The 72,089-nt window shown below is 38.4% G+C and overlaps 1 long non-coding RNA gene across 3 annotated transcripts; it reads right to left on the bottom strand.

Annotated features, from left to right (window-relative positions):
- Nucleotides 1-20,871: 20,871 nt before the first annotated feature.
- On the bottom strand, nt 20,872-60,521 carry LOC123283074 (uncharacterized). 3 transcript variants are annotated; one of them, XR_011506313.1, is made up of 6 exons: nt 55,453-60,521; nt 47,526-47,734; nt 33,387-33,531; nt 29,007-29,310; nt 23,169-23,350; nt 20,872-22,213 (listed from the first exon to the last, which is right to left on the bottom strand). It is a non-coding gene; the product is annotated as an uncharacterized lncRNA (long non-coding RNA). The 3 variants fall into 3 exon arrangements; XR_011506316.1 differs by having other exon boundaries at nt 29,007-29,221; XR_011506319.1 differs by lacking the exon at nt 55,453-60,521 and adding an exon at nt 53,540-53,668.
- Between the last annotated feature and the right edge of the window lie 11,568 nt (nt 60,522-72,089).

The following is a 72,089-nucleotide window of genomic DNA, read 5'->3' as shown; positions in this document are numbered from 1 at the left end:
AAGAATGTGCAAAGAAAATATGCATACAGAACACAAATGTCATCATAGAGTATTAAGGAAGCTCCAATCTAAATGTGGGTCCATAGTTATAGAAATTACTTCTATCGGTAAGATCTTAAACTCACCATCTTTTTGGTGCAGAGAAAATGCCTCACCCTCAGTTTGACAAAGGGAACTGAAGAAATGGTTTTGACAAGGCACCAAAATATAATAAAAGGATACCCTGTGATGAAGATTGCCATATTGGGTATTATGTTATTTTAACACGAGGAAAAAAAAAGATTAAGGAGTGACATTTGGGGAAATGAAGCCATAAGAAGTTCATATTTTAAAGAGCTATGCAAACAGATGAAGTGTAAAGTGACAGTGTTATTATTTTCTGTTATTAAAATTATTGCAACAGCTGCTCTACGTTTTGACCCACTGTTTTTATTCATACTGAAGCCTTACTCATTTAAGCACTAGAAATGGCAAGATGAGAGGACAGAAGAGACAACTGTGCCTGAACCTAAATGTCATTGGCACTGAACCAATGGAGACTACTAATGGAGCAGACAATTCATTCTCATTTTGAGTTGGCTAAATTACCTGTGGTCCACACATGGAGAAAAATGAAAGATATAACAAGTGGCATCACTTGCAATTTGGGATCTGGCAAACAAAGTTCTGAGTGTCAAAGTAGCTGCCTTGTGGCAACAGGCAGCAACAGCCACATGCTCCTGGTCTAACAAAACACCAGCTATTAATTCAGGTGACAGCTCCCTTTGGCCAACATGTACAGTCAACATTGAGCAGGACTGCTCATGAAAAATTTCCTCAGCATCCTTGAGGCAGGTAAAAGAGAAGAATCTCTGTGACATGCTGCCATCCTTGCCTATTATCTAAGATCTCCGGCCATGAAGTTTGATTATAATTCCCAACACAACTTTCAGAAACATTTCAAATGAAGTGGTCTAACTATGTTCAACTCTATCTTCAATTTGGATTCAAAAGGAAAGTTACTTAAAGGATAATGGCTATGGCTTCATAGGCATACATAGAAATAGAAATAAATGTCTTTTCCAGGAGGTTAAATGCCAAAACTAAATTGGAGTATTTGACATGCTGAGGAAAATGTAACTTATTACAAGAGTGCCACAGATTGTGGTGAAATTTCCAGTAATAATAAGTCAAAGCTGATGTTGATTTTACTGACACATGTTGTTTCCTTTGTTGCTGATGGTTCAGATTTTTAATTTACTGAATTTGATTTTTTTCCTATATAAGGAACAGTTGAATTATAGTTCTACAAGTGGTGCCTGAACTAACAAAGACTAATAATGCCATTTATAAAATGGCCAAATTTTCAAAAAATTATTTTCAACTCTATGTCTGCTGCCAAACGCAATCCTGTTTTAAACCAACCAAAGGTATCCTTTCCCTTCATTCAAAAGTAGAATGCTAAAATTTCTGTATTCCAAAGTGCACTCTGAACATCATCGGACAGCATATCCAGTCGAGGTGGATAGACACATCTGGAGCATGCACTCCAGTAGCGTATGCACTGGTTTTGTGCAGCGTTTGTAAATGTGCCTACTTGTCTCCCAGAAATAATGTCAGAAGTGGCCTTCCTGGAAAAGTTTTCCTTATTCCATACTCTATGGGCCAAAATGTCTTCTGGAGAGAATGGATGAGTACTTGGATGAGTATTTTAAGAAATGAAGGAATTCAGATGGTCACGCATTTGGTTGGACCATTTCCCATTGTGACTGAGCACATTCATTCCCCCACCTTTCACCACTACCACTAAAATAACAAGGAAATTATGCAAAGAATCAATAAATCTATAATACCTCTGGTGGCAAGAAAGACTGCCTGAAATGTCCAGGAGAGTTTGGAGAATGTGCGGAAACTAGAAAGTAGATGGATTGTTATTGACTCCAACCTGAAGTACACATAGGAAAAAGTTATCACAGAGAACAGAGCTGCTTCCTAGAAAAAGTCTTAGTTAAGATTTAAAAAGAAAAGGAAAGAAGGAGAAAACATGTGGTAAGCAATGTCTTAGTCTGGTGACGGTAAGAAAAAGAATTTAGAAGAATGTAACAGCAATACAACAACATATTTCAAATATGTTAGTAGAGAAATTTTGGAGTCCCGGGATGGTTCCTTCCTCAGCCCAATAATATAAAAAGCAGAAGCTACAATTCTAGACTTCTCTGACTGGGCAGTCTTCTCATTCTGTGTGAGCTGCATTGACCACTGAACTTCAGACAAGCCTTCATAAGGAAGTCGTGAGACAACCAGGAACTGTGTCCACTCAGTTGCCTTCTTGATCCTTTGAACAATGATCTCTACATCTGCACAACTTCTTTTCTGGAAAATAATGAACCAGGATAGAATAATTGTCAAAGTACAAAATTTGGAGTCACAATCTCTGAATTTGATCTAGATTTTTCAAGTTAGTAGCTGTGCTTTCTTAACCTCACTTTCTTTATCTGTAAAGCGAGGTTATAGTTGTATCTACCACTTGAAGTATTCTATAAGCTAAAATCTGAACCCAGCATGTAGGCCAGCACTGATTGTGTTTATTTTTCTTTATTATTATTAAATTATGATTGTTAATTTGAAAGATAAAGTTAAGGAGCTTAGTGTAAAAAATATGGACATAAAAGAGAAATAAGAAAGTCAAAGAACATAAAAGAGAAAATGAGAATGTTAGGAGATGTGAAGATAAGTTCATCTAATCAGAAGTTTAGGAGCTAATAGAAGTGAGAAAATAATCAAAGGAATAGTAGAAAATTTCTCTGAGCTGAATATCTATGTTATTAGATTTAAAAAGATTCCTGGGTACAAAGGAGTAAAATAAAAGAGAACACACGAAATGTCTTGTGAAATTTTTTAAACTCTAAGAATCAAGAGAAAAAAATCCTAAAATTTTCCAGAGAAAAACCACAACTTACCCACAAACAAATGCAAATCAAACTTGCACAAGCCTTATTATCAACAACATTGGAAACTAGAAGTCAATGATGCATTGCCTTCAAAGGTTTTCAGGAAAATGACTTTGAAACAAAATATTATGTCTAGCTGTAATATCAATCAAGCATGGAAGTAAATATGTTTTATATATACAAATCTATAATAAATATATTTTCAAGCCCTCAATGACTCAGGAAGTGTAGATCATACAGTCTTTCAGACAAAATACTTATCTGAAGACAAACTTAGGCAAGACAAAAAAGGAATTGAAAAATGTAAGACGCAAGAGACAAAGGGTTGAGAAATAAACCTAGGATTCTGATGAAAAGCAATTCTGAACTGTCAGCTTATTAGCTAGGGTGCCTTCAGCTACAGGTCGCAGAAAGCCCTAACTCAACTGGTTTAAACAATACAGAAAATTTATTGTTTCAAAAATTAGAACATCCTGAGTTAGCAAGGCTCCAGGGTTGGTTAATTCACTGGTTCAATTTTGTCACCAAGATTCCAATTTCTTTTCAACTTTCTACTCTGCTACCTTCAGGAAAGCATCCCCATCAGGCTGATGCAGTTCAGATATCACATTTAGACACTAGCAAGTTCCAGTGAAAAGAAGAGAGAGAGCATTTCTTCCTCTCTGCTCACCCCCTCTGTCTACTTTCAATCAGTGTATAAAACTATAGCATAGTTTAGCATATTTACTCTTATTTGTCATTGTCCAGAATTGTGTCACATGTATATCCCTAAACCGGTCACTGGCAAGGGGAATAAGTTACCATGCCTGTTTAAGACAACACAGAAAGTTTCATTAGCATATGCAAATGTCCAAATCCATCAGACTGTATACAGGAAATAGATGCAGTTCTTGTATATCAATTACACATCAATAAAGCTGTTTAAAAAAATCTAAAAAGACAAAACAAAAAATAACTCTTTTCTTTGAGCAACATGGGAAAGAGATAGATATTAGGCTAAGATTCATGATTTACTAATGAAATTGGCACAGATGTAAATTTACAAATTAAATTGGTACAAATTAGAACCAAAAGTCAGTAAGCTCTATGAAGAATGTTCTCAAGAATAAAATTGATACCATTCTGCAAATTTTATGATTAAGAGGATCATGATTAATGATGAAGAGAGGAAAGAATATGCCTTTTTTGTCAATAAGAGGAGAGGTAGGGAAATAAAAACTCTAAGAAGAAGAAGGAAAAAAAACCTGTGCAAGGTCATGGTTCAAATATGAAACGAGGTAAAACGTGAGGGTTGAATCTGAGCATTTGGAGGAAGAGTCTGACTCAAAGAATCACAAATAGGAAACCCAAACCCCACTGGTCAGGTAATTTAGCAAAGCCTGACGGATATTTGAATTAATGAGTAGTCATTTTGGATTTATAATAGATACAATCTCTAATCGCTTCTCCTTGATGTATTTGTTTGTTATGCTGAACGTCATTTATCTCTTTTATAGAATATTTTGTTTACGGATCAACCTTTCCCAATTAATTTCTTTTGGAAAATCATCCTGAAAGTAAACGTAAATTTTAAAAGCTGTTCTTTGAAAATTAAAAAAAGGTTTTAAATTATTTGATCTTTACATAGGCATAAGCACTCTTCTCCGAGTCCAATGAGACATTTGACTCAGTTTTACCACCTGGAAACAAGCAATTTAAGAAATACGCAGTTTAAACAAAAATGAACTCAAGCTATGAATCATAGCTTTAGAAAAAACGTGTAAGAACTAAAATCTACTGTGTTGAAGAAGCATTAAAGTTCAGGAATTTTTTTCAGACTTACTAAAGGTTCTTTGCTATAATCAAATTTAAGTAAAATTGAATGTATTATATTTTATGAAATTTTAAAAAATTGTCAGTTCGTTGGCCATGGAATGCCTGCATAGCTCTGGTATAACTTAGCAAAATTGGGCCCCACGACTAAACTGAGTACCACAATAGAAGCTGCTTTTCTTTTTCAGCTGTGTATTTTCCACCTGTGAATGTGGGTTTGGCTCATTAAGGGGTCTTGGGTATTGCAAGGGATGATTCATAAAAGCCAAAGCCTACTAATTGATTTAACGAGACCAAGCAAAGGTGACATTATCAGTGTCTGCCCTCTTGATGACTTCCACCTACCCCAACATACATACACAAACATACCCATCCTGTAGATCAGGGCCACTCCTGGCAGTAACCAGGTTTTAAGGATGAATTAGAAATCCTCCAGATGGATAGCTTAGCAAATAAAATGGGAGCAGTATGTTGTGCCTAGAAAAGTACAAGTTCAAAGATTTCGTTAGTGAATGAATAGAACAAGTTAAAAGGACTATATGATAGGACTGTGAACATCAAATAAGATAATTTAAGTGCTACACGAACTAAAAGCATTCCTATATTTCCTGTTGCATGTAAACCTTATTAAGTGATCTACATAAAACTGCTTTGGAAACTGTAAGAGAATACTGTTAATTATCACAAGGCATTTCAAATATAGGTAGAGTGTCAGGTCATTTAATGTATGAGAAATCTAAAATATTTCTTCATTTTTCTTGAAACCACATATGTAGAACCACACATCATGAAGTCTCATTAATGTCCTTTTTTTCTCACCTCTTTTTAGGTGAATGGATTATAATCAATTTCAGTCCCTATTAAACATGGTAACAATTAGATCTTCTTGTTGCAAGGAAGGTTTGAAGGTTTTTTTCTCTTTTCCTCTCAATTCTTTGCAGAGAAATATCTATAAAATTTCTCACTTGTGGCCCTTTCTATCCATTTCCTTAATCTTTCTCCTGAGTTTATCAGCACATCACGCCCAAACTAAGAGCATCTCAGTGTTCCCTTGTTCTCCTGTCCATCAGTTGCCTGATTCATCCTTGTCCTGCCTAATCAAAAACAATGTTATTTTTATTGGACCAGCCCCAGAGGGTAGTAGTGAAGTCCAGCACACTCCACTTTGGTGGCCTAGGTTCATGGGTTCGGATCCCAGGCATGGACCTACTCCACTCATCAAGCCAGGCTGTGGCGGCAACCCACATACAAAATAGAGGAAGATTGGCACAGATATTAGCTCAGGGCTAATCTTCCTCAAGCAAAAAACAAAGAGGAAGATTGGCAACAGGTGTTAGATCAGAGCAAATCCTCTTCACCAAAAAAGGTTATTTTTATCACTGCAGCTATCTGATGAGTATTTATAACAGAACCAATGTGATAAGAAGGAAATTGTAAACAGAGGTACCAGAACTAGAAAGAAGAAGGCAAAAAGTATTATTTATGGATGAATTGGAAAATGTCCATGGAGCTGTGGCCAGACAGTGCCTCAGGTAGGAATGGAAGCTGAGTTCTAGTTCTTATTGCTGTCATTCCTTTTCTCAAAGGATCCTGACAACTGTTACGGGCTGATTCCCTTTCATCTTCCTTTTTCCCCCAGAGATATTCCTGACCTTCCCACTTTCCAGAAAAGAATGGGTAAAGAGATAACTGTAATGAGAATTATTATTAAACTTTTAAAAAGTTAGTTGTACATAGAATTAGGAAAAGCAAATCAAAGTAGTGATATTATAAGCTGTTAAAAACAAGAGAGGGAGACAGGGCACTGTTTGTCCTTAGGTTTTCTCTGTAATTTTTTTCCATATAGTTGGTATATGGTTCTTTTAATTAAATTTGTTCATATAGCAAATGACCTGCTTTCTTTTAAATTTATAAGCACGTCATTGCTTCATGGGAATAACAGCCTTTCTCTGGCATTTTTAATTTTTTGTTCCTAAGACCTAATTTATTTTCCAATCCTGGATACTGAAGTCGCGCTAGCTACCTTTTCAAATAGCCCCAAAGAAGCCATAATAGGAAATAGAACAGCAAGTACTCCTTAGGGAGAGGGCTGAACTAGACCTTTAAACAATTACCAATGGACGGTCATGACTGAAGTTTTATATATATAGATGTATGTATATTTCAGTCATCCGAGTATAATTTTTTTGTTTCCACAACATTATAATAATGTGCATATCAATAAAGAATCTTAACGAAGTTAGCCAAAAAGAACCTTTGCTCCTCATTCTAAGTTTAGGGCAAATATTCCTGGTAGTATCTAGATAAGCAGCCCATGTCATGGCTGGAAGGGAAGCTTGGAAAGCAAGCTCATGGCATGTTTATTTAGTATATTGGTGTGTTAGTTAGGGTTCTCCAGAGAAACGGAACCAACAAGATGGATAATCACAAATGATTTATTATCAGGAAATGGCTTAGGTGATTATGGAGGCTGAGAAGTCCCAATACCTGTAGTCCGCAAACTGGAGACACAGAGACCCAGTGGTGTAGCTCCTGTCTGAGTCTGAAGGCCTGAGGACCAGGAGAGCTGATGGTATAAGTTCCAGTCTGAAGTCACAAGATTTGAGACCCAAGAAGAGCCAGTGTTTCAGTTCAAGTCCCGAGGCAGGAAGACACTGATATCCCAGCTCTAGCGGTCAGGCAGAAGGAGTTCCTCTCTATTCCAGCAAAGGCCAGCCTTTTTGTTTTATTCAGATTTTCAACTGACTGGATGAAGCCCACCCACATTAGGGAGAGGAATCTGCTTTACTGTCTGCTGATTCAAATGCTAATTTCTTGCAAAAACACCCTCACAGATACAGGGTGTCCAGAATAATGTTTGACCAGTACCTGGGCATTCTGTGGCACAATCAAGTTGATATGTGAAATTACCCACCACAAGTAGGGAAGGAGTTCTGCTTCCCAAAGGACTCATGTGGCAGAAAATTCCCCAAACAGGCAGAAGAATCCATAGGCTTCACAGCAAACACAACTTCCTTTGTACAAACAGTCTACTCATCTGTGTGACCAACACCAACATACATTCTTTTTTCTAATTGGTAAACATTAAAGAAAAAACTCCTACCTAACATAACGCAATTATTCCTTGCAATCCAAAGATACACCTGGTCATTTCTAATTGCAGATGGTCCGTATTTTCTTCAGTTACTTCCTTCAGGACCAAGGCCAGGACTCTGGCTAATCTCTATTTCTCCTTTAGTTGTTGAAATCTTCTCTCAACGATGTGTAACCTAGGATAAATTATATTATTATCTATCATCAATACACCATATATAAAGTATTTGGATAGATGAAAAAGAAAGACCAGGAATGAAAACTCACACTAATTTTTCTAAAATTGATGGCAGGGATTCCAATTGAGTAGACATTGTTGTGTCTCCTAGTGGGAGCATTTTCTCTTTGGTATTAAGATTTGTAAGTCATTAACACTCAGAATAATAGGCTTGGGAGCAGAAATGTTTTCAGAATCATGAGTTGTTAACTGAATCAGTGACAGTAACTCTATCAAACACTTTAATGAAGTGTTTCCAATGCTTCACTTGTGTGCTGTTCAAATCCTCTCAGCTGCATCTCTTTCTCAAGCCACCTCAGCAGTGACCAGTGCCTTTTAGGCTTCAATCAGCTTTGTGCAGGTGCAACCTGGAATCCTTCACCTTGGGCCTGTGTCAGTCCCTCTTGCTTCCTGCTCCAGAGCCTTTCTGATGCTATGTCGTGGGCAGCGCGAGAATCTACTCAGCACTCATGCACATGCAGTCCAGAAGCTCACGGGCCACCTTTGTTCCGGGAGTGGGTAAGGAATAGATACAAGCTTCCACTATGTTGTCCCCAGAAGGAACATTCTGAGATGCATTTCATAAGATACAGATCTTAATACCATTTTCCAGTGGTGGTGGCTAACTGGAAAATACACCCTTGTGTTGATTTTTTTGACTCATTCTTTCATTTCATTCTGTCTGTTGCTCCTGCCTGCTCCCAAGTTCATTTACCAAATAAATAACCCGCACACAAGTTTTTGTCACAGGTCTTGCTTTCAAGGATACCCAGGTTAAGACATGAATTACTTATGCTCCCACATGTTGGTTTTTGGAAATCTGTATATTGACTATAGGATTAAGTGTATTGGTTTCTGGTTCAGAGTATATATCACTTTGTAAGATGATACCTCAGCCTCACAAGTTGTTTATAGCTGACACTAAAATATACTTTAATAAGACATCCTACTGTTACATGTAACCAGCCATTTCTGGGTGAAGCTGTACATGGTAAGACTAGAAAATCAGCCAGTAGTCAATTTATTGCTTTAACTATGTTTTAGGCATAATTCTGAGAAATAAACAATGCTATGTGAGATACTATTGTGTGGTTTAGGGCATTCAGTAATTCCATAGATGGTTGTTGAAAGACTCATGGTAGATGGAGAAAGGAAGTCCAAACCAATAATAACTATCTGTCTAATATGGAAAAGTTAAAGTTCCTTTCATGTTTAAATGTGTCACATGTTATCAACTTGACTTCCGACATCTGGATGCCCCACCGAGTGTCAGGGTTGGTTTGTTGGTGCTATTGACAAATGGATACTCCTCGATAGCAGTAGCTTGATTGGTCTAATGACAGGAAATCCATGTTAATGAATCCATGCCTACTATCTATTCTTTCCACTGTCATCACTTCAAACCTTCTCTTTCCTTCTTATGTTGTGGAATGTCCACTTCAGGGACCAATTTTTATAACGATGTTCTTATTTGCAAGCCACAAAAGCTGCCAGAGTTCCTGATTCAAAGTCAGAAGCTTGTGAATCTAATCACTAGAGTCTAGGTCAATTATCTACTCCCAAGGTGCACGAGAGCCTGGGAAAGCGAGCATCTGCTATTTCAGCTTCTGTAGTGGGCAGCAGTCTCTTTAGTTTCGGAATCCCCCAAACATAGGAAGGGGTTTTCAGATGTTCACTAGCCAAATAAAATGACAAATTTCCACAACTTGCATATCCAGTTCGTTGTCATTGATGTGGCTGTTGTTTTTGGTCAAGACACAATTTTCCTTTCAAGAAGGATAATTCCACCTCAGATTACTTCAAGTTAAGAAACCTGCCCATGAACCCCAACATGGAGGTAGTGTAAAATAAAGAACAGGATTATATTTCGTAGTTGTGCCATCATTCAACAAGTTTTTACTGACTGCTTCCCTTCGCCAGGCACTGCGTTAAGGATGGGAATACGGACTAATCAAGACAAACATGGCCACAGTGGCATGTGGTCATGCAGTCCAGGAATACCCAACTGAGAATCTTGGAGCTCATATAGTTTAAGCTCCATCCGATTCAGGAACTCATCTGACAGGTGGTTATTCAGGATTTGCATAAAAGCTTCCAGCGTTGATGAAGAGTTCTGTAACTCCACAAGGCAAGAAACACTCCAGGGTTGAACTAGGACAATTAGTTCTGAGATCTAGACATTATAGATCTGTACTTGTTAGGATAGGTTCATATGCAAGTGGATCTTACAGTCCACCAGGAGGCAATCAAATAATTGATTGATTTATTATATTTATGACAACTCCTCTGAAGGATGAATATAAGATATCACGAGACAAAATAATGGGAAAATCTGGCTTGTCCTGCTGGATCTTAGAGGATCATTGGGGAAATTACATTTACAATGAGTCTGCAAATATAAAAATAAAGAGGCATCAATAAAGACGAGTTGTGCCAGAGTCACGTAATTCCTGACTATTATCCTCTACTAGTCACAGAATTTCCTATTCCTTCATGTTTACTTAATAAAGGATACATAAAGTTATTTATAGTTTATCTGTGTTCATTCTGGGTTCAATTTAACTACAGTATGTAAAAAAATAAAATAAAACACATTTTATGCAGAAAGTGATCACCCACATAGAGTGATGATATTGTTTCTTTGTTCTGGCATTTCTATGAAAATGGATAGCTCCAAATTATTGGACAGGAGGTTTTGTCATCTGATGTAGTGTCAGTGCTTTCCTCAATGAGAGCCTAATGGACCATCCGAATCATTGCTTTGCTGCAAATAGAAAGTTAAAATTATGCTGATATTTTACTCCCTCTGCACTTTCCATTTTGGCAGCTTGGCTTTCTGGCTGGTTACTTTAATCATTTTAAGTGCTTGAACTAAGAACCCATTTAACACTTTCCATTAATAAAGAAAAATGTGGTCCAGGAATACCCAACTTAGAATCTTGGAGGTCATATAGTTTAACCTCCATCCAATTCAGGGAACTCTGCATCACTTGTCTGACAGGTGGTTATTCAGGATCTGCACAAAACCTTCCAGTCATGGAGAGTTCTGTAACTTCACAAGGCAAGAAAGACTCCAAGACGTGGCTGAACCAGCAGAATTACTTCTAAGATCTGGGCAGTATCCAGTTGCGTCTGTTAGGATAGGTTCATATGCAAGTGACAGATCATCCAAATCAACAGTGGCCTAAACACACCAATACTTTTTTAATTTTATGTAAAAATTGTCTGGCAGTTGGCAGTGAAGGCCTATCATGGAAATTCCACAAAGTCATCAGGCACTCAGAGACTTAGGCCCTTTCAGGTCCAGGCTGCCAAACCTTTATCTACATGGACCCAGATGGCTATTGGAGCTCCAGCTATCAGGTTTAATTTCCAAACAGCATGAAGGGTAAAGGAGTTACCTTTTAAGGAAAATTTCAGAAAGCTGAAACACAGTACTTGTACATATGTCTCACTTGCCGGAATACAATCACATGAAATGCCTGATGCAAAGGATACCAAGAAATGCAATCTTTAATCTAGACAGCCACATGCCCAGATAACAGTTGTAGGTCCTATTACTAAGGGAGACAGGGAGAGGGTGATTTGGAGTTAGACTAGGGTTTGACAAACTTTTTCTGGAAAGGGCCAGATAGTAAATATTTTCAGCTTTGCAGGCTATATGATCTTGAACACAAATACTGGACTCTGCTGTTGTCGTGAGAAAGCAGCTATAGTCAGCATGTAAGCAAATGAATGTAGCTGTGTCTCAATAAAACTTTATTTGCAAAAACAAGCAGTGAGCCAGATTTAGCCCAGTGGCTGACTTACCCCTGGAATAAATAGGAAGCTGTGACAGATTAATTAATGTACTGGAAGATAACATTTATTTTGTTGATAACCTTTGTCCTATTGTTGGGTCACATTAATATGTAGGCAACTAGATCCTTGGTTCCATTTTACAGGAAATGCTGTTTATGTGGTGGTTCTGTTTTTTAAAACCTGACATTTGTCTTTGATATGCTCCATCTTTTCTGCCATTGGTAAATTTTTAAGCATGCTTTCAACATCCTTCAGATTGCTAATGAAAATGTTGAACAGGATAGTGATATGCATGTTCCAGAGATTTCCTTCACAGTTTAACAAATATTTATTGAACATCTGTTATCTGTCAGACACCAAATCATCATTAAAGCTATGAAAGCATCGAGGATGGAGCACGTGGCCTTTAGCACCGGGCAGTACAGTTCAGTGGTTAAAACTTGGCAGCAAATCAGATTCATCCAGGAAGCTTGATCGAAGTGTGGATTCCTGGAGAAAACCTGAGAGAATCTTAATTCATTTGATTTATGGTGGGTTAAGGGTCAAGACATCTTTATTTTTAATACCACATCCTGGTGATTCTGATATAGTCCCTGATTTGGAACCTAATGGCTGCTAAATTTTGCGAAGGGCTGTCATTAGACCAGTTCCCATATCTTGCCTACACTGGTATCAGGAGAAGCTTTACCAAATGCTCAGCCAACTTTAAGGTACTTTCTATCTGTGACTGGCTTCTGATTTCCAAGACTGGTAGTATTCTGTTTTGTTCTTATTGTTTTACTGTGAGATTAATTGGTCTACACTTAATCTTAGTGCATAGTGATTACCCTGTTCCTTTCTAAATAATCAAAAATAATAAATGTTATCAGTTACTAATGTTACTCTGTATCCTGGCATTGTGCTAAACACTTTTCACATATTGCCTTATATAAACCCCAGAGCATCCTATGAGGTAATACTATTATTAACTGCATTTTACAAATGGATAAACCAAAGTGTAGAGAGGTAAATAATTGCCCAGGGTCACAACTCTCACAAGTAGCAGAACAAGGTTATAAACTCAAGTTCATCCAGTTTCAGAGCACCTACTGTAAACCGTGCTGCCCTATGCTGTCTCCAAATCAACTTTCCAACATTTCTTTCTGGGTTTCACTAGATTTACATAAGATTGATTAATCCATGTGATCTAGACTCTGCCCTTTCGTCCTTAAAAAGGCACCTCAAGCCAGACACTAAAGAATGCATACAGCATGATTTCATTTATGGAAAGTAATAAATAAGCAAAATAAATCGATGCCAATTACTGTCAGGATAGTGGTTACCCTTGGAAGGCAGGAGGGGGCCTCCCAAGATGCTGGTGATATTGTGTTTCTGATCTGACTGTTGTCACATGGGTGTGTTAATTGGGAAAATTTATTGAGCCGTACATTTATCTTTCTGTTTATTATACTTCAATAAAGAGTAAAACTATACCTTGTGCATCTCTGTTATTAAGGTACTGGGAAAGCTGTACTGAGGCATGTTTAAAATCAGAGATGGATCAAAACACTTTGGGAAATACTATATCCACAGTACTCAAGACTTGATGCTCGTAAAAATCACATGAAAATATTATTACCAGAGCTCTACCTCCCAGAAATTCCAGTATTAACTGTGGCCTTGGGCATCTTTAGTTGAAAAGCTCACCAGGTAATTCTCCTGTGCAGCCGGGACTGAGAACCATTGTTCTAGTCTGTGGGACACCTTTCTAGATTCCTAACCTGCATAGACCAGGAGATAGGAAACTGCTGAGCAGCTCAGGCTCTGGTCCTGAAGACCCCTGCAAAAGGGTGAAGGAGGAAGACACATGGAAATCATGGCAGTAAAGGAGGGGAGATCAGAGGAGTCAATATTCAGAGGTAGTTCTGGCTAAAAATTTTATTTTGTCTAAAGTTACCAAATTGAAGGCCTAAGACCATTGTCTGTCCGCCCCAGGCTCACTTCAGTGGGCCATTATGTTTAACTATTGCATGGAAAGTCATCTTTGCAGACTTTCATTCATTTATTCATTCCAGTACTTACTGTGTCCCTCGGATACTTCCATAAGCTAGATCAGCAAAGCTTTCATTGTCACGGAGGTGATGCTCCCATGAGGGAGAGAAAAATAAACAAAGAAATAAACAACATAAAATTTTATTCATTCAGGCCCCAATATGTAGGTGTTTTACCTGAAATATATTTAACCCTTAAAACTCTGAAAGAGAGCAATGGTGGTCAGCTGTTTTACTGACGAGGAGACTGAGGTGGAAACCCTAATCTGACCGAGTCCACTCCTACCCTTTTCCAACACACTTCATTGACATCCACAGCTGTGGTTAGTGAAGCTTTGTGGATGGAGTGCGAGGGAAGTGGTTAACAAACAACAAAATGAGCACTGTCTAGATACTAGTCACCGTTCTACGTATTGAGCAGCATATGATCAAGAAACCAGCCATTCATATCTACCTTTTTAGAATTTATAATGTAGTTTAGGAGATAAGATTCCATTTCTCTCACACATGAAAGCCAACTTGGAACATGAATGCTGAGTGCTAAGTAAGAAGATCAGATAAGAAAGAGCACAAAATGTCAGACGGAGAAGCAGTCAGTCCTTGCTGTACAGTCCGATCTTTCTTCAATGCAAATCTCAAGCCAGCCCTGATTGCCTAGTGGTTAAGGTTCAGCATGTTCCTCTTCGGCGGCCCAGGTTCAGGTCCTGGGCACGGAATCATACCACTCATCTATCAGTAGCCACGCTGTGGTGGCTGCCTACAGAGGAGAACTAGAAGGACTTACAACTAGAATATACAACTATGTACTGGGGTTTGGGGGAGGGGAAAAAAAGCACATCTCATAATGTCTCTTAAATGAGTCCTTCAGTTGCTTCCAATCAATTCTTAGGTGGTGCACAAACTCCTTGGTGTAGGATAGGAGGCCCTTCTGAATCTCCTCTGTCTTTACTGCTCCAGCCCCACACCCCTCCCATCCTATCTGGGGACCACCTGTTACCTTTTCAAAGAAGCCATCTCTGATGACAGAAGCCCCCAATCTTCCTAGTTTGGGTGCACTCATAAAATCTTGGCTACATTTCTCTCTGGCCCTTATAACACTGAATTAAGCTTTTCTTGTTACTTATGCACTCTCCTTACTGTGCAATTTTGTAAAGTTAAATTCCCTCCAAAGGACACTTTTAGTAGACACGGTAGGTTGCCCACTCAATACCCATTAACCCAGTCTTCCTTGTCAACATGAACTAGCTTTATCTACGTACCCGGCTTTCAGGGAAAGTGACTATATTCTCAATTCAGGAGTCAATCCTAGATTAGTATATTGGTTTACTGCCAGTAATTGGTTTAGCGACAGAAAAGTGACATAATTCTGGTCAACGAGACATGAAAAGATGCTAACTGGGTGGTAAGAAACTCCTAGTAAGATTTCTTCACTTTTAAAATGTGGCACAGAGGAACAAACTTCTTTCTTTGGACTTTGTTATGTCTGGAAATTCTGTAGGAAAACATGGCAACAGAAATAAATAAAGAAGCTGAATTTTCTGAGTTTTCATTAAGTGGGTGAATTAACAAACTCTAGAATTACCCTAACTTGGGGCTTCATGTCCTGTTACCTGAAGCTAAAAATATCCTAAATAATACAAAATTGACTTTCTTTTATTTTTTATATTCTATTCTGTATATACAAGCTGAGAGCTCAAAATGCTTATTCTCCACCTATTCACCAGGCCTGTGTTTTTCAAATAATGGTTTGTCAACATTCACAGATATGAGATTATTCAGGGAGATGTTAAAGTCAGCAATGTCATCTGTTCTCATTTCTATTTTTTTAAATCAAACAATGGAAATATATATGTATATATATTTTATTTAAAATGGAAGAATTGGAGAACCTCTGAATACTTACGAGACAAAAATTTATAGCAGTTAGTAAAGCCCAAATAAAATGAGGTTGCTGATAACTTAGGTGTTTAGTCCATTATTCATCCAATCTAATTTTGGTGCTATCATGATAATTTTTACAGTTATAGGTTGGTTTTGTTTTTAATAGTATTTTATTTAATTTGTACACATGATGAACAATTGGATAGATGAAAAAAATAAATAAGAAATGCCAATGCTGAAGTCCAAGTTGATAAGAAGTATAAAAAACAGTAACTGCAAATTTGCCTCAGTGTGCTCTGAACAAGATCCAGTTCCATAAGTTACATTTATCTGTTCAAAATTCTGCTCGGCATCCAAAGATGCCTCTAGTACTTTGAAAATTAAAGCTAAACAGATAAAATCTAGCGATGATTATATCTAATTTGGTTTTTCATTTATGGGGAATAAAAACTCTCCACACCCACAATCTGTTACTTGAAGAGCTTATAAATTGCAGTTTAAAACCTTCCCTTTTATCTCATGATTAAAAAATAAAGTGGAAATTATAGAAACAAACCCGTTGATTTTTGAAGTGTAAGATGAAGAATGCTAAACAAGATCATGAAAAGTTTTTTACACTTTTATGTCATTGTGTATTTTTAATGGCATCTTTAGAATTGAAGTACAGAGAGGTTTTTTATCATTTTTAAAATTTTTTATTTAGGTATAATTTTAGACTTACAGAAAATTTGCAAAGTAGTACCGAGAGTACGCAGGATTCCCTTCACCCATCTTACCCTTATCCAACCATAGAACCATTATCAAAGGTAAGAAATTAAAATTGGCACAATACTATTAATTAGAGACTTTAGTCAGATTACACCAATTTTCCATGAATGCCCTTTTTCTATTCCAGGACCCAATCCAGGATCTCACATCGCATTTAGTTGTCATGTCTTCTTGCTATCCTCTAATCTGTGACGATTCGTCAGTCTTTTCTTGTCTTCCATGACCTTTAATTTGGGTTTGCCTGATGTTTTCTCATTATTGGATTGAGGTCCCACAGTATTGGGCAGGCTAACACAGAGGTGCTGTGTACCTGTCGGGGGTAGATCATATCAATAGATATTCTGGGTAAAATTAACTTTGATCACTTACACAAGGTAGTGTCTGCCAAGTTTCTTCACTGTAAAATTACTATTTTTCAACTTGTAGTTAATAAGTATTTGGGGAGATATGCTTTACAATTAAGAAATATTTGGTGGGAATAGAGTGAGAAACTTGGCTTTCATTATCACAACATATGTACTTATTTGTCCAAGTCTAGCATATGCACAATTTCAGAATTGATAAGCCACACGTCCTGAGAAACACATTTACTAACTAGAATGCCATGGTAGTGTGAAATTATTCCTGTCTTTAGCCTTACAGAAGCCAGTCAAATCACATTTTCCCAAACTTACCTACCTGAGTTCATTTCTTCCCCACTCTCTTTTCTCATTTGCAACGTAGCTAGTTTCCTTTGTCACAATCTGCATTTCATCTTTGCCCTCTCATCCTAGCTGATTTTTTAAATTTGTGTATAATAAAATCTACTCTTTGTGGAGTACACTTCTATGGGTTTTGACAAATGCATGGAGTCATGGAGGCACCACCATGGTTCCATACACAACAGTTCCATCTTAAAAACTCCCATATGTTACCCTTTGTTTGTCAACTCCTTCCTCCACCTTCCAACTCCTGGCATCCATTGTTCTGTCTTTGGATCCTATACATACGCCTTTTCCAAAGTATCATATAGATGGATTCACGTAACCTGTAACCTTTGAGGTCTGGCTTCTTTCTCTAAATAAAGTGCCTTTAAGATTAATCCATATTGTTATGTGAAAAAACAGTTCACTCTTTTTAATTGCTGGATTTTAATGCTTTTTAATTGTTCGGATGGACCACAGCTCGTTTACACATTCACCAGTTGAATGAAGGATATCTGAGTCAGTTCTATTTATCGGTGATTTTGAACAAAGCTGACAGTAAACATTCACATAAAGATTCCGTGTAAAAATAAGTTTTCATTATTTTGCAGTGAGTATCTAGGAGTGGGATTGCAGGGGCAAAATGACAAATGTGTTTTTAAGTTTATAAGAAACTGTTTTCTAAAATGGCAAAAACATCTTGCATTTTCAGCTGCAATGTACTGGAATACCAGTTGATCTGCATGCTCACCAACACTTGTATTGCCCTTTAAAAATTATTATTTTAGTCATTCTAATAGGTGTGTAGTTGTATCCAACTGAGGTTTTAATTTGCATTTAATTTGCATTTCCCTAATGATACACCTTTTTGGGTCCTTGTTTGCCATCTGTATACCTTCTCTGGTGACATGTTTGTTCGGATCTTTTGGCCATTTTTTAAATGGGTTTTTTGATTTTTAATCTTGAATTTTGAGAATTCGATATGTATCCTGGAAGTAAGGACTTTGTGAGATATATAATTTTCAAGTGTTTTTTCCCAGTTGTGCTTTGAATTTTCGTTCTCTTAATTGTGTCTTTCACAGAGCAATCATTTTTCATTTTGATAAAGTAGACCTTATCATCTTTTTCTTTTGAGGATCATTCCCTTAGTGTCACATCTAAAAACTCTAACTCAAGATTTTCTTCTAAATTTTCTTCTTGGAGTTTGATAATATCATATGTTAAATCCAGGTGTATAATTCATTTCAAGTTAATTTTTATACGGGTTGAAGTTCATATTTTTGCATATGGATATCCAATTTTCCCACCATAATTTTTTGAAGAGACTATCCTTTCTCCATTTAATTGCATTCCCACTTTTGACAAAAATCAGTTGACTATATTTGTGTATATCTATTTCTGCTTCATTGATCTATCAGCCTTTTTTAAAAGCAATTCCTTTCATCCATGTAGTTTATCTTCAATATACAAATCCCACACATATGTTAAATTTATAGCTAATACTTAAATGATTTTTTTTCTTTTTTTTTGCTGAGGAAGATTAACCCTGAGCTAACATCTATGCCAACCTTCCTCTGTTTTATATGGGGTTGCTGCAACAGCATGGCCGCTGATAAGTAGTGTAGGTCCCTGCCCAGGAACCCAACTCGGGCTGCCAGAGCAGAGTGCACTAAACTCAACCACTAGGCCATGTGGCTGGCCTCTTAAATGATTCTTTAAAATTTTTAATTTCAATCATTCATTGCCAGTATATAGATATAAAATTGATTTTTGCATACTGATCTTGTGTCCCACAATCTTGTTAACTCACTTGTTTGAGGACATTTTTATACATTCTCTGGGATTTTCTACATATTAATGTTATCTGTGAAAACAAACAGCTTTATTTCAACTTTTCCAATCTTTCTACCTTCTATTCCTTCTTATTGTCCTATTGCACTGGCTAGGACTTCCAGTACAAAGTTGAATTGGAGTGTTGAGAGAGTATATCCTCTCTTGTTTCCAATCTTAGGAACAACATATACAGCTCTCACCATTCAGTCTGATGCTGACTGTAGATTTCTCATAGATTCTTAGATTTCTGAGAGTTTTTATCACGAATTGATGTGGAATCTTATCAATGCTCTCTCTGTGTCTACTGAAATGATGAGTTTTTTGCTTTAGTAAATAGTTTTTGTTCCTTGTTATTTTATTTTTTCTGCTTGCTTTGAATTTAGTTTGCTCTTCCTTTTCTAGTTTCCTAAGATTTAAGCTTAGGTTATTGGCTTGAAACCTTTCTCTTTTTCTAATATAGAATTTAGGGAACTGACGTCATCAAGATGGTGACATAGGTCATTCCCTTTTCCTCTAAGATCAGGAACAAGAAAATGGTGCCCACTCTCACCACTTATTGTGGTATTCATTTCACAGTATATACATATATCAAATCATCACACTGTGCATGTTAAACTTACACAATGTTATGTGCCAAGTATAGCTCAATAAAGCTTGGGGGGAAAAAGAATTTAATGCTATAAATTTCCCTCTAAGCACTGCTTCAGTCGCATCCCTCGAATTCTGAAATGTGGTATTTTTATTTTCATTCAGTTCAAATATTTTTAAAATTTCCATTGAGACTTCCTCATTGACCCACAGGGCATTAGAAGGATGCTGTTTGTCTTCCAAATATTTAGGGTATTTCCAGATATTTTTCTGTTATTTATATTTCTAGTTTAATTTGGTTATAATCCAAATATATACTCTGTATTTTTTCTATTATTTTAAATTTGTCAAAGTTTGTTTTATGGACCGGAATGTGGTTTATCTTGGAGAATATTCCAAATGCCCTAGTAAAGAAAACGTATTCTGCTGTTGTCCAGTGGGGTGTTCTATGAAGGTGAGTTAGGTCTAATTGTTAGAAAATGTTCTTCCTATCTTCTATATCGTTAATGATTTTCTGTATACTTTTTCTATCGTATTTTGTTGAAGGCCAGATATCTTATGTAGACACTGGAGACTGAGGTAATTAGTTTTTATGCTGGGAAATAAGCACATCTTTCTTTCTGATAAGACTTCAGTGTGGGGACTGGAGTGTATTACATTTAGGATTGGTCTGGATTGAAGGTCTGTTATTGCTATGGTTACCTTAGAGCAGCACAGGCATCAAATTCCTGCAGTGCCTGTGATTGCGGGCCAGGGAGCTGGTTTGACAGAGCTGCATCTGCTTCACCCTTTAGGTTTTCCCTTTGAACTGTTGCTCAGAGAGGGTCTCTTGGAGGTCACTCAGCGGTATTTGGCTGTTACTTGTTACTGGAAGCGTATTGGCTTGTTCCTGGCCGGGGGAGCCATGGCGCAAAGGGAAGGGAGTGCAGAGTGTTCTCTGTTGTTCTCATCAATGCTCATTCTTAGGCAGCACCTGTCCCTGGGTCCTGGAGGTGGGGTGGAGCGGGTGTGCCATTTCAGTTCTCCCCAACCCTGCCACTTGTTCCTGGCTTATGGTGTATTCCTGCTCCTCCCAACGGGTGGGGACATTTTCTCCTTGTTACCTTTCTCAGAGTCAATGAATTTTCACCCAGGCCCTAAGGGTGAAAAAGTTTGTTGACCTTCATTGCACAAATTAGGCATTTCTTCACAGAGAAAATAAGGTAAACAGCCTAGGTGGAATCTTGTGCCCCTCCTCCGTAAGCTGCTGTTCTCCCCAAGTTTACACCACCACAACAGAGGCGTCCTTAGGGCTCTTTCCTGTTTCTTCTGTGAAAGCATGATGAGGCTCAAGGAGAAAGAGCCTGTAGGAGGGTGCTGAGGGAACCTCAACGTCTGCGGCCCCCAGGGGCTGTACACTCTCCCACCAGCCCATATCTGCTCTTTGGCAAATTGTGATGTATGCTAACTGAACTCTTCTTACTGAGGCTCAGTGATATCTACTCCAGGTAAGCGAATGTTCACATCACATCACTCCCTGAGGTGCCTGTGTGTCCTTGAATTTGGGGCCAGTCGATTGCCCTATGCCCCCTTTCTCCAATGGACTTGAAATAAGTCATGAAATTGCAGTTTATCCAGGTTTTTATTTATTTATTTTTATTTTATTTACTTATTATTATTATGAGGGTAGGAGAGATGCTCTTTCCAGCTCTAGACATCCTTGAGTAGAAACCAGAATTTGTTTAGGAAGGTTTTAAGGGGAAACCTGGTTGAAAGCAGAGCTTGTGGATTTTGTCTTAATTTGGCAACTGTATAGCATTTTATTTAATATTAACAAATCCTTTGTTCCCCAAATCAAAGAATAGGGGAGAAGGAGAAGCAGTTGATGGAAACTCTGCAAGGACAGCTAACAACTCCCTCCCATCCTATACCATCGCTTGTCACTATGCCCAAAACACTTAAAAGTCAAAGCTAGGGCTTGCTCCCTCTCTCTCTGTCTCTCTCTGTCTGATCCCTCCCTTCTGCAGTTTCTGTCCCTATCTTCATATCTCTTTGTCTGTTTTCCTCCCCAACCCACCTTTCAGTAAAATGGCTCAAGGGGGACACGATTGACAGTCTTTTATCTGCAGCCATTGGCACTGTTTCCACTTAGTAATCCACCCAATAGGGTCTTCTAACCCTTTCTCCGTTAGAATCCTGCCAGATGGTACTGTGCAAAATCGATGAAGTCAGTTCAAATATTTTCAGAAGGTTCATGCCTGTATATATAACTGTGGAAAGATTTATGAGTCACAAATACTAGGCTTGCACAGGCTGTAGGCAAATGTGAAGTGATTCTCTGCTGGTTTTGACTCCTCCCTACTTGTTCTGAACCTTTCCACAATAGTGAGATAACCTTATACTTGAATTTTATGTGCACTGCAAGTACCTTCCCACTGGTGTGTTGCACGTCTGTGTACGTGGTGTACTATTCTCCTTTAGCTCCACAAGGATTTCTCATGTCCATGCTGTGCATTCATAGGTCAGTCCTGCCCCTATCCACAATTGCACAGGCCTCCAGCAATGTAGGTCAGGTTCAGAGGTGTGGCTTCTCATAGCCTAGAAGAAGAGTTTGGATTATCACCATCTGCCACGTGATACACATTCAGTGGATTTATGAGTGAATAAAAAATCAAGCTAACAAACTACTTGGACACCCAGCCATAAAAGACTTCTCACAGAGAGGTAGATTGAACTAAGTTTTGAAGGATTGTTATATCTGCGATTGGTAGAGAGATGAAGTAAATGCCCTAAAAATACATAAGTTGGCCCTCTATGCCATTACAAGATATAGCAAAAGGTGGTGATCATCGATACCCATGTTCGTACATTGCTGGCAGCCAATGTCAATATCTTTTTTCCTCCTCATCTCATCTCTTCCTTAATTCTCAGACATTTTGACATTGCTTATGTTGATCCTTCAATACTGCAACCTCCTCTGTCTTTCCACTCTGTAAACTCACACAGCTCCATTTAGATCTTACATCAGCAGCCCATCCATTGATGTATGCTTGGAGCCTTTCATATCAATTTCACCTGGTATGATTTATTCTATTACATGCATGGTACAGGTTCTTGAATTTTTTTGAAAGCTTTATTTTCTCAACATTTCTCACTTCACCCAAATCATCTATTTCTTCCATGATTCTATCTTTCTTAGGGTGCTTCCATGCTGACTAAGGAATTATTTAATGTATCAATTAAATCATCCTTTTAAAAATTTTTTAGTGGTTTTCCATTCTAATAATTTACTAAAATTTGTCTACTCATTCCTCAATGAAAAACATTAGACTTGCTCCCAGTTTTGGGTTTCTCTGAATAAAGCTGTTTTAAACACTTTGTGCAAGTGTATCATACACATATGTTTTAATTTCCTTTAGATAAATACCTTTAGAAGGCAGAATAATGGCCTCTCAAAGATATCCACATCTAATCTGCAGAAACTATAAATAAGTTACTTTCATGGCAAAGGGGATTCAGGTAGAGAGAGAATTAATGTCGTTAATGAGCTGACCTTAAAATAAGGAGACTGTCCTGGGTATCCAGGTGGGCCCAATGAAGCCACAAACATCCTTAAATGCGGAAGAGGGAGGCAGGAAAGTCAGTGTCAGAGTGATGTGATGAGAGAAAGACTCAACTAGCCATTGCTGGCTTTGAAGATAGAAGGCGGCCGCAGACCAAGAATGTGGGAGGTCTCTAGAAGGTGGAAAAGGCATGAAAATGAAATTTCTCCTTGAGCTTTCAGAAAGGAATGGAGCTCTGTCATCTCCTTGATCTTAACCCAGTGAGACCCCTTTTGGACTTCTGAATTCCAGAATGGTAAGATGATACTTCATTTTGATTTAAGCCACTAAGTTTGTGATAATTTGTTAGAGCAACATTATCAATATTTTTATTGATATTTTGTACAATATCAAAGAGTGGAAATGCTCTCATATAGTAGACATATAATTAACTTTATAAGGAGCCACCAGATTTTTCTAAAGCACACCAATTTACATCCACTCCCATCAGCAGTACTAAGACTATAGTTGCTACTCAACTTTGTCATCTTTTTATTTTGAGCCATTTTGTTGGGAGTGAAATATCATCACTTTGTAGTTTTAATTTGTCTGATGACTAATGATATTGGGCACATTTTCATGTACTTGTTGTCCATTTGTATATCTTCTTCCGGGAAACGTCTGTTCAAGACCACTGCCTGTTTTCACTTGTTGTTTGCTTTTTATTATTTAGTTGAAAGAGTATTTAGTATATTCTGGAGATAAATCCTTTGTCAAATATAGGTACTGTGAATACCTTCCTCCCATCTGTGTCTTGTCTTTCCATTTTATTTATGACCTCTATTGATGAGCAGACATTTTAAAATTTAATTGAGTTGAATTTATCTTTTTAGTTTAATGTTTAGAACTGTTTGTGTCTTGGCTAAAAAATCTTTGCCTAATGTAGGGTCATAATATTAATTATTTTTCTATCTATCTTTTATGCTAGAATTTTTATAGTTTTAGGTTTTAATTTTTGTATATGACATGAGGTGGGGATCAAGGTTCACTGCTTTTTCTTACTTTATCTAATTGTTGCAACACTAATTGTTGAAAGACTTTCTTTTGCTCATTAAGTTGCGTTGGCATCCTTTGACCATGTAGATGGGTGTTTCTTCCTGTATGTTGTATTTGTTTCCATTGACCTGTTCATTCTTATTCCAGTATCACGCAGTGTCTCAACTATTGTCATTTAATAGTAATTCTTAAAATTAGTATGATGCCTCCAGATTTCTTCCCTTTTTTGAGGATTTCGTCTATTCTAGATCTTTCATTTTTTCATGTAAGTTTTAGAATCAGCTTGTCAATGTATATGCTATGATTTTTTTAATTATAATTTCTTGAATATATAGATTGATTTGGAGAGAATGGGAATCTTAAAAATATTGAATTTCCAAATCATGAATATGGTGTTTCTTTCTTTTATTTAGGTCTTCTTTAAATTTTATTTTAACAAAGCCTTGTAGTTTTTAGTGTAGAGGGTTTAAATATGTCTTTCATTAAATTTATTCCTAAGTATTTTATGTTTTTTGGTGCTATTAAATGGTATGACTTACTAATGTTTTCCAATTATTTGTTGCTAATATATTAAAATCCATTGATTTCTGTATATTGATCTTGTATCCTTGGATCTTTATTATTCATTAGTCGTAGTATCTTTTTTAGGTTTCATAGGATTTTCTACATATACAATCACACAACCATGTCATCTATAAAAAAAGACGTTTCTTTTTACTGTTCCCATCTTTATATACTATTTATTTCTTTTTCCTTGCCTTATTGCACTGTGTAGGAGCTTCAGTACAATGTTGGTTAGAAGTGGTAAGAGTGAATGCCCTCATCTTGTTTTTGATATTAAGGAAAAAGTGTCATACGTATGAATTTTAACTATAATGCTAACTGGAGGTTTTTCACAGATGTGATTTATAATTGAAATGTTTTTCTTTGCTTAGTTTGTTGAGAATTTGTCATGAATAAGTGTTAAATTACATCAAGTGCTTTTTCTTTTGCTTCAATTAATATAATTATATAATTTTCATTCTTCTATTAATGTGATTCTTTTTTTTTCAATCTTGTCACAACCTTCAAATCCTAGGATAAACTCCACTTGATTATTATGTGTTATTCTTGTTATATAATGCTGGATTCCATTTGCTAATATTTGGTTAAGGATTTTTGTAAGTAGATTCATAAGAAATACTGGTCTGAGAGCAAAATGGGCACAGATGTTAGCTCAGAGCCAGTCTTCCTCAGCAAAAAGAGGAGGATTGGTGACGATGTTAGCTCAGGGCTAATCTTCCTCTACACACACACAAAAAAATATTGGTCTGTAATTTTATTATTTTTGTCTTATTTAATGTCCTTGTTTATGCTGGTTTTATGGTTATTCTGACCTCATGAAAAGACAAAAAATGTTGCCACATCTTATATTTTTTCTAAAATAGTTTGCTTAAAATTGATATTAATCATTATTAAATGACTGATAGAATTTACCAGGGAAGTTATATGGACCTGATGTTTTCTTTATGAGAGAACATTTACTTATGAATTAGATTTCTTTAATAACCAGGGAACTACTCAGATTTTCTATTTATTCTTATGTCATTTTCAGAGTTTATTTTCTCTAGAATTTTTGCTCATTTTATCTAATTTGTCAAACATTGATATGAAGTTGTACATAATATTTGTTTTTAACTGAGGATAATGTGCTTATATGTTTCTGCAACTTATCCTACTTGTGGTTTATTGGATTTCTTGGACCTGTGTGGCATTGTTTTTCACCAAATTGGGGGAATTTTCAGTTGTTGTTTACTCAATATTTTTTCCTGATGCATTCTTGATATTTTTTTCCTGGTGCTGTTTACTTATGTTTGGCAGCTCAATATTGCCTCACAGGTCATTGAGGTTTAGCTGATATTTTAGATATTTTTCTCTCTCTTCTTTATTTGGATGTTATGGACCCTTTCTCCTGCTGTGTCTAATCTACTGTTTAACCTATCCAGAGTTTTGTTGTCTTTTTATTTCAGATATTTTATTTTTTAGTTCTAGAATTTCTATTTCTTTTTATAGTTTCTATTTCTTTGCTGAAATGTGTCCATCTTTGCCCTTTAAATCCTTGAATGTGTTCATAATAGCTGTTTTAAAATTTCTTATATGTAACTCTTTTTTTTTTGGCATGTTTTTATTGGTATCCTTTTTCCTTGGTTATAGGCAATGCTTTCCTGCTTTTTCTCCTAATAACTTTCCATTGTATACCTTACTTTGTAGAGAGTCTCATGGATGTTTAGTCCTATTAAATTTTGTTTATCAGACAATTAATTGGGAGATTATCTTGATACTTTTTCAGCTTAGTTTTGTGCTTTGTAGGAAGGGTAGATGTCAGGGTTTTTTGTTTGTTGGTTGGTTGTTTTGTTATTGTTTTTAAGTCTACGGTATTTCCTTTCCTCTAGGGCATGGGATCTTAACTGGATGTCTGAACTGCTCAGTGAGGTCTCTCCCCTCAGGTGGCCTAGATTGTGACTTCTTTTAGCTTTGTGCAACGTCTAGCATCTCTGTATTGCTCTTGCCCTCCTGGAAGCCATTCTCTGCTAGGCCTTGTGTACTCAAGCCCTGTGCATGAGCACCTTAGCCCTCAGCCAAGGACACAAGATGAACCCTCATGCAAACTTCTGGGGTGCCTTCCCTACACAGCTGCCTCATCTTCTGTACCCTGCCCTCCAGTTCCAGCCGGCTCAGCAGCTTCAAACTCTAATCTGTACCTCCTCACCTCACCGACATTTCTGCTCTCTACTGGACCCATCTTCCTACTGCAAAGTTGTGGAAAGAGTCTCAGGCAGAAATCTGGATATAATAAGGTTACCTCATGGGTTTTCCTTTTTTCAAGGATGATAAGGCTGCTCTGTTTCCAATGCCTGAAGGTCATTGTTTCATATATTTTGTCCAGTTTTTATGATTATTTACATAGGATGATAAGTTCAAAACAAGTGACTTAGAGTTAGTGGAAGTCAAAGTCCTGTAGCATGTTTTTTGAGTACCTATTGTGTATAAAACAGTATGCTAATCATTATGGAGCACAAAGACATAAAAGACAAGCTCTCATTCAACTGAGAGAAATGAGAAAGGTGCATATATAACTAAAATATAAGACTCGTTGACTCTTTTTACTCCCTGCAATGCACAAAGACCTTTCCCACCTCAGACTTTGCAAATGCAATTCCCTCTGTCTTGAAAATTCTTCTTTCTCCTCCTGGCCTGAATGATTTATCCATCCATCCATCAGATCTCAACTAAAATGTCGCTTCCTCAGGAAAGTCTTCTCTGACTTTCTCTCTAGTTTATTTTAACATTAGTCTTTCCCATCGCACCCTGCAGGTTTCTGACACAACTCTTACCACAATTTCTCTTTATATGTATCTGTGATTGTTCAACTACACGTTTCATAAGTGCAAGACTAAGTACACTTTCTTCACTACTATGCCCCACACCTATCACAGTATTGAAAATGTAGGATAAAATTAAACATTTCTTGAATGAATAAATGAAGGAATGATGTTACACTCAGCATGGAAAATATCCTATTTTTTCTATATGAAACTCACTGCATATTGGGTTGATCAGAGAAGGTCTTAAGAGATAGCTTTTAAGAGACAAAGATGGGAAAAGGGGCTTTCTAGGAAAGAAATTGGCATGAGTTTAGAAAGCACAAGTCCTATTTCAGGAGGCAGTGGCTCGGCCTGTTTTGCTAGAAGATTCATTAGGTTGGTAAAAAGAAAAAAGGCTTGGAAGGTAAATTGAGTCTGGATTCCTCATCTTACCAGCCTAATAATAATAACCAATTTGTAAAGCATAAATCTCTAAATAATATCACCAATTGGTTCATATAATATTTCTTTTAAAGATGTAATTTATTTTTAAAAAGCTAGGTATTACATAAAAGATCCCACCAATAACTTCCTAAGAAGACATGGCTGAAAAACAAAAAAACCCCTGATATTCATGAATTTTAGTCCCTACATTTGAAGTTTAACTTTGTTGAGAGGGATGCCCAGAAACATGCTTTATCAGCCGCCTTCTGTGAGACACAATAAAGAGTAAAACTTTTCTGCCAATGGTTCAGTCATAATAGTGTTAAATCATATATTTGAAATAACATGGAGATGGGATGTTTACAAGTGTGCGCTATCACACAGTTCTTGGAAAACTACCGTGGTTCACTTCTTGCACCTGTAGGAGACCCTTTAGAACCACTAGTGAATGCTTATGAGGGTTCCATGAAAATGGAGAGAAGGATACGTGGGGTGGGTACTGAGAAAAGCAAGCCAGATGCCTTCCCCATCTGAGATTCTTGGTATGTGCATGCTCCAGCTCCTTTTCCATTTGTAGCTAAGCACAGAAATATATAAATGAGTGGTCTACCCACTGCCTCATGCTGTTACTTCTCAGAACAGCTGCAGATGAGGCTTTCTCCAAGCCACCCAAACCACCTCCAGGAACCCATTAGTCTCTTCCTATTGCTCTCATCCTGCTCGTGAAACCCACTCAGTCACAAGGGATCATAATCAACCCCATCAACAACACCTTCCCCAGCCCACTTCACAGAATGTGCTAGACTTCCCTCAACTTTCTCAAAGAGTTGTCCTATAATTTGAAAAGCTGAGTGACATTATACTTAGTTTGGGTGCTCACTGTGAGGAATTCTCCACACAAGCCAAGCTGATCAATAACCTACCACACCGCAAGACAATTTCATCTCTTCTGACACCACTAGAGGGAGGAAAGGAGGAGGTGTGCCCAATAAGAAGCTCACTCACCCGGTGGCGTTCGCTGGATTTGCTGCAAGCTAATCCCCAGCTGGAAAAGTTCTCATGATCTCAGCTCTCAATACTGAACTGAGGGCCAGCCTGCTGGTGCAGTGGTTAAGTTCACACATTCCACTTTGGTGGCCCGGGGTTCGCTGGTTCAGATCCCAGGTGCAGACATGGCACAGCTTGGCATGCCATGCTGTGGTAGGCGTCCCACACATAAACTAGAGAAAGATGGGCATGGATGTTAGCTCAGGGCCAGTCTTCCTCAGCAAAAAGAGGATTGGCAGTAGTTAGCTCAGGGCTAGTCTTCCTAAAAAAAAAAAAAAAAAAAAAGCTGAGCTGACTTGGAAAGCCTAGTTCTTCTTCCCAAACAGCTAAGTGCTACTTGTCTTTCTTATCTCAACTTAAAGTCAGCTCATTGGGAAGCCTCCTTTGAATCCCCAAACCAGATCCAGTTCCCCCACTCTCTATGCCTTTTGTTCACACTGCTAGCATCGTGACGACAAGAAGGCAATAGCATACAACGATTAGGAGTATGGTCTCCTTGGGAGCCCAGCTGCCCAGCTTTGAACCCACACTCTCCCAGTTACTGGCATGACTTGGGCAAGTTTTTCCTCTCTGTGTCTCGGTTGCTTCATATTAAAAATAGAGATAATAATGATATCTATCTCATAGGGTTGTTTTAAGGATAAAATAAGGTAATTTTATGTAAATGTATATGTAAAGCACTTAAAACAATGCCAGCAAATAGTGATCAATATTTATGTCAACTATTATTATCACACTTTTTTCTTTTGTTAGTTACAGCTTACTGTATTTCTTTCTTTTTTTTTTTTCCAATATATTTTTTTTCCTTGGGAAGTTTGGTCCAGAGCTAACATCTGTTGCCAATCTTCCTCTTTTTTCCTTCCTCCCCAAAGCCCCAGTACATGGCTGTAAATCCTAGTTGTAAGTCCTTCTAGTTCTATGTTGGATGCTGCCACAGCATGGTTGATGAGCAGTGCATAGGTCCCTGCCCAGGATCCAACCAGCTAACTCTCAGCAAAGTGGAGCACAGGAACTTAATCACTATGCCACAGGGCAGCCCCTGACTTGTACTCTGAAAACTTCACTCTTGCTGTCCTGTTGAGAACAGGCCATGTGTGAGGGGAGCTAAAAACAGACAGACATGTTAGGAGCCTATAGCCAAAACCCATGCCTGACATGAGAATGGCTCAGACCAGGCTGGTGGCAGAGGAGAGGTTAGGATAGAATCAGATTACAGATACATCTTGTAAATAGAGAAGTGGGCATCCTAATGGAATATTGGCAGGGGCAGCGTGGAGAAAGAGATGATGATACTATCTCCCTCACCCACCAGAAAATCAGCAATGACCACATTCATTGTTGCTTACAGTTGTATCTTCGACAGGTAATAAAATGCAATGTTGTCACTATTGTCCGATGAAAGATGGAAAACAATATTCTGAGAGATTGAAGTTTAAACTAGAATATCAACTTATTTATTTTTAACAGAAGTCGTTTTTTTGTTATTACTGTTAATCAGAGCACTGCCAGCCCAGTATAGTCCTCCGTCTGTATCTGCAGGGGGTTGGTTCCAGGATACCCCCAACTCGGAAGATAACAAAATCCACAGAGCTCAAGTCTCTTACTCTGCCCTCTGCCTCCGGAATTCAACTTAACCATGGATGGTAAACAAAGTATGTGATCCACTGTTGAATGAATCAGTGAATGCAGAACCCACAGATAAGGAGGGCAGACTGTCCTTAAGAACATGGAAAGCCTATTAGTAATCAGTAGGTTGATTGGTGTAGATGAAATTGGAGCATAGGGAGGTAGAGTATTTTAATAGATATTTTTGCTGGGTAAAAAAAAAAGTCAACCCACCCTGCATAGTAGTCCCCCCAGTAGCCTGAGTCACTGATATTCTTCCATGTACACAGCTTTACACCCATCAGATACACATGGAAACTTCTAGCAGTTTCCATTCTGTAGGAACAAGTTTGCTTTGTACTGATCGTGCTCTTTATAGGTGTAAGATCATCACCTTGGCTATCAGCAAGTCTTGCTCCTGGAACCACTCAATTTAAAATGTTTTCTGCATGTACCTAATTTCATTAACTTTCCATTGGTTTTTATTAGTAAGTCAATGGAGAGAGAGGCACATTAGACTAGGAATTCACACCTAAGAGGGGATAGTTATTTAATTGTTTTGCCACTTTTTAATCCTAGTTCTCCTGCATGTGTATGAGCAAGTTTCGGGAAAAATTTCTGTCAGCTAGAAATGATTTCTTGCTTCTCCCATACTTGATACGTACTTAGTATCTATCATTTGCAAGTGTAGTGTCAGCTCTCTATTTTTCTTCATAACGTGGTATGATGCCTGTTTGATAATGAATAGAAAAGTGTGCCTTCATTGACTTTTCTTTTCCCAGTAGTAGAATGAAACTTCTCTCCCTTATTCACACTGTGACATGGTCCTCCTGGTGACCCCAGCACACAGTTGCGCATTTGGAAGGTGGGAACAGAGTGAAAGAAGGGAATCCAGGTTGAACCAATAAAATTGGTCTCATTAGCACTGACTGCTTAGCACTTCCTCATAGCTGATCACAGTGTTTTTCAGTTGGCTAAACACATGCCATGAATTTCACATATACTTATAGTGAATGAATACATGTAGGCTCCACAGGACATTTTCTGAGAATGATTTATTATGAAATAACCTTAGGATATCAAAATTCCAAACAAGTTGCAAATTCTGCTCGTACAACTGAGCTAACCAACTGACCACAGGTTTTCATCCAACTATTGTCCAACTATGATAACTGATTCTATAAGACCGATTTGAAACCCACTTGACTAATCTGAAACCAAACCGCAGCCGTCTCACATTGGGAATCTGGCATCTTTTAAAGGATTAGCCCTTTGGGAAAATAAGTCACATAATTGTTATATTTCCCAAGAGCCCTGGATAGCCTGTGTCTGAAATAACTTGCTTCCTACACATAAAGTTTCTTCAAAAAAAAAATTTCTACAGGTGGAAATAGAGGGGCGTAAAACAGCTGTATGTAGAAGTACCCAAAACCTCCTCAAAAAACAAGTGTCAACCATCAAATTGTATTGATCAGAAGTGAAAACAACTATTAGGTAAACGTCATTTAGGGGGCTCTCCATCTATAAATGTCTCTTCCCAGCTTCTTAAGTAACAAGAGGAAATGCAATGGAAAAACACAAATTATCATTGATAGGGTAAGAGGGATATTGTGCAATAATGAAAAAAAATCCTTGATTAAATGCAGCATTGCCATGCATCAATAGCATCATTAGCTGTTAAGCTTCAGGATTTTTAATAAGGAATCAAAGACCAAAATGAGAATGATTTAGAATCTATTATTCAGGAGGCAAGAAATTGGAATGGTAATCATATCAAATGAGCCAAAAATAAGGGATTAAGAAAAGGTATTTAAAAGTGAGGAAGAATAAAATATACAAATTTAAACCAAACCAAGCTAATACCTCATTACAATGACTTGACATTTCAGGTAGTCACACAATTCTAAATCCAGTCCTAGAAAAATCATGCTTTTATTATTAATAAAATCTACTAGACGCTTTCTCAGGCTGCATATGAGTATGTTAGAAATCACGGATTAACTATTTTGTTATCTAAATTTGAGCAATTTTTTCCATAAACAGAAACTTTGCAAAGTGGCACAGTGCAGACAGGTGAATATGTGATATTTTTCTACTGAAAATTATAAGTGATGACACGTACCTATGTACCTACCTACCTGCCTGTTTACTTACCTACCTACTTATCCATTCAAAGAACTTACAGCTCTGTGCTGTGACACATACCCACACACCAAATGAAATGCCCCTAAACTCTAAAATCTCCTAATATCTTTGAGAATAGATGCATTTGCAGAAACCCTCTGTGGATCTGTAACATATGGGGCTTTCGTGCTTGTTCCCGTGCAGTGCACAGAGAGTAAATCAAACATTCCAGTATTGGACATTAAATACCCCCGTCCTCAAAGGAAGACCCACTCCTAATGGAGAGATTATTCTCCCAACCTCATCAGCAGTGCCAGCCTCAAGGTGACTCACTTTCCCACCCGAACCTGCAGCAATTTCTTCCTCCACTGCTCTTGCCAGACATTAGCTGTTGCCATCCTCCGCAAAGGGACATTAATAGTCTTGAAGGCAATACGCTGTTTTTGTTCTTGCTTCCTCGGCCCCTCCCTTGTTGCTCATTAACTTATATCTGCCCTCCAGGAATATAACCAGTAATCATCTGAGGTGACGTGGAAAGCTCTCGCAACTTCACAGATAAAGAATAGAGGGAAAAGATTTTTTCAAAGTCAATTATTAAAACCAAGATACCTCATTATTCATGAACCAGAGATCAGCTACTCCAAATGTCCTTAATGTTGGTGGTCGGTGATGTCGTTTATTAATACATTTGAATTCATTCTGGATTAAAAGTGCAGTTACAAACACCACTTTCTCACCTCTTGAAATGTACGTTCTGTTGACAGAAAACATACAGGAGGTTAGCAGAGATGACAAAACATGTTGAGATGACACACAAACAACTTGTTCTCTGGATAGCCAACACGTTGCCCTTTGCACTTAAAGGAGAGAAAACGTTTCTTCGTTTCCTGCAAGGAATATTGGCTAAATTCAAGTATATAATTCATTCAAGCAAATAAATATTTGCCTGGAATTGGAGATCCTATTCTTCAAGAAAACTAAATTCTTAAGTGCCTTTCAGCGTTACTTAAGGAGTCAGGACTAAGTTCTCAGAACACACGGAGAAGGGAAAATGAAGATGTGTTAGGAACGCATGCTGGGGTATTCAACCCATGGCCCTCCCATCCATTTTCTTGATAAATTCCCACACCTTGAGGCTATGAGTCATGCTTGCAAAACACTGTGTAGGAATTTTCACTGCCTCTGTTAACCGGTAAAGAACATTTTGACAAGTTGAGCAGAAACTACTTTTCCAACTCCTGTGTTAGACAGTGGCTTCAGTGTCCCCTTTTGAAAAAGCCTTATTTGACTCCCAGTCATGACACATGATGCCCCAATTTAAAGACCCCTTTATACACTGAAAAGAAGATGCTGTGAGATGTTCAGTGCCTATTGTCTGGGCTGTAATGCTGATGATTCAGCTAAGGTTCGCAAAGGACACTGCCATTCTTGGGGGGAGGGGGCTGGAGTGCACTGCACAGGCCTCTTAGGAAGCTCAGTCCTTTCCTTATGCAAAGATACTCTCAGACTCTTCAGAACTCTGGTAATGTTATGCTTTCAAAGGCAAGGAAAGTGCTTTTCTTCCTCTCCAGGTGGGACACGGAGTAGAATTTCTTGATGTGACTCTAACAGCTTTTTTAGAGTTGCTAAAAGTCAAGTCTACAGAAATTCTATTTGTCCTGAAATTTTCCTATTGGGAGAAACTAGTAATGCTGCCCTACTCCTTATAAATGAGCCTACATCTATTTTCAGGTTTCCCATAGTCACATCTCTGTAATGAGCACAGATTCCCTTTAAACTCCACAAACATAAGATGCAGACCAGATTAATGATTGAGCAGGAAGGCTGATTATTTTATGGTTCCTTATATTGCAGAATATACGTTTTCCATGAGCATAACTCATATAGCAAAAATAACCCAATTTCTTGCTACTCAAAGTTTGGTCCTCAGATCAACACCAGCAGCATTATTGTGGCCTCACTCCAGACCTACTGAGTCAGACCCTGCGTTTTATCAAGCTCCACAGGCAATGTGTATGCCCAGTGACTGTTGAAAGCATTGGTGGTTCACCAAACCAACAGGGTTTAGAGCATGCGGGTAGGAGGCTGGCTTCCAGAACTAGAGCAAAAGGCTAGAGCATAAGAGATTCAAACCACATTGAAGAAGTTGAAAGTTTTAGTGGAGATGACCTTGGCAACCAGTATATTCCCACCGAGAAATTACATTCCCAAGAAGCTTTTCTAAGTTTCAGTTCTCCTCTCTTTTAAATCATCAAAGCTGTTCCAGTACTACCATGCCTGAAAAATATATATAGATGCACTTTCCAAACACTTTTTAAAATTAAATTACACATATCCCTTAGGTAGTCTTCATACCACTAACAGCATTTTTGTGTTGAGTATGTTCTAGAGATTTTTTCCTTCTCAGTTTGAGAGATTTAAGAAAAAGAAAATCTAATATCACTTCTAGTTATTCTTTAACCTTAAAAACTCTGCAGTATTGTCACCTAGAGCTAAGCTGTCCACTGTGCCTTCTCCTTTAAGTCATGTGCCTTATCTCTGCATTGTGGCAATCCTTCCGAATTTGGGGCAAGTCCACAAGCACCTACAAAGGGGCCCTAGCTTCTTATAGCAGCACCTGGAAATTTTCTCTCTCTCTCTCTCTCCCCCACTCCTTCTCTAATTCTCTCCCTCCCTAAATCAGATATTTAGTGCAGATTATCTTGGTCCTGAGATGCCTTTCCCTCTCAGATACTGTCTTCTATTCTCTGGTTCCTTATTTAGCTCCCTACCTGTGTTAAAAACCAGTTCTCCTCTAGCCCTGATCCTGCCCCCAGCTCAGAAACCTATTCCCTTTGTTGGCGCCCACTTTAGCTTCCTCATTTGCTCAGGAAGACAGTTCAGACATTTATTCTGGGGTCCTCCCTTCTCCCAGTCCCTATGCCCATGCCCAGAAGGTTGGGCCTAACATACTCTAGAGTTTAGAGCCTCCTGGACAGCCAACTGTAGCACATTCCACAGCTAACTAGAATTTTTTGTCAGTTCCCCACACCTCTATCCTTAGCTTCTGTTGGCCCCCTTCTTTGGCCCCAAACCACTGTCACTCTCGTAGACACTAATCCAAATGGCTTAACGAAACTGACCTCAGCGCATTCTGATACACACAGCAGGATAATCACTGCTTCAAGTTCTGTTCCTGAAAATCTCATCTGAGAGTCAGAGAGCTGGCCTCTTCTCTTTCAAATCTGGCTGGTCTAGGTTACACCAAGCTTCAAGTTCGGGGATAATGAAGGGAAAGTTGTGGGAGAGAGAAAGTATTTAGCATCGTTCCTGTAGTGTTATTTCAGGATTCATGGTCCTTTAATTCAGATCAACAAGGCTCCATTTATCAAAAGCTAGGTTATAACCAAAGCTTTCTAAGAGACACATGGCAAAACAGAGTACTCATTCTGACCAAGGCTTATCTGAATAGCAGTTTAATTTCCTCATTACCTTTCTAGGATAAAATTAGGTGGTGGATTTACCAGACGTTTGATTTCTTAGACCAGAGATTAATGGAAAATGTAAGTGTCCACAACGAAGCTATTTCTCAGTGGTCTCTTCTCTTGATAACTGGAACTTTCTGGGGTTTTTTCGTTTGTTTGTTTGTTCACTGAGCTTCCAATGGGAGAGGTGAAGAACCTGAAAGCCTATTAGAATTTGGTGCTATATATTCAAAGGCCTTTGACCTTAGCAAAAAAAAAAAAAAAAAAGGGGTATACTTATTTGGGATTATAGACTCCAGTGAAATGTGGGAACAGGAAGACGGTAGGGACTCTTTGCCTCCATGATTAAGAATAAATGTCTTCCTATAATTAAAACAGTGATATAGCCACAAGGTTAGCAAATAAGGATTATAATCCAGATTAGCGACCTAAGCAATACTAGTGGCAGAAATTCAAAGTGATATAGAGGGCATATGTCTTCTAAGAGATGTCTGGATTATGGGTCTCCAGCCAGAAGGGGCTGAGGAGCACGAGATAGCCAGAGGAGAAGTGACAAATAGCATCAAGCTCTTCTCGACAATTCCCTCAGATACAGCTCAGGTAGGTTGGTCTTCTGGACCAAGCCTTAGTGTCAGATAAGAACCTAACCTGCTACATTAAGTCTAAAGAGGTCTTTCCAGATCAAAGAGTACGTATATTTTTAAGGCTGTTGATACACTGTGCCCTTTGATACAAATTGCCCTTCAAAGAGTTTATGTCCATTTATAGTTTAACAAGCTAAATATGAGAATGTCTGCTCCCCATACCCTCGTCAAAAACCTTGGAGATTAACCTTCAGGACATTCTCAGAAAGGCCAAGGACCAGTCAGAGAAGTACAGCAAAAAAGAGATGCTATATTGATCTGTTCCACTCTCGTTAAGTTCACCTGCCCTTACTAGAAAACAGATGAATAAATGCTCTCTGGAGCCTTGCAAAATGATGAAGGTCTCTATTCCAAAGATGTTTCCAATATTAGTTTTCTCATTCCACATGAACCCTGGCTTTTACATTTCCTGCCTCAACTTACCCAAAGAAGACTCACCTTCTGTTCTTCTCAGTGGGAGACTTCCAGCTTCAGAATCCAGCCCTCATGGGAGAGTTCAGCTTGGAGGACCAATTGTAAGAACCTGCTGCCCGCCTTTGGCATGGGCCTGAGCACATTAGGACCTTCTCTGCAGCAAAGCTGAGGATATGCTGGTCCTGATGCACACAGGAAAGCAGAGCAAGGGCTGAGTAGCAGGTGTGTGTGTTTCTGAACCTACATGTGGGAGTGGTGTCTCTGAGTTAATTCTACCCCTAAACTGTGTCTCTTATCTGTTTTCTCCTCTCCATCTCAATTATCACAGTTGAAGCCCAGATCCTCAGCCATCAACTGGTGCTTGGAATGTTGTAACAGTGCCCCAGCAGTTAATTTCCTACTCTAGAATCTACCTTTCTGAGACGATTATGTCCTACATGGGACTAACATAGTACGCCGAGTAACTGACTCAAGTATAAACTATATTTAATTGTACTTTTACTCCTTTTCAGTCTGGTGTGTTTAAAATAGGTTAAAATTTCTTTAATGGCAAAAATCTATCATCTTATTTTTTCTAATATAGTCAAGTATAACACCACAAAGTTTTACTGAATTGCCAGCCAAATTCCATTCTTCTCTGGGAGGAACATTTAGAAGCTATAAAGCAAGGAAATTTCAGCCCTTGTAATTCACTATAGCTCTCGAATATACGTACAACATTGGAAAGACATGATTATTAATATCATGTCACATTAAAACCAAGAAGAGCTTAAATGGGCAAAACAAGCAGGATAATGAGCTTCTATGTCCTGTTGGTCATTCTCTGATGGTTCTCTTCTGGTCTCTCTGTGCCTGTACAGAAGTTTTTCTTTACAATTTAAGTAAAATCTTTTGTGAATTAAGGGGCACATCTTCAAATGTTCCATATGAAGAGAGGACTGGTGTCAACATCTGATTCCTTCATACTTGTCACTGACACCTCTCTGGAAAACACCTAAGATGTTCTGGGATGAAATCATTGCCCAGCGGACCACTTGAGAAGATTCCAACCTTACTCACATCTCTTTTCTCTTAATCAATAACTCACCCATTACGACTCTTCCATTTTTCTCTATCATTCATTTTCTTAGCTCAGGTATCACCTTGTGTATTTAATTCGTTCTGTTTGCTTTTTATGGTTCCTCTGTTTTAATATACTCTACTAAAATTACAAGAATATCATTCGGTACCAGTTTTCTTTGAAAAATACACACTATTTAGGATATATTGGGATGAAACAGGCTGTTATGAGTTTGCCTGGAAACTATTCCTGAGGGAAAATGAATTCAAAGATTCAATACCTAATTACAAACACAATATTGGAATGCAAACCACATGTAAGTTCAGGCATGCTAAGTGATTTCGTTCAGGCCCTATTGCTCTTGCAAAGAAAATCTCTCTCCTAATATATCCCATCACCAATTAGGGATATGATCAGAGTTATATTAACCCCAACATCTATTCAGGGAGTCCTGATTCAAGAATTCTAACTGTATCCACAAATTCTTCATTTATGTAATAAGCATCTATTAAGCATCTATCAGTATTGGCTGGCAGTTTAAAAAAAAAATGAGCTCAGCCCTACTTACTTTTTGGGACCACAGTCTCCCCACCCCCTATAAAAGGAGGAGACATACAGAATCTCTCGAGTGGACAATGACTGAATATGTAATTTGGAAATTCTCTCCAGGCAATTCTGATAAACTCATCCATGCCCATTTGAGAAGCCCTATTCTATATCCTTTCTGTTGGAAATCTCATTTACTCCCATGGCTTCAAATAACTTCAATATGCAAATAACCCTCAAATCTATACTTTTAATGTAGTTTTCTCCCCTGAACTCCAAAACTGTCTGCTTCTGAATTGCCTTCTTAAAGTGGTTCCTCACGTAAAACTTCTTCAAAATCAAACTCAGGTCATCTGTCCTATATATGAACTTTCCCTAGGGTTTCCTATTTTGTTAGATATTGCTGTGCATATAGCCACTGATACTGGAAAGTTTCAGGTATTCTTATCTCCTCTCTCTCTCCTGTATCTTAGAACTTATATCTTATCTGTCTCACTGTCTAGTTAATTCTTTATCCACAATGTGTCTCTAATCTGGCCCCTGCTTTCTGTCTCCACTATTACTCCCTACAGACTAGACCTGTATCAACTGGTGTTTAAACGATTGCCAAGTGTTCTGTTGAATTCCATCCCTGATCCCATTCTTCAGTTATCATTCTAAAACAAAAATCAGATAATTTCACTGCCTTCCTTAAAAACTTCGAAGGTATCTTCATCACCTAACAGATTAATTGCAACTATACTGAGGGATATAACATTCTGCGAATTCTAACTTTGTTTCATAATCTGCTTCTTTCCATCTCTCTTGAACTTGAAGCACATAACACTTCTCTGAGTTTTCAGAAACATTTCCCTCTACTGCCTCTGCATATTTGAAGCCGCTCCATTTAGTAGGACAATTTGGACTTGAAATGCAGCTTAACTCTCTAACCTTAGATGCACAATGCATAAATTGAGAATAGCAATAGCTATCATGCAGATTTGTTGAAGGATTATTAAATGAGATATTTATAAAGCCCTAAATACATATCCTAGTACAAAATTAATGTTGAATAAGTGGTAGCTATTTAATGCTGTTTGTTTGTATCTGACAGTTTTAATTCAGCATTATATTGTGAATATTTCTCCATGCCATCAAATAGTCTTTGAAAATATGATTATAAACTGCTGCATAGTAATAAATCATATGGATATACCTTAATTTACTTTATCAAGTGCCTACTGTTAGATGCTTATATTGTTTTCTTTACTCTTGTAAATAGCATGCTAATAAATATCATAATACATAAATCTTTGAGAACACCTCCAAATATTTTCCCAAGACAAAATACTAGAACTGGAACGTTTTAAAGCTCTAGAAACATTGCCAAATTACACTCCAGAGAGGCACCAAATGATGTTCCCACTAGCAGTGTATGAGAGTTCCTCCCTCCTACACTCTTCCAAATGTACATAATATACTCTTTTTCCTCCCTCTTCCTCTCTTTACCAGTATAATCGTATCTTGTTTGTTTTTGTTACAATAATCAAACACTCCTCCATCTTTAGTCCATTAAGCTCTTTTAATAGCAAAGGACAGATGCCCATTTGCCTCAAAGAATCTTGAAGGTTTGTTGACCTCTCTGTCTCTTGGTCTCATGGGAGTAGATTTGGTACATTTCAAGCATTCTCCAAAGGGGTTACCTTATCTTTATTTAACCATGTCTTAAATAAATTACTAAACAAATTACCTCCACTACCCCACCAATCACCAAGCAACAACAACAAAAATGCCCAACTCCCCACACTGAAGCATTTTATGATTCCCTGACAGTCACCCCTCATGCTCTGACCTCAAAATATAAAAATCCATATCCCATGATAGATGACAGGGTAATTATTAGGAGTAATGGAAGGGATAAGACTACTTAACCTCAAAATTTTCCAGCTCAATCAGGGCTCTGTTTGAATCAATGGTATAAATGGTCCTTATCCAGCATCAAGAGATCAGTTAAACACCAAAAATTACATAAATCCTACTTATCAGCTGGCAAAAGAGGAGATAAAGCCAAAATTATTATACACTGTTTGCTAGCTAAGGAAATACAGGACAATATAAGGCAATAGTTCAATAAAATTATGTTTATCTTATAGTCGTTTTCTCCCCAGGGTCAAGAAAATTATAGTCACTCAAAAAAATATGTCGAATAAAAGAAAAAAAAGGAAGAAACGTTAAAACCAGATTTGACTCAACTACGTTCACTTAAGCAGGGAGTCTTAGAATAGCTCTCAAAATTCTGATTAAACTTCCTCTCAACAGGTTTAATTTGCATTTATTAGATTGACAGTAGATAATCATGGTTTTTAATTTCATTATTAGCCATTTGTATTATTCTTTTGTGAAATATCATATGCTTTGATATGCAATGATATGACATATATTACATGTATCTTTTGAACCAGCAAACCTGCCTGTGACAATTTAACCTAAAGAAATAAAGATAGAATTCCAGAAATTTAAAAAATGCATTTAAAGATATTCCAGTGTATTTTTAGAAGCAAAAAGGAAACAATCCATATATCTAAACATATAGAATTAGTTAAATGGACTATGGCACATCTACATGTAAGAGTACTATTCAGCCATTAAAACTGATGACATAAAAGAATATTTAAGCACACAAACTATTTACAATATATCATTGATGAAAGCATTAGGTCACACAACCATGTATGGAATGATGTCCTATCTTCCTGTTCTCGATTGGACCTATCATCACCATTTCACCAAACCATATACAAGCTACCAATGACCTCTGTGTTGCACAGTCCAGTGCTCAGTTTTCAATCCTCTTCTTACTTGAACTATCATCATCATTTGACCCAGATGACTGGACTCTCCTTCTTGAAACAGTTTCAGCACTTGACAGTTCCGTGTGCTCTTGGTTCTGTTTCTTCCCTGGTGGCTCTTCCTTAGCCTCTTTTGTTGGTTTCACTTCATATCCTGAATCTTATAATATGAGTTCCAAGATCTCATTCCTTCATTCTTTCTACTCTGTCTTCTCTCACTCCTAGGGGATTCCATCCAGTCTTATGACTTTAACTGCCATCTATATATACTGATGTCTCCTAGATTCCTATCACTAGCCTGGACTCTACTCTGAACTCCAGATTCTACAGTAAGCTGCCTATTGGACATTACCAGTTGGATATTTAATAAGCTGTTTTGATTAAACGCATCAAAAGTGAATTTCTGATGTTTTACCCTCAAACCTATTGCTCCCCAACTCAATCTTCACCATATAAAACAGTAGCAACTCTGTTCTTCAAATTGAGTAATAATAACGGAGTGAAGTGGGTTAGGCCCTGAGAGATGGAAGGAGGAGGGAGTTGAAGAGAGAAGAGACTTAAATATTCTCTTCTCCCAGTTTTCTTCTAAATCTGTTTGAATATTAGATCTTCATAAGCTTGATTTTAGAGCTCTGTAGCATCAACTTCTGCAACATTAAATGTGGGTATTTTTCAACAAAAGTGATTCCTAAATTGACACAAAAATGATCTAGATGAGTTACGACATTCCAGTTTCAAAATGTTATGCTTATTTACAGTAGAAATTCTACTCAATGGCGAAATGTTGAAGCATTCTCTTTTGCTTCAGGAACAAGGTAAGTATGTCCATGATTGCCTCCTCTGTGCAACATACTGGCACTCCTAGACAGCATCACCAGGCATGAAAAGCCATAAAGATATAAGGATTGAAATGGAAAAAACAAAACTATCATTCACAGATGTTTTGCATACATTCAAAACTCCAAATAGTCTATAAATTATCTGAATCAATAAGAGACTGGCAGTTTTGCTTAATGAAAGATCAATAAGTTAAAAAGAAAAAAAAAAAAGGTCAATTGCATTTCTATCCACCAGGATAAAGGGCTAGAAAACATACATTTTTTAAAGGCTTTTCAACAGCAAAAGAATTTACAATAGCAAAACTATGTATGTATAAGAAACCTAGAAATAAACCTAACACAGTATTCTAAGACCTTTTATGGAGAAAAGTATAAAGCTTTGTTGAAAGATATTAAAGAGTAAATAAATAGAGAAGCATACAATGTTAATAGATACACAGACTAAATATTCCAAAGGTACTAGTTCTTCCTAATTTAATCTAAAGATTCAATGCAGTTCCAATCATAATATCAACAAAAATTTTTAAATTTATATTGAAGACAAATGGCCAAGAAAAACAATTATTGAAGGGGATGTACATAGTGTATTAAAAGCTTAAATATAAAAGGCAAAACTTTAAAATTTTTTCAAAAAAATAAAGAATATTCTCTTTATGATTTTGACAAAGGTAAGGATTTATTCAAACAAGTGTAAGCCAAGAAGGAAAAATCAACATTTGATATAACAAAATTAGGAACTTCTGGTTCTCAAGAGACATTTGAGAAAGTTTTAAATGTACAACCTAGGAGAATGTATTTGTAATGCAATCACCAAAATTTTTATGTCTGGAACATACAAAGAATTCCTACAAAGTAATAAGAAAATGGAAAACAAAACAATACTCCCAAAGTGGGCAAAACATTTTTAAAAAAGTATTTTACACAGGAGGAAATAATGAAAAATTGTTCAAACTCATTAACAATCATAGACCTGAAAACTGAAAAAAAGCCCACAATGGGATACCTTCTCACATCCACTGGACTCACAAAATTTAAATGACATGGCTAAGAGTTGGTGAGGATGAAAAGCAATAGAAACTCTTAAACATTGTTTTTGGGAGAGTGAGTTGAAAGAAAATTATGGAATTATCTAGTAAAGCAGAAAATGCACATACTCCCTAAACCAGCATTACCAGTCCTAGACCATATATCTTAGAGAAACTTTTGCATTTGTGTACCAGGAGACATGAATAAGAACATACATGATGACTGTTTTTTTCAACAGCAACAAACTATAAAAATACATGTGTCCATCAAAGGAGGATGAATAAATAATCGTGAAATATTCATATGATAAAACATTATGACAGTAAAAATAAATGACCGACAGTTCTGTGCAACACTATAGATGAATCTCAGAAATATAAAGTTGAGTGAGAAAAAGAAAGTCATGTTAGGGTACACACAGTATTGATACCATTCATAGAAAGCTCAAAAACTGGCAATATTAAAAAGTATGTTATTTAGGGTTAGAAGAAAATCTGTGGAGAAAAGCATGGGGATGATAAACACAAAACTTAGAGCAGTGTTTTTCCTCCAGGGTAGGTTGGAGGATGTTGTTAGGGACAGTACACAAGGGGACTTCACTGTAAGGATAACCATCTATTTAAGATGTGTTTTGAATTCCTGGGTGCTCATTTGTAATTCTTCCTTATAACTTAAGCACTTCATGTATTCTCTTGTTTATACTATATATTTTGTATATATGATGACAGAACTTTTGGTCTCAAGTTTGTTATAACTAAACATGGTAAACTTTGGTCAATGGATTACCATTTGTATGTCCTATTGACCATATTCTTAGGCAAATGGAGGCTGGGATAGAGTTGAGGGGTTCAATCGCCAGTAGCCTCATTCCAAACCCCTCATCTTCTCAAAGTGCTAAGTGAGAATGTCATACCAGCTATCTTCCTACTTGCCCCTCCACATATACCCTCTACCCTTCTCCATTCTGCTCCCTGCCATGGGAGGGTGACCTCTATGGGCCATATGCATGACTTTCCATGCCCTGTGACTTCTGGTTGGTTCAGCCAATGAAGAGCCTGAAAAAGTGATTGGCTATAGGGAGGATAGTGAGATCAGGGTATTCGTCCCCCTTATTTCTTCCCTCCAAAATTGTTTCCAGCTGGCTGTGTGCCCCTGAATCAAATGTCAGTGCTTCTCTCAAGGCTGTCAACCTTACATGACTTCTTCCAGGTTCTGATAAGTTCCCTATCCCTTCAGACTTAGAAAGCCTAATAGTCAACATCATATTAAAGCATGGGAAACTGCACCAAGTATGTGGTTCCCTGAAACCTATGCCCCCTTACATAGTCCCTTTGTAAAGAAACCCTCATTGAAGTATTCTATTTTGAGTGTGCCATCTAATTCTTCTTGGGACATTGCCTGATATAAATGGAGAGGGATGGAAAGAAAATTAGGGGAGATGGCATCTCAAAGCGTTAAGATAAGTGTTTAGAGGAACAATGAACATAGTGTTTGTTTGTCTGTTTAGAATCTGACAACCATCTTAAAAATAAAAAAAAAAAATTAAAAGTGATGGGGTCTTAATTCAGAGATATTTAAGCTCTATGTGTTAGGTCATTCAACAGGGAAATGGCATGTTGATGAGTGTTAGAGGAAGATGATTCTGGTAGCTTTATGTAGGATAAGCTGGAGCAAGTTCTTCCAAGCAAGAAGTCCATGACTTAGCAAGTCAGTAGGCACTGGCTTGAAACCGATTGTAGAGAGCCTATTGGAGGGGATCGAGGTGTGGTCCCTTCGCACACTGAGTCCCACATCACAACGTGCGGATCCTGATCTTGTCTGGCAGCCTTATCTGTGAAGTGAATTCTGTCTGGGTGTCTGGCAAGGGATGACATGACAAACAAAACGGGAATTTAGTAAAACAGCTCTTTTTTGCTCCCAATAATATTTTAATTTGTATCCTTCTGATTGCTAATTGTTTTCTATCACTTTGTTCAAGGCCTTTAGCAGCATTTCATACTCCACTTTAGGTGTGTTTTGAGCCTTTATTGCACAAAACAACATCATTAATGTTTTGCTCTGCCTCCTTTTAAACCCAGTCTTTCTATATTGTTACTTTGCCCACAGTGGACTCTGAAATGTCTCTCTGTTTAGCACCATCTGCAGATTTAATTAATGTGCCGTTTTGCTCATCTTCTAGATGATTAATAAAGATGTGGAATAAAATCAAGCTTAATACCATAACGTGTGGCCCCCTGCAGCCACCTCCCTCTAAGTGAACTCAAATGCAGTTTGCTTTTGTAGCTGTTCATGGTCTTTCGCAGCATTCTCAATCCATGTGGAAAGTGTTCTTCTTGAACGATACTTGGGTTTGCAAATGTGAGCTAGAAGTCTCCCTCAGAAGAACAACCCCTCCATGGACTGCAGGGCCTGCACCATTACCAACATAAATCTGCTGCATGCGGGCCAGTTGGATGCAGATTGCTAAAATGATATATCCTACATTTTTATAACACTTTTGAGATTCTCAAAATGTCCTCTCAGTTACTATATAATTTGGCCTTTTCAACAACCAATGACTTTTTAAGCGGATTCTATATTTCTCATGAGGGACCTAAGTCTCAGAAATTAATTTACAGAAAGCTACTGATAGTTCCAGCTCTAGGATTCTGGAACTCATACTCGCTGATGCCTAATTTGGTGTTTAAATATTTGAAGTTTGGGGGAAGAACGGTTACCATATACTGAGCTCAGTGTTTAGGAGCAAAAGTTAGATAGATTTTTATAAATGCACAGCAACATGAATCTTAGTTTTTCTCAACACTTTTGTGGTGGTTCTTGCTGATACTAAGTCAGATATTAAAGGCAAATAAATGAGAAAATGAAAGGTGAGTCTTGTAAATTTTCTCCTTTATGCAGGACATACTTGCAGATATGCTGCTAGATAAGCTCATCCTTCAATTTGCTTAACAGAAGGCACACAGTTCTTCAGAGTCAGCTAGGCTAACTTATTAATGCCAGTTTATTACTTATGAGTGGGTTGTTCTTGCTGATTTTCTGCTTCATAGGAGAGGTTTTACTACCCTCCCTTAGGCTGGAGCCTCTCCCTTCTACTGTTCAATGAATGAACCCCCGAATTCATCCCCAGGCCACAGAGACCTCTGGCCTCTATTAGCCAGCACTGTTGCCTCTACAGGGATAAATGCCAGGAGCTGACAGCATACTCCTCACTCGCTCGGGCCCCTGGGGTGATTGGCAGTGGAGGGTCTCTCAGCTGGCTATACTGCTGATTTCCAACTCACTGCAAGGCTCCTTGATGCATGAGGCTGTCGGGAGCTCCTGGGCACGTGTATGTGAGGGAGGGACTCTGTGCCCAGCCCAAAAATGATGACAAAGACCTGCATGTAGGATGAGAACCATAAACAGCAAAGCTGAGTATTTCTTCACCAAGTTTCTGTCTCTGGCTAGTTCTTAGGACGCTGTTACAATCAGTTGCGTGACCCTTGGGCAAGTTACATGTCTTCAGTTTTTCTCATCTATAAGGATAATAAAAGTAAAAACTTCAATTGACACAAAATAAGGAATGTGCCAGAAAAGTAAATTGCATAAATGCATATTCTTTCCTGGTAGACGTCCTCTCCTCTGTCTCATAAATCATGGCAATTCTCTACTAAAACTTCTTCACCAAAGTGTTAGGTTATAAAGGTACACACCTTCTTAAAAAAAGGAATTAGGATCGCCCCACATCTAAGGAAACAATTATTTTAGGTGAAGTTTTTATATATCTTCGAATAATAAGCAAAAAGTAAAGCATGCTTTTTTAGCTTTATGTTGTTGAACTTTTAAATGAAAGTCATTATTAACCAAAGATAAAAGTAGAAAGAAAATATCTCAAACCAATCGTTCAAGGTAAAAAGTAGGATTTGGTGCATAAATCCTACCACTTACCTCTTCCTGTCACTCCGCAGTCTTCACCGCAAGGTCGACACAAGAGAACCGAACCAAATGGGAATCAGACTTCAGCTGGGCTGATGGGAAAGCTTGATTAGAGAATGTGTCTGGGACTTGAAGCTGAAATGAGGTTTACTTCTCCTTCAAGGGTGGCCGGGTCCACAGAGTTTGTCAACTTGACCTGGTTCTTCGGCTGCATTTATCACCTGGATATCAGAAGAGACAGGTGAGCCACTGTACCTGAGGACAGGTGGTTTCCTCCATAGGGTGGGGTCAGGGGAGCAGGCAGGGGAGGAGTCAGTGAAGGAAAGAGAAAGAAAAAGGTGGAAGCTTCTTCCACCAGAATTTCTGAGACCATCTAAGTGTGGGTGGTCATTGCCTTTCTATGGCCAGAGATACAGGGGCAGGTGGAAAACAATGCTCCTTATATTATCGCCTGCCAGTCACAGATCTGATACATTTGCTTGATACAGTGGGTGTGTGAGCTGTTCTTGGACAAATTGGGAATTTTCCCCAGTAAGGACACTTAATGGAGAACGCATCCTTTATTTAAAATTCTCTAAGATACTCAGTCTCAGGAGTTAATGAGGAACGGTGAATAATAATAGTTATTTATTTAGCATCAACTTTATACCAGGCACTTTGCATATTATCTCATTCTCTTCCTATCCAAATCATAGGATAGATGCTATCACAAACATTTAACTGATGAGGACCCTGACACTAAGGCAGTGACCAACATCATCCACATGGAAAGAGGTGGAGGCAGGACTGAGCCCCAGCTGTGGCTGATCTCAAAGCGGTCATAGCAGGCTGCACACGTCCAGTCGGTGAAAAAAAAAACAAACAAAACAGACATACTTATAGGCTCATAATTTACAATCAGCCAAACTGTGGGACTTGGAAATAGAGTCTGGCAGAAAGAATCCCATTCATTTTCCAACAAATATTTCTCTGCGGTATCTGCCATTTCATGGCATCTCTTCATGCTCATTTCAAATTATTTTTTAAAACAAGATTTCACCATATTAGCCAGATATTATCTGATGATACTGAATACCACCTACACCCTTCTAAGCTCAACCATGAAGGAGCTAAAACCCAGGAAATTACATTCCCCAAACTCAGTCCCAACTGAGGGCAGGTGTATGAGTGAAGGCAGAGCTAACAGGGCTCCAGGCTTCCTCCTGAATATCACCCAGGCCATGCTGTGGATGGACAAGGGGCAAGATCAGCTGCCCCCTTGGGGCTCCTTCCCTTCTGGATATTCTGAAAGATTGCAGAGGCCTCTTTTCTCTTCATTCCTTTTAGCTCTTCTGATGCCGTGTGAGCCTCTAATTCTCTACATTAAATTTGTTGCTGCTTGAAATATCGAGAATGGCAGGGGTTTTGGTTGTTGTTTGTTTGTTTTAAATCTACCCTGGCAGTTGGAGAGCAATAGCCCAGGGGACAATTCTGGCTCCTAGTCTGTTTCTGTAAATGCAAATTTATAAGGATACAACTACACTCATTGATTTACATATTGTCTGTGGCTGTTTTTCCTCTACGATATCAGAGTATCTGCAACAAGAGACCAAAGGACCCATGTGGTATATGGAATAATGGACTTCAAAGATGTCCTTGTCCTAATTCTAGGAACCTGTGAGTGTTAATTAATATGGCAAAAGAGACTTGGCAGATGTGATTAAATTAAAGATGTGAGACGGGGAGATTATCCTGGATTATCTGGGTGGGCCCAACGTCAAGGTCGGGAAAAGAGAGAGATTTGAAGATGCTGTGCTGCTGGCTTTGAAAATAGAGGAAGGGGCTACAGGCCAAGGAATTGGTCTTGGAAGTGGTCTCGGAGCCGGAAAATGCAAGAAAACAGATTCTGCCCCAGAGCCTCTAAAAGGAACGCAGCCTTAATTTTAGGACTTCTGACCTCCGGAACTGTAAAATAACAAATCTGTGTTGTTCTAAGCCACTAAGCTTATGGTAATCTATTATGGCAACAATAGAAAACTAATGCAACCGGAAAGCCTAAAATATTTGCTGTCTGGCCCTTACAGAGTAAGTTTGCTAAGTCCTGTAGTACCAAACACACAAATGGCTCTGATTAGTGATAGAATCTTATTCTTTGGGACAACGAACAAACATGGTTTTAGTCGGCCAAAGTTTGCCATATCTTTCATGTAAAAACCTAAATATTAGCATTAGTAATAATTACCCAAATCTCACTGAGAAATCATTTTGAAAAAAGAAGTATCTATTTTTTCCATTCACTGTTACATACGTATTCCTAAACCTTCTTACATCTGTGCAGATACCACATTTTCACCATGGACCTTCTCTGCCGCATCATTTTCCTTCCATTCTAATGAGTTCAGATCATCTTTCTTGCTGATGACTTTGGTCATGCCCCTTCAACCATTCACTCCCGTTTTCTCCTTGCATAAAATTCAGACACTTCATGGACTACAGAGTATTACTTTAAAATATTTCCCTCTCGCTTGCCTCCTTTCTTGCACCTTTTGTTATCCATCATGTTGCTTCCTGCTTAACTTCTCTACGCTTGCTCATTCCTCCAAATGCTTCACAATTTCCAGAAAGCGTGCGGTATACAATTTAGAATGGCACACACTCGTCCCCTCTCTGATACTCTCTATTGGCCACAGCAAAGAAAGAGCTTGGGTGACATATCTTTGAATTATGCAGGACAGCTTGGCAGGCACCAAAAATTTCCCACTCACCGGTTGATTGTCTCAGACAATTCTAAAAACACATCTGTCCCCAGTGATTTAATTTACTTGATAGTAAATCCATTGTAATCTACTCAGATAACAACTTGCTATTTATATCAAACTAGTATCCAATTCTGAGATGTTAAATATAGGATTCTCCACATTTCCTGACACTCATTTCTAATAAACCGTGGTGTCCGCGAGAATGAACATTTAACTTCATAGAGAATCAGCTGGAAGGCAGAAAGGTTTAAAGCACCAGGTCAGATGGAAGCCACGAGAAGGACCTCGATTTCTAAACTAAATAAAGCATTAAAAAAATTTCCAAGCTAGAAAAGACCTTACAGATCATCCATCGCAATCCTTTTATTTTAGAACTGAGGGAACTGACACAATTTGAGAGCTCAGATGGCTCATTGGAGGTCCCCAGCCGGCCAGGGGGAGACTAGAGCTTGAACGGAGGGCTTCTGACCTCAGGCCACAGGCCAGTGCTCTTCCTGCCATGGCCTGATGCAGCACCAAAGAGTCCACTCTGGACACCAAGAGTTCCACCCATTTTCTCAAAACAGATTTATTACATTTGGAAGCTCAGAAAACACTCACTATAATTGTACTCTCCCCACTAAATGGACGCCTCCAACTGCTGATAAGCACTTGTGTGTGCAAAAGTGTGTTTGTGGTCGGGGGTGACAGAATGGTCACTGCCCCTAACCTGAGACCTGAACTTTAAAAGAGTCAGAGAAAAAAAATGTCCTTTTTTTTAATCAAGAGGAAGGTCATTCCAGCAAATTTTCTAAATCCAATGTTATGGATAATTGGTCTAAGTTGGGGCATTACAAAGAAGGATAAATCAGCCCAGGGTCATCTTGTTGTGGTGGTGGTGGTGGTGGTGGTTGTTTTTCTATTTATCCAAAGAGTCTTTGCAAAGAGACATGTTTCATCCTGAAAAAGTGTCAGCAACATTAATTAAGAAAAACCAGTGAAGCATAAGAAAACTACAGTCATGTGTTCCTTTGCAACTGGCTCCCTAATAACTTCAGTACTTTGTCTGAGGAGCCCCCCTTCCCTCTAACAAACTTAGAGGAAAGTTTGCAGGTTCACAACAGAGAGGGCCTGGAAATGTCAGGAGACACAAGCGTACTCTAAAGACAAGCTGTAAAAACCCACGGCTGTTATGTTTAAGGTTTGACTAAACTTTGACTGCATATATCACAAACTGCCACTCAGATGTCTCCATATACTACTCTTTCACGTAACACGGTCAACTGTTGAATGTGGACGCATACATGTAACCAGAACGATAGAAATCACAGTGTTGGAATAACTTCACATAACAAAATGCCATCTCTGAGTAATTTTATAACTAAATCAGTTCCTTTTATGTCTAGGAAATGCTCATTAACTGCTGTCTATTATTAATTTAAAGATTAGTCACATTTAAGGAAAGGAATACCAGGGACAAAAACAATGTTATATAAGTCACACTTCATTAAAATGATAGAATGCAATAAAATATTTTATACTACATATTGTATTATACTGTGTCACCCTAATAAAATTGGTGGTAAACCCTACTCAGTATCTTTAAATTCCAGGATCTGATGTTATTCAAGTTGTTGAACTATTTGTTGAAAAATATTGAGTTGAGGGTCTGTATGTGCCTTGCAATGGGCCTGGTTCCCGAGGATGAAAAGTGCTTTTGATGTGGTCCCTGCTCTCAGGAGCATACACTTAATTCTCTTTCTGCAGATTGTCGTCATAATCTTTTTTCTTTTTTTTGATGAAGATTAGCCTTGTGCTAACATCTGCTGCCAATCCTCTCCTTTTTTGCTGAGGAAGATTGGCCCTGAGTTAACATCCATGCCCCCCTTTCTTTATTTTATATGTGGGATGCCTGACATGTCAGGGGTTGATAAGCAGTGCGTAGGTCCACACTCAGGATCCAAACCAGAGAATCCTGGGCCTTGGAAGTGGAACTTAACCACTATACCACCCAGCCGGCCCCTGTCATCATAATCTTTTTAAGACTGAGTCCAACTGGTCAAAGCCTCATGCTGAAGGCATGACGGCAGGTGAACCATCTGGCCAAGAGGTGTGTGGAGTCAATCTGCTGCTCAAGTCAATATCCTTCACTTTACAGAACAGATACGTTCCATCCATCCATCCATCCATCCATCCATCCATCCATCCACCCAAGTGACCAAAAAGTTCTACTCTCTATAAAGTAGATATTATTTTCACAATTTTATATTTCTCCATAAATTATAGGTTATTTCCCTAATTTTACATTGTACACTTAGAAATGGAGTCCCTCACTTAAAAAAAAAATAGACTGAAATTTTGGTGCCAAATAGATTAATATGCACTACACCGTGTAGCAGAAAAACCACTAGCCAGGGAAAGGAGAGACGTGGGTGCCAGTCAAGGTGACCATATAATTTACAGTCCATACCAAGACACGACTGAGAAAGAAGGGGGTGCTGTTAACAAATATGCCAGGACTATATGTGCAAACCAGGACCCTCTCTGAAAAATCTCGACATACATTCGTCCTAGCGCCACCACCAGCTCTGCCGTTGGTAAACTGTATTCACGGAGGAGTGGTCAGATCAAGACACATCCCGTCTGAAAATGCTCCACTGGCTTTCCCTCATACTTGGATAAAATTTAAAGTCCTTACCAAGGCCAGCATGGCCCTAGAGGATCAGACCTCGGCTCCCACTGTCCCTTTCACTCTCTGTCGTCCTGGCTGTTTTCAGCCTGCCGAGTAGGTTCAGGCTCAGAGTAGCTGAGGTTCCTGAGCCTTGAACCCTCTCCCCCGAGAGCTTCATGCCTCCATCCTTCTCTTCATTCAGGTCTCCCTTCAAATATGGCCTCTCAGAAGCACCTTCCCTGACAGCCTGTCTAAAATAGCAACTCTTCTCACTCACTATTTTATTACTTTTATGCCCCTGCTTCATTTTTCTTTATAACACGTTCACTACTTGACTTATGCTATGTATCTATTTGTTTCTTTGTTTATTATCTGTCCGTATCCTAGAATGTTAGATACACGAGGTCAGGGACTACTTCTGTTCAATGTTACAATGCATCTCCAGGACCTACAAGAGCATCTGACATAGCAGCAGCACTTGATAAATTCTTGTTAAACATTGAATGGATGACAGTGTTCACAATGGCTCTGACACTAATTCCTTGTGTTACATAAAAAAAAAAAGAGTTTGAAATACACGTTATTTAATTTCCAATCTGTGAATCATTACATTAAAATGTTGACATTGGATTAGGTACCGTAGGGGGCCAGCCCGGTGGCATAGTGGTTAAGTTCGTGCACTCCACTTCAGCACCGTTCATCAAGCCATGCTGGGGTGTCATCTGACACAGAAGAACTAGAAGGATCTACATTTGGGATATAAAACTATGTAGAGAAAAAGAAAAAGAAAGAGAAAGATTGGCAACAGATGTTAGCTCAGGGCTAATCTTCCTCACTAAAAAAAAAAAAAAAAAGGTACAGTATTTATAGGATCCTGAAGAGACTGTCAAGTGCTACCTGTTTTTTGATTCTTTTCACAGCTTCTCCATGCACAGTCACTTATCTCCTTTCTCTGTACTCTCATAGCCTGATTATAGGACCTCGGTTATAGCTCTTACCACACTGGCCATCACCAGTCAGAAAAGTCGATATCAAGACATGAGAGATCAAGGCATACTTTGGGAATGAAATCAGAAGTCTGGTAGGGGCAGAATGGGGTAAATGAACAGTGAAACTGCAGGCCAAATCCAGATTTTGGAGGCCAAGATAGGACAAATTAAGCATTTGTATTTTATCCTAAGGCAGTGGATGGTCATTAAAGAATTTTAAACTGAGGAATGACATGACGGGAGTTGCATTTCCGAAGGATAGATCTGGCTGGCTTGTACAGGATAGATTGTAGGGTAATGAGACCAGCGGCAAGGATGTCCTAAAGTGTTCATTGAGGTGGTCCCCTCCAGAAATGATCATGGCCTGACCAAGGTGAGGTGGCCCTGGGGAAAAAGAACCCCAGATGAATCAACTTTTCTGAACACTTCAGATTTCTTATTTAATGATTTTATCGCCTCTCTAGGTTAGAATTCAGTTATATTTCTGAAAAAGGGAGCGCAAAATACACTATAGCTCTCTGTAGTTATATCTGCTATACCTCTATAAGCATGGCAACTGGCTGAATGGATTAACCTATTCTTTCTTCCAAGAATTGTCCCAAATTACCTTTTTTAAAAAAAACAAAATTTGGGACTGGCCAGGTGACACAGCAGTTAAGTTCAGACGTTCCACTTCGGCGGCCCAGGGTTCGCTGGTTCAGATTCCAGGTGTGGATCTACGCACCGCTTGTCAAGCCATGCTGTGGCAGGCATCCCACAGATAAAGTAGAGGAAGATGGGCACAGATGTTGGCTCAGGGCCAGTCTTCCTCAGCAAAAAGAGGAGGATTGGTAGCAGATGTTAGCTAAGGGCCAATCTTCCTCAAAAAAAAAAAAAAAAACCTGAAATTCTTAGTGAAGAAGATTGATATATTTAAAGAAAATAAAACAATGTTGTTCTAGCCCAAAGTTATTAGTTAATCTATAATTTTAGTAGTTTCTGAACATTCTGATACTCCATGGACCTTAATTAAGGGGATTCAAAGAATCCTGTTTAAGAACTCCAGCTCAAAGAGAAAGGAGGGTTGATGACTAAATGCCTGATTCCTAGGTAGGTGTATTTAATTTAAAAGATTGTCACGATACGAATCGTAAATAATAGAGCAATAGGTATTTTTGTAGTTAAATGTATGAAACTGTATGAACTGTATGAAAGAATTTACGCACTTCGAGATTTTTGATACATCTTACAAAATAGATGGTACGTCCTTACATCTCACCAGCAGTGTGTGAAAATGCCCACTTCATCAAACCTTCGTTGAATTTGGAAACTTTTATTTTAAAAGAATGCTTGCCAAGGTGGCAGATGAAAATGGCGCTTTGTTATTTTTTTAAATTTTTATGATTGCTAGTGGGACTGAACATATTTTTTACAGTATGCCAAGATGGTAAAGTAGCAGAATGGCTGCCTCCCTCCTTTGAGACGAAGTTGAGGACACACCAAGAAACATAACACAACTGTGAGAAGCTCCTGGGGTGAAGGGGGCTCTTCAGTCCCTTGGGTTGGTGGTGTGCAGCTCTGACCTGAGGTGAGAAGCGGAGAGCAAAGCTGGGGAGGTGGAGGACAAAAGAATTCTTGGAGTTATGCCTCCCTTCTCCTTCATCCTGAAGACAAAGGGGCTTGACGACACACCTGTGTGGACTCAAACGTCTCATCCAGGTCCCAGAGCAGAGTGTAAGGGGAAGAGAAAAATAAATATAGATTAGCCAACTCAGGTGTCCCAACTCAAAAGGCTGGTTAACTGTTACATGAATAAATATCAATGAATTAAACTTACCTGACACATGAGGCATATTGAAAGCCTAAGGACCACCCGAAACGAAGAAAAGCATAGAAAATAACATATAATATCAGACAAATGATAACTTAAAGAAACTGCTACAACCTAATTAATATCAGGTGAAAGAGGTTTAGAATAAAAATAATTACTATGCTTGCATGGTCACAGCATCATGGTAAAATTTCAATTTACCAAAAAGATATAGCAATTTTAAACCTGTTTACAGACAATAAAATAGGTTTAAGTATATATGAAGAAATGGACACATTTGCAGAGAGTATTTATAAACGCCGTTGTAGTGACAGCAGCAGACTCCTCTTGATTTCTGATAGGCCAACAGATAGAAAATCACTAAGAATATAGATGATCTGAACATCACATTTAACAACTTGATCTAACAGACATATAGAGAGTTCTGGGCAATACACACACACAAATACACATTTGTATATATATAATGTGTGTGCACGTGGCGGGTAGGAGAGAGAGCCAATGGATATATGGTCAAGAATAAAGTTACAAGTTAATATGAAGATAGAAACCCCCTCCGAAAAAAGATGCTGTTACATCTTCCATGGGTTAATCTGCGGAATTCAATCAAAGAGGTATTTCAAGGGAAATGTATAGTTATAAATACTGTGTATCAGGAAGCTAAGCGTATAATTACAGATAATGTAGAGACTATAGAGAATGTCAACAAGAACTCTATTCCAATATTTTTAAAGTTTATATTTAAAAAATCTAAACATATACCAAAATAGAGAGACTGTCCTAATAAAGCTTTCATTTGTTTTTTATTTTATTTTTCATGGGCTACCTTTAAAGAACATTTCAGATAGCATGTCATTTTACCCCCACATACTTCAATAAGCATCTCTAAAACTATATACACAGCTGCAATATCACTATTACACAGAGTAAAATTAATAAAAATTCCTTGGCATCATCTAACTTCCATTCTGCAATCAATTTTCTAATTTTCTTTATCCAATTTTTCTCAAAGTTTTTAAAACTTGTTTGTTCAAATTAGGATTCAAGTGGCGCCCACACATATTTGGGGTGCTATGTCTCTTAAATCTCTTTTAATCTAGATCTGCTGACCCCTCACTTTTATTTATCACACCAATTTTGTAGAAATTGAGTCAGTGTCCTATAAAAGTTCTCACATTCTGAATTAATTTGGTTTCTTCTGATGCCATTTAATTTGTTATTCTATATCTGCCTTTCTCTAAGTGGAAGTTATTTCTAAAGGCTTGTTTAGATTCAAGTTAATTTTTTTTTTTTTTTGGCAATAATAAAAAAGTGGTATGACTGCTTTAGAGTAGATCTCATAACTAGGCACCCAATGTCAGGTTCAAGTGGTACCAGCCTAATCCCTACTTTTTAAAAGTTTCTCTCAATTTTTAATCTAATGGCTTCATCCATCAGTAAATTTTTCTTAAAACAATCATTTCTTTATGGGCTACTAATACACGGATTTTTTTAAACTCTGTTATTCTTTCTGTGTATATTAGTTGGAAATCTTCAGTAGAAAGTGTTCTCATCATATAGGGCTTTTTGGTTCTACTGAAGTACAGTTCATCTGAGAAAGTTATGCTAACAATCTTGGAAACTTAGATGAAATCGAAAGATTTCTAGAAAAATAAAATCTACTGAAACCGACTGAAGAAGAAACAAGACCTTCAGGAGTCCCGTGACTATTAACACTTGAAGCGGTGGTTTCACCTCTTTGCAAACTGAAAAAAACACCAAGCCTAGATGATGTTGCAGAAAAGTTTTCCTAACTTTCTATGAAAAGATCAACCCAATTTTTTTACAAAATCTTGCAGATAACAGAGGGACAACTTTTCCTAATTAATTCTACAAGGACAGTATAACCCTGCTCTCAAAACAAAAAAAAAGAAGCTACTAGAAAAGAAAATTATAGGTCAGTTTTATTCATGAATATAGGTATAGAAATCCTAAAAAAATTTTAGCCAATAAAATCAAGCAACAAAGTTACTATATCTTGACCAAGTTGGGTGTATCCAAGATATGCAAGGTTAGTTTAATATTCGAAAAAATGTGTTGTCATCTTAGTAGATGCAGGAAAGTCATTTTATATAATTAAACAGACTTACTCAAGATAAAAAGCCATAAAGACCTCTTAGTAAATTAGAAAGAGGGAGGAAATTCCTTTAACTTGATAGAGTATGCATTTAAAAAAAAAAAAGACAAACCTCTTCAAACATTATCTTAAATGAGAAAATATTAGAAGTACTGCCTTTATAATCAGGAATGAGGCAAAGAGGCCCACCATCCTCATTTCTATTCAAGACCACAATAAAATTCTATTTTGAACCTATTTAATTAGCAAACATTTATAAGTTTGAGAGTTTCATTTTGAAGAGATTGTGCATCCACACAATCTCTTATCCACTGCTCATCGACTTGTAAATTGGTGAAACCACTTTGGAAAGTAGAATGATGTCATATCCCCAAGTTGAACATTCACATATGTACCTCAGAACTTAGCCTCTCTAGGTATACAAATAATGCCTTTCCCATGTACCACAGGAGATTTGCACCACAATATACAGAGCAACACTGCTCACACTAGCAAGAACCCGGAAACAACACAAATGCACATCAATAGAAGTCAAGAGAATGACCTACTGCAACAAAACACAATCTCTTGTCTATAAAGTTAAAAACAACTAAAGTAAAATATTCTGTGTTTAGGAATACCTGTAAGTGCCATGAAATAAAACACTATGTTAAAGGGAATGCGGGGAAATGATAAAGACAAGATTCAGAACGACAGTTCCTTCAGCTGGTGGTGCGGAGCCAGGAGAATAGGATCGGAGGGAACTCTATGGTAACATGTAGGTTACTGTCAGGTCCTACCTTTGTTTTGTGTGGTGGGTTCACGGATGCTTGCTAAATTAGTAAAAATAATTATTGTATCTAAATAACTGAAAATATATCATATGTGGGTCAATGATGAGGATGTTACAAACTTATGATTAATTCAATTCTACACACCTGAAATTCGAGGAGAAAAAGATAAGATTTTTAGCTATTTGAGTGACAGAAAAGGGTAAGTTAGAAAAAGGCCCAGAGAACTGGAGAGGCGTTGAAAACAAACTACATTTTCATGTGTTTGCCTAGTGTTTACCCCACTTACAGCACCCAGGACACTGAGGAACACAGCAAGCATAATAATGCTGCTAACAATTATACAAGAAAGAACCGGGTCAGTCTCTCCAACCCTTAGTCCTCATCTCAAGTGGTACATAAAGAAATATAATATGTGAAACATTTGGAAGCATAAATATCACAGAGACTTGAAAGGTGTTATAAACAATTATACACTCATCTATTCACTAATACATCCAACAACCAGAGCTCTGTTCCCAGATATATTTGAGGCACTGATGATACAAAGACGGAGGGATACAGTTTGTGCTCTAGAGGGGCCCCATTATGCAAAGGAGACAAAATGATGACCGCAATTGTGGAACCAAAAACTATGACTCTTGGGTTAAAGTATTTAAAATTAGAACTTTTCCAGAAAATTCAAATATCCACATCATCACTGTAATTACACTAGAGATAAACTATATTGGACATAAAGGAGTGACTACCTGGGATGACCAGGGACTACTTTATGGAGGAAGTAACCATGTTTTTTTGAATTACATTTTGGTTCATTTAATAAGATACATTCTAAAGAATACATGGAGTTGGTCAACCAAACAAGAGAAGAAATCACATGTACAAAACCATGGAGGTGAGATAGCATGTGGTGTATCCTAGGAATTTTAATACTCTGCTCTGCTAAAGCCTAGGTTTCATGGGGGAGGTGAGCAGTGAAAGTAAGCTGGTTATGTTGGCCCTTGGACAGTCTGGCCAAACCTAAAATGCTATTTCAAAAGAGCCTCCCCATTGGTAACATGATCATACATAATATTATATACAGGCTCACTCTCAGGTTGGCCCCTGCTATTAAAATATTACTTTTCCCCAATTAAACTATTATTGATCATCCAAATCGTAGTTTGTCTTAGGAGCTATAATACTACGGATGAAATTTCTTACTCTTTTTCTTGCTGACTTCCCAAGCTTTTCTGTATTTTTAAAAATACATCTTAGCTACTTGATAAATGAAGAATCATTTCTCACTGTTGCTTTAAATTCACACTCAAATTTAGTTTCATCCAACAGAAGACCATGTGTAAAAACAACCTTTGTCCTCAAAGCCAGCTCGTATTTGAGAGCATGGGTGAGTGTAATCAATTGAGGACCTCTAACAAATCTATTCCCCTCACCTATGCAGCAGCAAACCAGTGGCTGCCAAAATATGCGGGTCATGGGGAGCTGTACATCATTCATCGCCATGCCTCTTGTGACTGGAGGCTGCTCATTCACTCCCAGAGCTGACCTGAACTTGCCTAGCAACAGGATGTAGTTGCTAATGGTAACCATTCCATGGGAAAAAATTTGTTCTGGGTGTTTGGGGTCTTTGTCTTTATAGAAACATAAGAGTTTGATAGACTTTATAAGTATGAACAGCAAGACCTCAACTCATTCCATTCTTTTGCCTTCTGTGCATGTGCAAATTTAGAAATTTCCTCAAGCATAGTCGACTTTCCAGAATAGGCCTCACCCTTGTTTCAAATATCTACGCTATTTTTTACTTAGACCAAAAATAGATGTCAATCATATGAAGTCTTTTTTTTTTTTAATCAGGACAGGATTTTTTAGAATTTTTTTAAAGCTACGCTTTTTTTGATGAGGAGGATTGGCCCTGAGCTAACATCTATTGCCAATATTACTCTTTTATTTTTTTCTCCCCAGAGCCCCAGGTCATAGTTGTATATCCTAGTTGTAGGTCCTTCTAGTTCTTCTATGTGGGATGCTGCCACAGCACGGCTTGGTGAGCGGTGTGTAGGTCCACATTCAGGATCTGAAATGATGAACCCCGGGCCACTGAAGCAGAGCATGTGAATTTAACCACTATGCCACCAGGCTGGCCCCAGTCCTACCAAGTCTTATTGGGACCGGCTGTAGATTCCAGCTTGCTCACATGGGCCCTACCTGTGAGTTCTCAGGTGTGGCCAGCATAAGTGATACGGAACCTGAACTTTAAACAAATTTTTAAAATAACAGTAGTTCAGAAAGCAGTAAAATTCATTTGAAAATACACTATAGAGGAATTTATATAGCAAAGCAGACATAATTGACTGAAAGATGAATGAGAATCTTAAAATTTTTAAGTCTGAGAAAATGGACAAAAATACCAAAACCCAATTAAATCTTCTATAGTGCTTATAAAGTACTAAAAAATAGTCAGTATATGGGAAGCCAGTGCCTGGAATCACATTGATAACTTTTTGTTTTTAAATATTTAGGCCAATTTTTTTTCATTGGTTCATGTGGAATCAGTTTTCATCCTTTGCTTAGGCCTTGTTTGTGACTCCAGCTCTAATGAATTCTGATGACTCTTCTTACTGACTGGCCAGTAGGTTTCTGTATCCGCTATAATTTAGGTTTCCAATCAGGAGTTATATATAACTGACCATATGGGGAAACTGTGATACCCTCAGAGACTAAAATATTATGCTACCACAATTTCCTGATGTTAATGGCCATGTGATGGAGAATGCCTTGGTTTGTAGGAAACACACGAAAGTATTAGGATGATGGGGTATCATATGGGCAACTTACTCTCCAATCATTCAGGGGAAAAAACATATTTTTGCTATAATTGCAACTTATTTAAATTTGAGGTTGTTTTGAGTATTATAAAAATATAAAAATGCCATTCTGTACATAGGGAAAAAAAAGGAGACAGTACGATAATACAAATAGTGTAGGTGAGTCCACTAACTAGATTTAGCCTTAACTGAGCATGAGCTGAAAGAGAGGATGATTCTCTCAGTAGGCTTCCATTCCTGCACACCTCATACAGTATGAGCATCTTGACGTGTTTACACTTCATTGGCGATTTCAGTAATTATCGAGGGTAATTTTTTACTACATGCAAGTTTTGCTTTGCACGTTACTTTTAAAAGTTACCCCCATAATGGGATACAACCAGGGAAGAATGAAGAAAACCAAAATTAAAGATGTCAACGGAAGCTAAGGGAGAAGAGCGTTTTGAGAAGGATGGATATGTATTAAATGCTGAGGGCGTTAAAATGAAGACTGTGATTTGTGAAGACCCAGCACAGCAGTGGGGCAGAGCTGGTCTGAAACCAGCTGGGGTAGCCAGCAAAATGAGCTGGTTAGGGAAGCCCATCTGTCCAGGGAAGAGCCTTCCAGAGGCCCGAGTGTGTATACAGTTATGCACTGCGTAACATTTCCACCAACGATGGACCATATGTACAACAGAGGTCCCATAAGATTAGTACTATATACCTTGGGATGTGTAGTGGGTTATACCAACTAGATTTGCGAAAGTCCAGTCTATGATGTTCACACAACAGCGAAATCACCTAACGACACATTTCTCAGAACATATCCCTGTCACTAAGTGGTGCATGACTGTCGTCAGGTCTCCTTTTATGAGGGGCTGATGATTGCCTCCATGGATGGTGAAGAAGCTGATAAGCGTACCTGCAGAGCCTTCAACATAAGGCAGGGACCTTTCAGATTAGTCGCTAAAAGAGTATCAGTGACTTTGGCCAGAACAATTCCAGTGGAGCCATGGCAGAGGGTTTGAGAGGTGAGAATGGGGAGAACCTGCATGTAGACAACTCTTTCAAGACACCAGGCTGGAAGGGGGAAAGTGTGAGAACACCTGTGGAGGGACATAAGATCAACAGAGGATTTATTTTATTTATTTATTTATTTGATGAGAGAAGCTTAGGTATGTTTAAATGTGGTGGGAGAAAAAAGCACAGAGAGTGAGTAGCTGCGCAGTCAAGTAGTTTGGGAGAACAGCAAGAGTCAAAGGAACAGAGGTCTTGATGAGGCTGAGAAACACTCCCAGCAGGAAGTAAGACGTGAAGAGGCTAGAAGGAGAGAAATGTTCACTTCTGGTTTCAGGGATGAAGTGGTTCTGGGTAAAGAAATGGCTCTGTGGAACTCTATTTTAAGTGAAAAGAAACGAACCATGGTATTGCCAAGGAAGTGCGTGACTGAAGAGGGCCATGGACCAAAAATATAAGGTGTGGAGAGCGTCACCTCCAAGGCCATTGATTATAACTCCTGGGTATGACTTCTATGCCTGAGGCATGGTAAAGGAAAACCTGTGATCATAATTTAACTTTCCTGTGGGGATTCTGTGTATAGAGAGGGTCCTGCCCATATTCTGCTCTGTTTTTGCAAAGTCCTGGCTATCTTTCTGTTTGTTTCAGACATAATGCTTTTCTATGTTAATTTTTCACGCCTCAGAAAAGGTCTCTAATTGGATGGAGGAGACATTTATTGAGCTCATTCAGTACAATTTACAGGTTCCTACCATCACCACCAACATCAGAATCTGCAGACCAGCCTCGGAAGGCCACTCAGCTCTACAGGTCACAGTTTGGAAAGCTGTGTTTCAAGACACAATATAACCTAGTTTCCACATTTCTGGATAGTATTAAATATTCATATTCAAACAACCATCCTTATTTGATATCTTACCTTTTCATTCGTTTACAGGAATTCCCGTTCAGTTTTGGCGAGTGGAACCCGGGTCAAGCCACCTGCAGAGCCCAGGGCAAACTTTCCACCCTGCTGACTCGTGAGAGGGGGCCATTTTGAGGGAATTGCTTTTAAAATAGGATTTGTGTAATGCTGCTGACGCCAGTGTTTTAAAATTTGTACTTGTGCCCTTTGGCAAAGAGTGCACAGGATGTCCTTTTATTGAGCTAAATAATAAATATGAGGAGTTTATTTGCTTTGCATTTAATAAATGTGTCGTTTCTGCTTGAACACATCTCAAATTCAAGCAAACAAACATAAAGGGAGATTCGACTAAAGACAGACAACAGCAAAAATTTCCAAAATGACTAATGATGAGCAATGCGCAGGCTACCTTTGAATCTTTTCATTTCTCATAAACACCCACACTCTTACAATTAGACTGCATCCTCACACTCTTCAGTGAAGTTGGGCTTGCTGCCATTATCTGGGAAAGTCAAATTTGGACTTGTCTGGAATTAAATTTGTTCTTTGGGTCCTGACATTTATCAATACAGAATGCGTTCCCTAGAAAGCCGATGTCAGCACTTCAAGACCCGCAGCATTGAACAGTTCCACTTCCCTCCGAAGTACTTGTTCATTATGGCTGATGTACAAGGAGCGATGTTGGAGTGCGTGCACACACCGCGGAGGTGACTGATGGAGGGTGGAAGGAGAACAGTCTGAAAGCTCCAAGGACTTGTGGAGAAGAGAGGAACCAGTTACCACCACCTCCTTTAGGTGTGAGCCAGTCCCCACCTCCCTTTGCTTATTGTGTTGTCTGATTTAAACTGCCAACCCACTGGGTAGAGATTGTAGCTTCTTAATATTCCATTCAGAGCCCACTTCACAGCTGGCATTCAATAACTGTTAAATAACAATAATAACACCATGTAGAGCCTCTAATTTCAAAAAGTGAGGTAGAAATTGGTGTTTTGAATCTTCATACTAAAGGTACTGGCTTTGGATGCCTTTTTCCCCTCCCAACACTGTCTGTCTCCTGCTGGCTTTACACATTGCATATGCCACAGAGCAGCTGTTCCTAGCTGACCATCCTAATCAGCAGCCACAAGGGTCAGGAGGCATGAGGCTCTTGGAGATGAAGAATTGCCTGCACGCATGTATACATGCATGCCAACTCAAAGGGCAACAACACAAATCCACTGCCTGCAAAAGAGAAGCTCCAATCCAGCCATCGGATGCACACCATCACCTCCAGCATGTGTGCCTCCCTCACATGTATTGGAGGGTGTTAGAAAGGAAAGATCACGCAATCTTTTATAGCCCTTCCTGGTCACTAACAATGACCAGCGAGTTAGCCACAAGTTTAGCCTACCCATTGAAATGGTTGGGTTGAAATGAATTTCTTTTTTTTTTGCTGAGGAAGATTAGCCCTGAGCTAACATCTGTGCCAATCTTCCTCTATTTTGTGTGTGGGATGCCTGCCACATCAAGGTTGACAAATGGTGTGGGTCCGTGCCCGGGATCCAAACCCACGAACCTGCTGCCAAAGTGGAGTGTGCCGAACTTAACCACCAGGCCATGGGCCAGCCCCTGAAATGAATTTGTGATGTTTCTTTTTCACTTTAAACTTGGTAATTTTCTTTCATAAGAAAGATTTCTTATTCGAAGTGCCACTTGGCAACTGAGAGAGAGCAATTTAGCTTCAAATTAAAATAGTTGCTGTCAATTAGAAACTAACTACGGGGCCAGTGGGCATCATTTCTGTTTTAATTGAAGATATTAATAGATTTTCTTTAGATATAGGAGAAAGAAATGCATATGTGGAGGGGACAGAGGAGGAAGGAAGGGAAGGGTGGATGTGACTTGTGGCTCAGGGAGAAGTATTCAGAGGGCAGGCTGAGGGAAATTTGAAAACCAAGAATATTTTTTTTTGGAGGGGGGCTACTTCTTTGTCTATTTTATCAGCTGTGCTTACATTGTACTTGGTGTTTGGAAGAATATAATTCTTCTCAGAAGGTTTTCTAAAGGGCAAAACTATACCTTTGTTTATGTTAAATGTGGTAGAGATAGATAAACGTTCTAATTTATATTTATAATTGACTCTTTACAATGGCAAATTTGACTTCCAGGGGCATGGGGTGTCAGATCCAGCAGTGTGGGGACTGCAGCAGTCTGTAGCTTAACTCAGAGGAGGGGTCAGCAGGGGGGCGTGGCACAGGCTCACAGGGAAACTAGGACCGTGCAACAATAAAGGCACTGAGCAGTTACCACATGCCAAGTGCTGTTCTGTCTACAGGCATCACACGAAAAGATTTCCTTAAATTCTCACAAGTCAATGAGAAGAGGCGCTATGATTATTCCTATCTTACAGAGGAGGAAATTGAGACGCAGAGAGATTAAGTAATTTATCCGAGGTGACACTGAGAAAGTCATGGTACCAGAATTTTAACTCAATCATTTTGGTCCAGGTGCTGTGGTCTCAGCTGAGCACTCAATATTTAAAAAAAGGAAACCAGACATTTTACATACTTAGACATAATTCTATTAGCTATACTGATTCCAGTGACATGTAGAACTACAACTAGAACCTCACGTGGCTTTTCTTTAACCTGCAAGGTATCTTACCCCTCTCTGTCGCAGGCCCACTGCACTCTGCTCGTGAAGGTCCTTCATGGTCTAGCCACACCCTCCATTTGTACCCTCAGCTTTAGCCACCTCCACCGCAGAGCCTCTAACCAAGCCATTTTAAAATATCTCCTTGCAGTTGTCATTTTCCCCATGCCTCCTCATTCTGTGCAAATACTTATTCCTTGCCTATAATTCTCTCATCCCTCACTTTCTCTCTTCCCTATCCACCGGATTGCTTTGCCTTTCAAAACTCAGCTCAGACTTCGCCGCCTCCGAGAACACATCTCTGAATTCTCCAGGCAGGTTTAAGAATTCCTTCCTCTGTAATCCCATAATTCCTATATGCTTATGCTTTGGAGTACTTACCACATTGACTTATCATTATGCTTTTATATATTTCACACTGTCATTTGCATATAAATATTCCAAGATGAACACAATACCTTATTCATACTTATATATCTGGTGTCTTTAAAAGTACCTTGTGAGTGAGCAGTATTCAATAATTATAGGTGAATGAATGTTAAGCCTTATCCTCCGGCTCCTTTTCACCCATGAGGTCTCAACCTAAATGTCGATTCCTCAAAGAGTTCTTTTCTGACCATTCCCTCCAGGTACCCTCTGAGGTAGATTAAAGATTAAGTTAAATTATTTGCCATTCCTCCCGTGAAGAGATGGGTCTAAACCCTTCCTCTTGAATCTGAGCAGACTAATGACTGTTTAACCAATGGAACACAGCATAAGTGATGCTTTTCTGGGTTTCAGGCTATAGGAGACCAGCAGCTTCCTCTTCCTGTCTCTTGGAACGTGTTCTCACAGATCCCAGCCACCAGGCTTGAGGAAGTCAAAGCAGTACTACGAGGAGGCCCATGTGGAGAAGAGCGGTCAACAGGCCTACCAAATTGCAATCCACGTGCGTCAAGTCACCTCAGCCGACGCCATTTAGAGTCGGGACCAGCCGCCCCAGCCAAGGCCTGACCAAATTGCAATTAGTCAGCAAAATAAATGATTATTGTTGTTTTAACCCAGTAAGTGTGGAATGGTTTCTTTGTACAGCAATAAAAATCCGGAATATCCTCTAAGACATCATCCCATTTGTTTTACTTTATGTAACATATGTCAACCTGCAAGACTCATGTTTGTTATCTCTTTCCTCCCAGTCGCCACCCTCAGTCAAATGTGAACTCCATGTCTGTCTTGTCCACTCCTATGACTGGTACCTGGTATAGAATAAATGCTTAGTAAACAATTATTGAATAACTAAGTGTTCCTCTTAGAACTGTTAGGAAGTTGCCTCATAGATGGAACCAAGGACCTTCGGACACTTCGATGAAGTAACCTGTCTTAAGCTATCTTAAGATAACTATTTCAGGTTTCATGTTATAGACGATGACGGTTACTACCTTAGATTTACTTTATTAGGGTAAAGTACACATTTCTTATGTTAAAAGATATTTATTTTCTTAAACTGGACATATTCTAGTACGGAGAGGGTGGGAGAACAGAGAATGGTGGTGTCATGGTAGAAAAGAATGGCTGTGTTTATAGGCAAAATAATTTACAAGAAAACTGGGAGGTTTTAGATCTCATTTTTTCTTAGACAACCTTTCTAGAGAATTCAACATTAATGTATAAGTTCTCTGAAATATGATTTTTTTGAAAAATGACCTTAATAAGCTGTGTTCATTTAAAAATTCTATGTTTTAATTTAGTCTTAAATAATTACAGTCCTTCAAAGTACAGCTCATAAAACTTAAAAAGAAAAACTTACTTTCACAGAAGTCATTTAAATAAAAGAACAAAAAGATGTAAAAGTTTTAACGGTATTTTTCCCAGTAATTTGGCGCTGTCTTATAATGACAAGAAGAGAATTTTGGTCTCAGTATATTCGTTCCCAGCTCTATAAGGAAGTGGGGCACTTTAAGTCCATGTGGGAAATAAAGTATCAAGTGATCAGCAAGAAGCTGAACTTGAAATTTACAAGTGCACTTTCAATTCCTATGGAAATTGCACATTTTGTGGAAATGTGCTTAGATTGTCATTGTCTAGTCAAATACAGTGAAAATGCAAGTTGAAGGAGCATAATTAAGGCTAAAAAAAAAGATACAAGGAGAATGGCTGTCTTTCATGAAGCCTAATCAGCACCTTGGATGTATCTATGGGCACGGAATGGTCAGACATTCTCCTGAACCACTGGTCCTCAATTATCATCATCTGCGGCTTGTTACGTAAGTGTATGCACTATTTCAGTATCCCTGCTTAGGTAATCTGGGTGCTTGTTGGAATAGAAATTTTCTTTGAGTAGGCTCCTTCAAATCCCATTGCCTAGTTCTATTTCTTTGATTTCATGCAGCTTGTCAAGTTATCAATAAAGTAGAAATACTATTTTTTCTTTTTGAGAGACAGAACTTTTTTGGCAATACAGTCAGTGAATTCTAATGTTAGGTTTAAAGAGAAACTCTAAAGATACCAAATATGCTATTGTATTTTTTGTGCATCCACAGAGATAGGAATAATAGAAATGCACTGATGGAAGAATTAGCTTTGCACAGCTAAAACTCCAAATGTCAGACCTCTCCTACAGAACAACTTGAAATATAATTAAACTTGAATCCACAAGTATTTATTATTTATTGAACATCTACTAGGCTAAAGGCAATGTCGCATGTTCTGTAAAGGACATAGTTAAATGAACCTATGGTCCTGACCACCAAGTAGCTTTCAACACATGTTAATATCCCACCACTTAAGAAAATAAACATAATTTTATAAAAATGGATTCCAAAATTGTAAAAATGTGCTCAGGAATTGATGGGGAGTACACTTAGATCCTCAAATTTTCCTTCCAGTGGCCTTACTATATCTGGATAACTGGAAGTGGTGAGGTAACAATTTCTTAAGAAGTATGAGATAGGGGTTCATGAAAATAAACTCAAAGACTTGGAAATGTATTTATTTCCTTCTTAATATTTTTCACTGGAATACTGCTAATGTCACCCAATGGCCAAGAATTTTCGTGTAATTTTAATAATGTAAAATGGTTACAAACTTCCAATATACTGCCTGTCTTGACTATAAGAAATGTGACTGGCTCACTTATTTTTTTACTTTAAGCTATTCCATGAATTAAAGAGGTAGAAAACATCCCAGAGGAGGAGGTAATATTCAACAGAAGATATTTTAGATTTCAAAATTCATCTAGGCCATAAAGAGGACTGGGGAGATGCCTCAATCATTTCTTCCTACTCCTCCCCACTGTGTATTTTTTTTACTATAGAAGTAAGTAACTGTCTATTTTCTTTTATAAAAATAATTTGAAAGGTTTTTGCTTTCTTATCTATAAAATCAAGTTCACAAAATTAAATTCCAAGAGATTGGTAGATTTGCAGTCATTGTGCTGTGTTTCATCTCCTGCTCCTTGAATACAATTCTGATTATTTCAGAAACTCATTGACTGTAGGCTATAAATGTTCTGTGTACTTTTCACATTTGTTTCAAGGACAAGTTTTCTTGCAGACAAATGAAGACAATTAAATAATCTTTAAAAACCCCTGCTAGAACTCAGACACACCTCAGTAAAATCTCGGTTCAAGTCATCACATTCAAATCCACACGTGTGGAATATTATGGGAACTAAGCGTAACATCATCAGGGAGGAGATGATAAAGAAGCCTGCAGCAGTGCCGGGAAGTTTGGATGCTTTGTTTAGGTAGGATCCTGTCAAAGAATTGTAAGCAGGAGAATGGCATGATAATATTTTCAGTTAAAAAGATCACTAGAATAGGATGGAGAACAAATTGGATGAAACAAGGTTGGAGACCAAGACATTGTTTGCAATAATCTTAGTAAGAAACAAAGAGAGTGTGTGCCTTGAGGTATAGTGATAGGAATGGGGAAGAGAAGTAGAGATGGAGAGAGGTACCAAGGAGAATCAACAGGACTTGGTGAGTGATTAAGTGTGAGAGGAAAGGAGAGGGCAGAGCTATGATTCTCATGGCTTCTGGCTTTGGGAGATGGATGGGGATTGGTGCCATCCAACAGAATAAAAGGAGAAAAGTAAAGAAGTAGCAGTTTGGAGGTGACAATGATGAGCTGGACAATCTTGGAAGCATCTTCTCAATGAGATACTTGAAATAGTTGTTTGAAACATGTAGGTCTGGAAATCAGGAGAGAAAGGTTCTGTAGGTTTTTATATTGGTTTAATAATACCCTCTTTGTTCCCAACTGTTGCAGAGAACTGTTAATTGGTATATATAGGACTTGTGGATCATTGGTACAAACGTGGTAGTTGAGAAGATCCCTCAGAGACGTAGGGAGAATGAGAAAAATACAAGGTTGACAAGGAACCATCATTTAAAGGAGGGTAGGTACAATGGAAATCTGCAGCAGATATGAAGGAAATAGAAAAAGAATCAAGGAGGAAAGCTGACCTAGAAGCCAAGCAAAGAAGATGTTTCAGTATGACAATTATCAACAGTATCAAATGTGATGTGAAAGTGAAATATGACTAACACATACACATACACAAACACATGGTACATTGGATGATTAATAAGACCATTTTCCACGGAGAGGGTACCCTCTTCAGGCTGTTTGGTCTTTGATACTCTATGTGTGGCCCACCCCATGCATGAATGCTCTTTGCATCTTCCTTGGGTTCTAACTCCCCATGACAAGTCATCACCCCACCAGCCCTTCCCCCGTGTCACCCTACTTGGGCTCCGACAGCTCACACTGTGCTACCTTCCTATGATGACATCCTTCTCACCTGGATCAGATTCCAGTAGTGCATTCTGGTCCACCACTACTCCCCCTGTCCCAGGCAAAGAGAATCAATGTGCTTTGCCTGACTTATGCCTTTAGGAACGAACTGTCCCAGAAGGGAAGGGAAGGAAAAAGGAAGTGCAAATTTGTATAATTTAAATGTGTCTATGATATGAATCTGCTGGCCTCACACTCCAGTATGCACCACCTGCTTCTCTTTCATTTCTCTATTATGGGGAGCTCCACATCCATCCAGATGTAGCAAGTGTGACAAGCCAGTTTTGTCAGCCAAGAACTTTAAAAGGTTCATTAGATCTGTCAATAGGAGGGTGTCAATGATCTTGCTTGGAACGATTTTACTGTCTTTCTTCATCTTCATTTTAAATATTTCATATTCCACCCTTGGCTTTTTTTTCTCCTCCCTTATATATATTTTATGTATATCCTTTACAAACTATGTCCTCTAAATTGATAGCTACAGTTCCCAGGTTATAACCTTCCATAATTGCCAGATCCTTATTTCCAAATATCTTGTAATCTCCATTAAATGCTGCACCAGTGACTACGAATATCCAAAATTTAACTATTATCTTTCCCTCCAAAACTAATCCTACTGTGATTGCTTTTATATGAACCATATCTCTCTTCTATGGGTCACTCAAGTTAAAAATCTAACGCCACTCATACTCTTTCCTCTCCCTGATTCCTCATACCCAGTGTCTAGGCCCTATTGTTTCTACTTCCTAAATAAATCTTAAGTACACCCCCTCCTCCTCAAGTCCACTATTACTGCCTTAATTGCATGCTGTGGTTCACAACTCAGCTCCACATTCAGGATCAAGGAACTCCTTCCCTTCAGATGCTAGGAGGTTGCATGCTGATGGCTCATGGCTGAATCTCCTCCAACCAGCAATTTTCCTCAGTCAAAGGGAGCCGCCTTACCTCAGGTTACATTGTCTTCCCAGGGGCAACTCATATCCAGTGACTACTGGTTGGTTCAAGGATACAAAGGCCTGTCCATCTTTACAGAATCCAGGACAACTATGAACAGCCATCCTAGTGCCCGAGTTCCCCAAGGGGAAGAGCCAAGGATTTGTTACAATTCCATTGCAGTTCAACTTCTCCCAATCCTGGTGCCTTCACTCCCTCCCAGGTGTTGCTGAAAGCATACCCAGATAAACTTCCTGCGTGTAACTCTCCATTTCAAAATTTGTTTGCTGGGAAACTTGACTGAAGACATGAAGACAGGTGGTGCCCAGAGTAGACCAAGGAAACAGAATTTTGAAACTGGATCACCCACCAGTCAGCTGGCAAATCTGGCAAGAATTTTTAGCATTGATGGTAGTCTGATCATCTCCGATATGCTGTACT

This window comes from Equus asinus, chromosome 2, assembly GCF_041296235.1.
Source record: "Equus asinus isolate D_3611 breed Donkey chromosome 2, EquAss-T2T_v2, whole genome shotgun sequence".
NCBI classification, from domain to species: domain Eukaryota; kingdom Metazoa; phylum Chordata; class Mammalia; order Perissodactyla; family Equidae; genus Equus; species Equus asinus.
Note: the sequence above shows the minus strand (reverse complement) of the source record. Positions and strands in the feature narration are given on the sequence as shown.